The sequence below is a fragment of the Suricata suricatta genome, chromosome 11, assembly GCF_006229205.1.
Source record: "Suricata suricatta isolate VVHF042 chromosome 11, meerkat_22Aug2017_6uvM2_HiC, whole genome shotgun sequence".
NCBI classification, from domain to species: Eukaryota; Metazoa; Chordata; class Mammalia; order Carnivora; family Herpestidae; genus Suricata; species Suricata suricatta.
Window position 1 is genome coordinate 12274018 of NC_043710.1, and position 69344 is coordinate 12343361.

The 69344-nt window shown below is 52.0% G+C and overlaps 3 protein-coding genes across 3 annotated transcripts in view; 2 read left to right on the forward strand and 1 right to left on the reverse strand.

Annotated features, from left to right (window-relative positions):
• The first annotated feature begins 4688 nt into the window (after positions 1-4688).
• Positions 4689-26276, forward strand: SLC43A3 (solute carrier family 43 member 3). The gene is made up of 13 exons (XM_029956736.1): positions 4689-4757; positions 5375-5736; positions 5947-6076; positions 12975-13021; positions 14111-14187; positions 14423-14515; positions 16587-16726; positions 17920-18017; positions 19438-19611; positions 19823-19942; positions 23650-23836; positions 24480-24603; positions 25638-26276. Exons 2-13 carry the CDS (start codon positions 5559-5561, stop codon positions 25737-25739), a joined length of 1470 nt encoding a protein of 489 aa, XP_029812596.1. The 5' UTR covers positions 4689-4757; positions 5375-5558; the 3' UTR covers positions 25740-26276.
• Positions 26277-47016: 20740 nt separating this feature from the next.
• PRG3 (proteoglycan 3, pro eosinophil major basic protein 2) lies at positions 47017-50954 on the forward strand. Its single transcript, XM_029956924.1, has 6 exons — positions 47017-47055; positions 47366-47500; positions 47936-48249; positions 48950-49081; positions 49904-50015; positions 50774-50954. Exons 2-6 carry the CDS (start codon positions 47440-47442, stop codon positions 50830-50832), a joined length of 678 nt encoding a protein of 225 aa, XP_029812784.1. The 5' UTR covers positions 47017-47055; positions 47366-47439; the 3' UTR covers positions 50833-50954.
• Positions 50955-55960: 5006 nt separating this feature from the next.
• Positions 55961-69344, reverse strand: part of P2RX3 (purinergic receptor P2X 3) — a 26032-nt gene continuing 12648 nt past the window's right edge. Inside the window, exons 9-12 of the mRNA XM_029956923.1 lie at positions 57502-57595; positions 57178-57243; positions 56498-56575; positions 55961-56097 (exon numbers count right to left, since the gene is read on the reverse strand). Of these exons, the coding sequence (XP_029812783.1) occupies positions 55984-56097; positions 56498-56575; positions 57178-57243; positions 57502-57595 (352 nt within the window). The 3' untranslated portion in view covers positions 55961-55983. The remainder of the gene's footprint in view (positions 56098-56497; positions 56576-57177; positions 57244-57501; positions 57596-69344) is intronic.

Sequence of the window (69344 nt, forward strand, 5' to 3'; positions counted from 1 at the left end):
GCTTCCATCTCTATCCCAGCCCTGCCACTTACTACTGATGTGAAGTTGGGGGAATGGCTTTATCCTTCAGGGCCTCAGTTGGCCCAGATAATGAATGCTAATCACAACACCTGTTCCCATAGGGTTGTTAGGAGATTCAAGGAGAAAATAAGTACAAGGCACTTAGAATAGTGCCTCCTAGATGGTCAGTGCTCAGTGACCATTGGGTACTAGTGATGCTTACTCTGCTCAGGGGCGAGGCAGCCCTTGGTGTCCACAGCCTTTCCCAGCCCCTGACAGTCTGGGGCAGCCTGCTCTCCTGGGTGCCTCTTGGGCGGCCTTTAGGATTCACCTCTGGTTACAGAAAGGTCTTCCCAGAGCAAGGAGGACTCGCCTTCGTTCGGGGCTAGGTTGTGGCTCCCCACCATTGTCAGAGCTGTTTTGAAGGCTCCGGGAGATGAGATACCCTGAAGGGTCGTCAGTGAGACTCCTTCCCTTCCCTGTTTACCCTGGTTCACTGAATAGACTTCCTTCCTGCAGCTCAGATTATAATCAAGCGAGCTGATGCTCTGCACAAGCCTGGCCAAGTCGAGGAGGACACCCGGACCACACTGATGTGCATTTATCTGGATGCAATCTAGAGATCATTTCTCCTGGGTAGGGCTTCTGGAACAAAAGGCCAAGGTCACCCACGATACCGTGTTTTGGGTTTTTTATTTTTCTCCCCATTTTTTTCTCTTTTAGGCTAGAAGCACTTTGCAATCCTCCTCAATCATGATTTCCTCTTTGCTCTTCCGCAATTAAATCATTTTTGGTAACAACCATAGCTGCTATTCATCAAATTTTATTTATTTATTTTAAGTAATCTCTAGAGCCAATGTGGGGCTCAGACTCAGGACTCTGAGATCAAGAGTCAAAAGCTCTGCCCCCCGAGCCAGCCAGGCGCCCCTAGTTGCTATTTATTAGCTGGCATACGAATTGAGTGATTTCCTTACCTTATCTTTAATCCGTCCAAAAGCCCGATTCCAATTTCATACACGAGGAGACTGAACTCAGAGGAACCAGTAAGATCTATAAGTGGCCCAATATGGGTGTACAAATTTTGTTTTGTTTTGGTATTGCCTCAAGATGATTAGTATTTCCTCCTCAGTTGAAATGAAAGAGAAGATGTTGACTTATCTTTTGACTTCCAAAACAGGCTCTTCCATTCAAGACCCCAGCTGGGAAAACCAAACATTCTGATTTACAGGAGACTGGATCTCCAAAGGACAAAAAGGCTTGTGTTTTGTTTTGTTTGTTTGATCGTTTTCGCGTATCAGAAAGCAAAGCCCCGTATATGAATGGCTCACGGTGTATCCACATATTGAAACTTGGGAAGGGATGAGGGGCAGGAAAGAGCGTGTACACCCTGCCCAGAAAGTGATGACTGGGTGTGGAGGTTTGAGGAAAGAGCTCAGTGCCGCGGTGGGGGTAGGGTAAGCGCTGGGGGTTGAGGGTTTGGGGGCCCTGCACTGGAAGGTGGCTCTGCTGAAGACCAGCCGCTGCTTGTGCCCAAGGATGGCTTGGAACAGCTCATCCACCCTGCCTTGTTTGCCAAACTATTCTTCTCTGACCGACATCCATATACCCCCTTATGATAGAAACATTCATAGAGTGGACGCTGGATGCCCAGACACGATCACGGGAAGGAAAGGCCACCAGCACCAGGACTTGCGTGGGGGCCAGGAGGCCCAGTTCAGTGTATCCCTCTTCCCTCCAGTGCAGTAATCTCCCAGGGACTGGCCCTCACCAGCTGGCTGCATGGAACTCTAGCCTCTGAGGGGTTTTGGGCAATTAAGTGGTGTCACCAACTGGGAACCATGGAGGTCAACTGCTGAAGCGGAGCCGTGGGGTCTGGAAGGAGGCAATGTCCGGGTGAGAGATGATGAGTGTTGAGCAGGACAGCGGTCGAGGATGGACAGGAGGCGTATTAAGGGCTGGGATCAATAGAACATGACTGATATGGGCCCAAGTCCAAAGGCCTTCATGAGCTGGCCGCCCCAGCTTCCAGCACTGCCATTAGCATGGCCAGGCTCTGCTCTACTGGTTCCCGAATGTTCTCCCTCTCTCGAGGCTCCATGTCTCTGGATGTGCTGGGCTGGCTTCTGCCCAGGTTTCTTTGTCTGTCTCCCTAACTAAAGAATGAGTTCCTTGAGGGAAGGCGCAGAGTCTCTTACCTCTGAATCCCACCCCGGGCACAAAGCCTAAGGCACCGCTGTTTGTTGAGTGAATCAATCAATGAAAAAAGACGCAGGGTGAAGGAAGGAAGTGAAAAGCAAAGGAATGAAGACATCGGGCGCCCCGTCAGACTTTGTTATAATCAGTCCTCTCTCTGATGTTACACATTAATCCTTCTCTGAGCGAGGCAGCAAGTGATGGGAATAGCATCTGCCTCCGTGAGCTGCTGGAACTCGAACCAAATAAAATGGGAATGGTTCAGAGAACATTCTAATATTCCATCCTAACAATTTCAGTGAGTCTGTCACATGGCCAGAGGCAGTGTCTCCTGCAGACATTGAGCCGGGTGTAGGGTGGGGACACTGGGAGTCATGACAGAGGTAATAAGAGATAAGGCGCACGAAGCCCCGGCGACCTGTGCCAAGCAAGCCCCGAGCTCCAGTCCTGGATGCACGAACAGCCCTCGAGCTGGGCCTCTCAGACCTGCGCCTGCAGATTTACATTGTAAAATCTCTCTCTCTCTCTTCGCTTTGACTTTTTCTGTTCCTCCCTTGCTACTCCCACACTCACTGATCCCCCCAGGTCCTCCGGAGACCAAAATGTAAGCCAGAGCAGGAGAAAGGGCTTGAATTAATTTCTGTGTCTTTGTGTCTTGCAGTAAAGATAGAAAAATCTGACATCTTAAGGCCTGTTTGTCCTGGGCTGCTAGATTTTCTTAGGGTTGTTTCCATCAATGAATTTTTCTAAAAATTTTTTTTAATGTTCTTTATTTATTTTTGAGAGAAGAGAGAGGCAGCGTGAGCAGAGCAGGGGAGGGTCTGAGAGAGAGGGAGACACAGAATCTGAAGCAGGCTCCAGGCTCTGAGCTAGCTGTCAGCACAGAGCCCGATGTGGGGCTCGAACCCAAGAACCGTGGGATCACGACCTGAGCCGAAGCCTGACGCTTAACCGACTGAGCCACCCAGGCACCCCTGAATTTTTTAAGATAAGATTTGTTTTCGCTAATGTCCAAAATCCGAATGTTAGGACTTTGAGGGTTAAGAGTACAGGTTTGGGAGTAGGGCTGACTCCCAATGTCCTGTGACTTTGTAGGGTGACCCGACCTTGGTCAAATTTTTTCGAAGTCCCCACTCAAAGCTGCTTCTCTGGCTGTGCACGTACCTGAAAACTGGAGAACTGAGTGCCCTCCGCAGTCTGGCGATTGCCTACCATACCTGCAAGGACTTCATCAACTCATCTCATCTTTATTTTGTGACAAGTATTGTAATTAATGTACTGCGGTCCTCACCTTACAGATCAGGCAGCCAAAGAGGTTGCCTGGCACTGTGTAGGGGTGAGTACCTGGAGTTAGGACCTGGGTGAGTGTCCTAACCCACGCAGTCAGTCACTTTGATGGGCACACTTTATTTATCCTTTGTGCTTTGGTAAGAGATCTGGAAAACAGTCTCTGGTCCTGGCCGTCCCCTTTTCTAATCTCTTATTTCTTTCTCATCAAAAAGAAGTGTGGGCTTGGAATAGCTGGAGTCCCTGGCCTCAGGGGGGATCCAAAAGGCTGGGGGTGGGGGTCTGCAGGTTGCATGGAATACCCAAGAAGCTCTTGCCCAAATACAGCTTTTAATGGGGGAGGGGGGGAGGGAGAATGGCCACACAGGCCAAGGAAGCTGTCAGCTCACTTGCTCTGGGCTGGAATGATGGCCCCACGGCTGATTCAGCTGCCTTTCTCATGCTGATCACAAGCTCCAATGGGCAATTATATATGTCTTTGATTAATAAAAAATGGAGCAATGAATGAATACTTAATCAACACAGTCTGGCGAGTAAAATCTTTCAGAACCTGGGCTGGGGGTGAGGCAGGGAGTAATCAAAGGGGTCCTTGGGGGTGAAAAGGCAAGGACACCCCACGGGAGTGGGGGATAGGGGGGTCGAGGAGATGGGTTCCAGAAAACTGTTCAGTCCCGGTCCTTGGCTCTCTGATTCTGTGCTGGCGATTTGCTGGCAGCCCTGGGAGCCTGAGATCAGCACAGAGGTTCGAGCTGGTGGGCAAAAGGGCAAAAATGCGTTCTGTGCCCACCCAAGTGGTCAAGCTAAAGCACCTGGAATAGGGTGTACGTGCGTGACCGTGTGTCTGCAGGTGGCTGTCTGTCTCCTCCATGTGCGCGTGGCGTCTGTGCGCTTTTCCGAGGGTCTGTCTGCCGCAAGCGACAGTTTCGAAACAGATCTGGTTAGGGGAGGGCGGATCGGCAAAGGGGCCACAGGGCTGAACGAGGATCAGATGAAAACACACACCGCTAGGGCTAGAGGGAGATAACGGAGAGAAGACCCAAGGGCCAAAAAGCTCGCGCGCGTGCGCGCGCGCGCGAGATACTGTGAGCAAGAGAGAAAGGAAGTGATAGAGAGTGGGGTGGGGGGTGTGGGCCTCCCCAGACACCGCCCCCGCTTGTCGGGGACCTTCCGGACTGGAGGGGGTTGCTGAGGGCGGGGCTGGGGCGGCGAGAGGCGCGAATCCAAAAGCCGAAGAGCGCGCAGGGTGGCTGGGGAGTCCCAGCGAGGAGGCCTGCCGGGTAGGGCGCTGGGGCCCCCCGCGGTGGGGGGGGGAGGGGCGGGAGGCCGAGGACCCCTGCGGCGCCTTCGCGGGGAGTCTGCGGGGGAGGGGGGAGGTGCAGGTGCCCGGGGAGGGGGATGCGCGGTGGGGTGCGGGTGCGCTTGGGGCGCGGGTCCCGGGGGGCAGAGGGTGGCAAGAGGGTGACACACGGCAGAAGGTGACACGCGGAGAGGCGGAAGGAGTCCTAGGCCGGGCCAGGGACTGTCCGGCCTGTGTTGTGACTGACTAGCCCACGGGACCCTGGGCATGTTGACAACATCCCCTGGACGTGCTATTCCCTTGTCAGTAAACTGAAGAAAACAAAACGCTAACTTTGCCAGGTTGTTTTGAGAGTTTGTGAGGACATATATGAAATGTCACCCCCCATCCCCCAATTGCCACCATTACTATTTCTGTGGACGGTCTCCAGAACTGGGCTCGGTTCCTGCTTCCTGATCGCTGCCAAAGTAGGGTAGAGAGGCTTTTTGCAGCTGTTTCTAACAGCTGGTCTCTCTCCCCACCCCTCCCAGATCGCTTGGGCCACCTCTACTTTCCCTCCATCCCCCCAAGCCAAGCAGCCTCTGCCTTGTTTTACAGGATCTGGAGGATCACCCACTGCAGGGTATTTTGCCCGTGCCCCAAACAGCTAGCACCAGAGCCTCCTGCAACAGAAGGGTTTGCCAGAGGAATTTTCCGAGTGCTCGAAGGCCAGCCCTTGAGGCTTCAGTGGTCAGTGTGGGAGGCCCCTGGTGAAATTTGGGGATCGGCTTCACCTCAGGCCATGCCGGGCCAGGGTCTGTGTCTTCGGGCGACCACCCTGCTGACAGGGCTGCTGGAGTGCCTGGGCTTCGCAGGCGTCCTCTTCGGCTGGACGTCACTGGTGTATGTCTTCAAAGCAGAGCATTACTTTGACAAGCTATGTGAATCGGATGCCGGGCCAACGGGCAACTTCACAACTGGTAAGGGGCGTCTCCAGGGAGGTTGAGTCTGGTTCCCAGGTAGGAAGGGGTAGGAAGGACCCCGCCCTCTGCCCACATTGCCAGCCTTTCTGTGCTGAGCAGAAAGGAGTGTCAGCCTCCCCACTGACTCCCTGACCTTGGTCCCAGAGGGAAGCACCAGCCCCCAGGGGACGTTCCAGTTCCACGAGACCTCCCCTTTCTTTCCTCCAGGCTGCAAAGCCCAGGATGAGAGGTTTTCACTCATCTTCACCCTCGCGTCTTTCATGAACAACTTCATGACGTTCCCTGCTGGCTACGTCTTTGACAGGTTCAAGACCACTGTGGCTCGCCTCATAGCCATGTAAGTGCCGAAGGCCTGGCCTGGGCAGACGTAGGCAGGAGGAAGTCAGCCTTACTTGGAGGGAGACCCAGCCAGGCGCCTGGGCAGTCCTGCCTGGCCCTATCCTGGCAGCAGTCAGAAATAACCCAGCACGTGGACTCTGTGTGGATCTACCCTCTTCCCTGCACCCCTACTTCCCTTTCCCCTGCCCTGTTCTTCTGTTCCGTGTGAGTGTATTGAAATGGAGCAGGAGTCCAGGCTCACTTCCGGTGAGGGCTGGCCTGGTGCCTGGGTTAAAGTAACGGAACCTAAAACTGTCACTCTGCCTTCACCCCAGGGAGACTTGTCTATATGTCCTACAAGGCTTCACATCCAGGTGCCTCAGGCTATTCATCCTCCTTACCATCTGCCCTGTCCTTCCCCAGACACTTAGTAAGGTCTCCTGGGTATCCCCAGTGGTGGGATTCTCCAACCCCCTGATTGGAGGGGAGACAGTGGGGGTCTCACGGTGGGTAAGGGACCTCACCTCACACAGGGTGGCACTGCAGGTGGCCAGCTGCAGCGACAAGCAGCGACCTGCTGAGGCCTTGAGAGGACCCAGAGCAGGTGCCTCCTGGCATATGCTTGGGAAATGAGCCAACAGACAGAGGGCCTGGAGGGCTGCCCGATAAAGCCAGTTCCTGCCCTTTAAGCCTCTGGCTGTCTGATGCCTTTATCTCTGTCTCGGCCTTTGGCTCCCTGTCTCCTTCCCACCCTTTCCTTTGTGTCCTCTCTCCTCTCTGGCCTTCGGATGTTCAGAAAAACTCTGTCCTTCCTGTGTTTCTCTTTTACTTTCACATAGAAAACCTCACTTCTTCTTTTTAAAATTTTTTTTCTGTTTTTTATTTATTTTTGAGAGACAGAGAGAGACAGCACAAGCAGGAGAGGGTCAGAGAGAGAGGGAGACACAGAATCTGAAACAGTCTCCAGACTCTGAGCTAGCTGTCAGCACAGAGCCCGACACAGGGCTCGAACCCACAAACCGTGAGATCATGACCTAAGCTGAAGCCAGATGCTTAACTGACTGAGCTACCCAGGCGCCCCAGAACACCTCACTTCTGACATGTCCGGTTACCAAATATGTGGAGTGTTTCCGCACACCAAGCAATTTTGTGACGTCAGCAGGGTGTTCTACCATTTAAGTCAGCTCTGAGACTGTCTACCTGGAGAAGGCGTCAGAGCCTGCAGGGTCAGGGGTGGGTCCCCCAAGACTGCCCCCCACTTCACATGCCAATTGCAAGGAGTAGGTCCCTGAGGTTACCCCCAGCTTTTGTCCGCACATTGGAGATTCCAATGACTTTCTCCCTGTTGGACTGGATCATTTGCTAGAACAGCTCACAGAACTTGGGGAATCACTTACGTTTTACCAGTTTATTAAAGGATCGGATAAAGGATACAGATGAAAGGTACAGGTTCAGAAGCTCTCTGAGCTCCTTCCTATTGGGATTTTATGGAGGTTTCTTCATGTAGGCTTGATCAATTATTAACCATTTCCAGCCTCCCTCCCTTCTCTAGAGAAGAAGGGTTGGGGGAGGCTGAAAACTCCCAAACTTCTAGTCGTGGCTTTGCCTTTCTGGTAACCAGTGCCCAGTTGGGAGCTTTGCGGGAGCCTACTGGAGTCATCCCCTTGGAAGAAGAAATGTGCCAAGTGCTCTTAGCATGGGGTTTACAAGGATTTTAGGAGTCCTGTGTCAGGGATCCAGGACAGAGACCAAATATGGATTTCTTAAGATAAACCACAATATCACAGTGCACATCTGGTCTTTGAAAGTGGGTCCCTTGTGGCAGAAACAATCATAAAGTTCAAAATATACTGGCACATTATCAGAAACACATTCAGTCATGAATAACTATGCAGTTCCTCATCATAGCATCTGAAAATGTCTTCCAGGGCCACATATGTCTACAGGCTTCCATTTGATCTCGTCAGGTTCCAGAAGCACGGTCTAAGCATTATATACCTTTACCCTTCAGGCATCTGGTGTCATTGAGCTAAGGCAATATGCTCTCTTGCTCTGAGTGTCTTTCGAAGAGATCCTGTAATACTGAATTTCCCTTGTCACAGAGCTCCTCTTACCCTCTTTTCCTTTCTCCATCTGGACTGTCACACTTCCACCTTTGGAAGGGATCTTCGGGTTGGCCACTATACTGATCTGGATTACGGAAGAAACACCCGCCCAGCCAGCGCCTCCCCCTCAGCCCACCCCTCTTTCTGATAGGGCAAGGTCGCACAGGCACAGAGCTAGCGGGCTGTCTTTCCCACCAGGCAAGATGGCGGCATTCACCGTTAGTCCCAATACTGGCAGATGGAGGGACAGCATGTCTGCCCCACCAGGCCCTTAAGAATTCTAACATAGTGTCTTGCTTAGGAAGCATCGTCCCTGCTTCTAGCCCTTGTAATGTTGGCCCTGGTTCTGTGACCACTTCATGGGGGAGGGAAAATTCCCCCAGCCACAGTGCTAGCTGGGGAAAACATTCCCTGCTGAGAGACACAGCATCCACCTCTCACAAAACGGGTGGAAGAGAGACAAAGCCTTCACACGAAGCCTGTTCTCTTAGCGCACCCCTCAAATGTCATAGCGATTTCCATAGGGCTGGGCCCTGGATGGCCAGGTTTCCAGTGCCTTCCTACCTGACCACACAGCCAGGCCATTGGGTTAGTAAGAACCCCATCGTACATGCCTTTTCCCTTGTAGCTTTCTTTCCTCTCTGCTAGGACAGCAGCACACAGTGCAGTCAGCCCCCTGAGCTGATCTGTTTCTACCCTTTTGGACCAGAGTGGGGGCTTTCCAAATAGGATGTTGTCCATTCATCTTGGAACACAGCCAAGTCGCTCTTTGTTGGTTAATCAAGGGTTCTTTCGGGGCGCCTGGGTGGCTCAGTCGGTTAAGCGTCCGGCTTCGGCTCAGGTCAGATCTCACGGTTCGTGGGTTCGAGCCCCGCATCAGGCTCTGTGCTGACAGACTGCTCAGAGCCTGGAGCCTGCTTCCGGTTCTGTGTCTCCCTCTCTCTCTGACCCTCCCCTGCTTGCACTGTCTCTCTCTGACTCTCAAAAATAAATAAAAAGCATTAAAAAATTAAAAAAAAAAAAAGGGTTCTTTCTAGGGCACGGTCCAAGGGACGGTGGAATCCATCTGCCCCTCACATGGTTCCAGAGTGCCTTATGGGAAAAAAGGCTCTCTGTTCGCCATGTCTCCTTCTTGCTTCCCCAGGCAGCACAATCCTGTGTAACGGTTGCTATTTTTAGTATGGAATTCTTCTGGGCCCAGTAAAGCATTTCTCCAACATCGTGCAGGACTTTGTGGGCATTTCCTGTTTTAAGATCATTTGATGTACTTCAGTTTTCTGTGTGGATTCAGATAATGTCTGATAGCAGGATAATAGATGGCCCTCAAACGGAAATTCGCTCGTCCGAGATCCAAGTCATTGTTGCTGGGAGGTGACCACAGACCTTTGCCACAAGTCCCAGGTTAGGCTCCCCAGAGGGTCACGGACAGAGAGTTTGTCCTCTACCAACTCCACCTTCTTTTTTAAAAAATGTTTTAATGTCTTTTATTTATTTTTGAAAGACAGAGAGAGATAGCACGAGCAGGGGAGGGCCAGAGGGAGAGAGAGGGAGACGCAGAATCCGAAGCAGGCTCCAGGCTCTGAGCTAGCTGTCAGCACAGAGCTGGACACAGGGCTCAAACCCACGAATCGTGGGATCATGACCTGAGCCGAAGTCGGACGCTCAACCAACTGAGCCACCCAGGCACGCCCCCAGTACCCCACCTCCTATTCCACACCGTTGGGGTTCAGGAAGTCCCACTGGCTCCCACTTAACGTGCCCTGTTACCAGGAAGGGCGGATTCACATGCCTCCTGGTCTACAGTGCTCGATGGAGAGCCGCTGTCTGGGCACGCACAGAGGCCACCCCGATACTACCATTCAGGTAAAGCGGGGGCAAGCACTTCTCCCAAAGCCTGTTCAAATGTACTGGGTCTCCTGTAAATGTTTACCCTTCTTCCATCAACCCTTCTCTTCCTGGCCGGAGCCTCCTTACGACTTTGCCGGCAACTTCCTTCCCACGTCAGGGAGGGGAAGGGTTCCCTGCCAGGCCGCGGATCCACTCTCATAAAACATCAGGGGAGGGAGACACGACTTCTACAGACAGCTTGTGTAACTAGTCCAACTTGCATAACATTTTTATGCCCCTTAATATTTATTTTTGAAAGAGTGAGAGAGAGGGAGGAAGACACAGGATCCGAAGCAGGCAGGCTCCAGGCTCTGAGCAGTCAGCAGAGACCCTGACACGGGGCTGGAACCCATGAACCCTGAGATCATGACCTGAGCCAAAGTCAGCTGCTTAACCGACTGAGCCACCCAGGCCCCCCTGTCTTCTGGCTTTTAACATTTCTGTAAATGGGGGCTAATACAATGGACTTGTGTGCGGGGGGCCAGCAGGGGTCCCTTAGCCCCTCACGCCGCCCCAGCCTTAGGCAGCGTTGTATTAACCCCTTTTCTGTTAACCTTACCAAATGTCCATTTCCCTTACTGCACATCTCTATAACCCTCTGCAGATTTCCACCCACCAGGGATGAACTCCCGACTCTCCTCTGTTTCTGCTCTGTTCCACCCCCATCAGTATTTGCTTTCCTCCCGTTATTCTTTAATAACTGGTAAAAAACTTTCTGCTCTTCTAAGACCAATCTCTTGATCCTTTCCCCATTCTTCTGTTAATTGACCTAGTATATTTATTAGCCCAGGAGGGAGAGCTGAGCCAGCGGACTCACTAAGCCTTCCCAAACTGTTTTTTAGCCCTTTTGCAGCAATAGATTTTTATGGGGTGCCCATGTGAAAGGGTCCCCCTTCAACACAGCATTTGCCTCTGAGACCTGGGCACAGGTCACCATCAAGTCACTCCCATGCAGCTTGCACACAAAGGGTATCAGCTTCTCCATCTGGAATGTTCCATTTGTAGGGGGACACGACCTTACAGTGGCTCCTGTCCAGTCCATCAGGCTGGCTGTGCCCTCAGGTAAAACCTCTTTTGTGTGTGGACTGTTCCAGAGCAAGCTACTGGGTCCCACATCCACTTGGACCTGGCCCTCCACTCTGCAGCACTCAAAACCCGGGGACCCAGCCTGCAAGTTGGGCACTGACCCCTCCCATTTCAGTAAAGGGTCTCTGGGAAGCTGAGGATACCCACCCACAAAACGTGGCAACATCTTGGCACCATGCTGCCCCTCCCCGCACCGTCCAGGTTCCTGGCTTCACCCCCCTCCCACACGGACTACCTTCTTGGGGACCAGAGGTCTTAGATGAACTTTCTGTTGCTCCCGCATAATTTTTCCCTTGGGGGTACTGCGAGGTTAATGGCTGAGGCTCACACGGCCCGAATCTGACCTTGGTCTAGCATGAAGATCTGACCCGCACTCTCTTTTAATTTCATCTTTGCTGTTACGGATCACCGTAACCAAGAGCTTGTACCTTCCAGCTTTTGCTTATGACTTTGCACTTTGGTGAACCCGCACCCCAGAAGTTGGATCCATTTCTGAATTCGGTTGGTAACTTTTCCCTTCAGTGACTGATGACACTGCAGCCACTGCTCCTCACCATGGTCACCGCGCGTGCGCGCGCCCCCCCCCCCCCCCCAGGAGTCACCCAGGAGCAGGGGCTCTTCATTCTTTTCTCTTTCTGGAAGCACATGTTTCCTTGAGCCTGGGCCATTCTAGCAACTTCCACTTCACTGACACCAACTGTGTGGGAAGATCCTACACATCTCTTCCTGCATTTCTCCTTGACTTTCGACAGAACGCTGCCCTTCTGACACAGCCGGTTTCTGTAAACCACGCAATTCTGTGACACCAGCTCGGTGTCTTACAACGTAACTCAATTCTGACACCGTCGACCTGGCGCCTCAGGTCCTCCGGGTTGAGGGCTGGGTCTCACGAGACCGCCTTCAACTTCAGATGCCGATCACAGGTGGAAGGCCCCCAGGTCACCCACCACTTTGATCTGATTTGGCCACAGATCAGAGGTTCCCATGACTTCCTTTCCCTTGGACTGGATTAGTTTCTAGAATAGCTCACAGAACTCAATGAAACATTTACTTATGTTTACCAGTTTATTGAAGGACATGATAAAGGATACAGATAAACAGGCAGATGAACAGATATGTAGGGTGAGGTCTGGGACAGTCCTGAGCACGGGAACTTTTGTTCTGGTAGAGTCTGGGGTGCAGTATCCTCTCAGCATGTGGCTGTATGTAGCAGCCCAGAGGTTCTCCTCATGGAGGCTTGGCAATTATTAATCATTTCCAGCCCCTTTCCACGTTTTGCAGAAGTGGGGGGCAGGGCTAAAAATTCCAAGCTTCTAATGCTGGCATGGTCTTTCTGGGGACTAGTTCCCTACCAGGAGCCACCCAGTCACCTGATGCTCTTCACGCTCTTATCACCAAAGAACTTACAGGTGTTTTAGGAGCCCTCTGGGAGCACTGGGGGCAAGGACCAAATGTATATTAGGAAATGTGTATTTCCTATTGTAAGTCAGAACATCACACGGAGGCATGGCTTCTATTACCCCATGCCTTGCAAGACCCCCAAACTGCTAAGAGAGCCCCATAATCTTGGGATTACGCTCCTGAAATCACAGTGCCCTAGAACTTCTAGAATAGTCCTATCATTTCCTTATATAGAAAAGGCTCCAGAGGCCCAGAGAAGGGCAAGGCCTTACCCAAGATCACAGAGCAAGAGGAATTAGAACTCAAAGTTTTGCTCTGTAGACCAGGCACTAATCCCTTTCTCCGAGAGGTTGGTTGTGGGGACCCCAGGTGGGGGGACGTTGGCTCTATATCCTCTTTTTCTTGATGGCGGTTTCCACCTCCTGTTGTGTATTCCAGATTTCTCTATACCAGTGCCACCCTCACCATAGCCTTCATCTCCGCAGGTGAGTGCTGGCAGACGGGCGGGAGGGGCACAAGCTCAGGGGCACTGGGTAGATGGGAAGGTGATGGGCAGGAAACACTGATCCCCACAGTGCTTGAGATCCGCAGACTCTGAGCTTGAAAGAATCTTTGAAGGAGTGACTGCAGGTCACTGAAACCAGTTTGGTCTACTGAGAAATGCAAAAAATAAGGACAATGGAGGGATGGGTTCCAGAGAAGCATTTATTTGAAAGATTCCTTCCTTTGTCTCGTTTGTGTTAACATGTTCTCTTTTTAAAAACAAAACGATAGTTTGAAGGATGGTTCCTTTTGAAAATATCCTTACTTAGTAGGGCAAAAGTCAACCACCCTCTCGTAGTCAAAAAAGTTTTTGTTTCCAATTTTACTGGTTTATGAACATAGAAAATTCCCAAGGCCTGGGAATTTCCATTGGGTTTGTTCTCCTCTTCTCCCATTATGCAGAGGAGAAGACTGAGGCTGGAGAGAGATGCCTTGCAAAGACTTGTAGGGGGAAGTGCTCTTTCCTGGTCTCTCGGGTGTGCTGGCCAAGCATACAGGAAGTGCTCCAGGTTTAATCAACCAGGGAAACACAATCTGTGGCCTTTTCTTGCTCAGATTTTATAGCATCCCACGAGATAGGAAGAGTGAGGACAGTTCTTCCCATTTAACAGATATGGTAACCGAGTCACAGATTCGGAATCTGGCTCAAAGTCATGCAGTAAATTAGACGCTGGTCTTGGGGGGCCAAATCCAGCAGAGTATCAAACATAGATACAGGGGCTGCTGTGGCCTCAATGAGGGGACGGAACTGTGGCTTCGCTTTGAAGGCTTGCCTCTGCCCATGGACGTGCAGGCCTGCTGCAGATGGAAGACCACCTTCTGTGGGGAAGAAGGGGCTCAGGAGACCTCCACCAGGTCCCTCTGAGGGGACATTCGGGGGGAGCCCTGACTACCAGCTTAAGATTCTCCAAAGATGCTAGAAGGCTGGCTTGAATTGGGGCCCTGGCCCTAGGATGGTTGGGAATTTGGGGCAGATGGGAGCCAGGGTTGCAGTATGGGAGCACCCCCACCTCTGTCTTTGGTTGTTGCAGACACCGCCTTCCTGCTCTTCCTGGCCATGCCCATGCTCACGGTCGGAGGAATCCTGTTCCTGATCACTAACCTGCAGGTGTGAGCCCTAATCCCAGGCACCTGGTGAACAGGAGTGGAGGCTGGAGGGAGGGAGAGGAGGCTGGAGGGAGGGAGAAGCCCTTTTGTGCATCCGCTACCTCCAGTGGGGTTGGCTCAAGCCGGGGCAGTGGCTCCTGGGATGGAGGCAGGTCTGGGTATAGGAAGGGCCTGGTGCATGCTGGGTGCACAGGAAATGCATTCACGGATGCGTAAGTGATTCGCCTGTTCTCTAGGTGGGGAACCTATTTGGGAAACACCGCTCCACCATCATCACACTCTACAACGGAGCATTTGACTCTTCCTCTGCCGTCTTCCTTATCATTAAGGTAAAAAAACACCCAGTAGCAACATTTATTGAACACTGACATGCGCCTTGTCATGTGAGCTTTGCATGATTTCTTTCCTTCGACCCTCCTGAAGCAAGTAAACGTGACACTTGAACTTAAGCCCAGACCTGTCTGCTTCTAGAGCCTCATCTGGCACTGATTAAGCTCTTTATACCTACCTAGGAGGTTTGGGTAGAATCAGTGATGCTCCGGCCTAATGTTGGGCAGAGGCTGGGAGCCCTTAGAGTGGGTTGTTTGCACCTGTGAGCTTCTGGTTTGAACAAGAAGGTGAGAGCAGCAGGGACAGACACACAGGCCTCTGCAGCTCTCCTCCAGGCTGATTTTGGGGATCAGAGAATCAGGGGATGAGCTGTTCCCAGTGGTTCACCCAACAGCCATTCTACCTTCTTCGTTACTAACAATCCTGTCTGGGCAGTGATGTATCTGCCCAGAGTACGAATCCTTATTGTTCTAAGTCAATTGTGGCAATCCCTTCCCCCCTGCTGGTGATGGATAGAGGTGGTCATATTATCAAGCCCTTGTTAATGACATGAAGGGTGTATCTCCTGGAAGAGTTTAGGGGACATTTCCCCTCCTTGATGGAAGGTGAAGGCAGAGCAGACACAAAGCGTTTCTCCTTGGCTCCCCTTCCCACTTTTTCTCTTTGAATGTTGTGATGGCAGGATGTGATTGCTGGAGTGGTGGCAGCCATGCCATCAATATGAGGCAGCCAGCTGGGGGACACTAAGCATGACTGAGTGGAAGGAATGTAAGAGTGTGGGTCCTTGACACCTGAAGTTGCCTAAGCTGGGACTTCCCCCCAGGCTTTGTGTCAGGCCAGAGGCAGCTGGCACAGCCCGTGGGCCATGAGGGAGAGAAGAGGATCTCTGGGAGTCACTACCAGACATGAGACTAACTTAGTCCCATGAGCGCTGGGCTTGGAGGGTCACCCGGAGACTGAGCCCCAGGGACACTTACTCTACCCTCTCTACCGCTGGTACAAGAGTCACTTTCCTGGTTCTCCCTCCTTCTCCTGGGCATGCCTTCCTTTCTCTCTTGCCTCCTTAGAGTTGGAAGAAGAGAGAGTGACAGACCAGGGGCGGAGTTCTTCATTTAGTCTGACCTTGCTGCTGCTTACTCTGACTTAGAGCACCTCATCACACCTCTATGGACCCCACTTTCACCCCCTCTAAAGGGAGGACATTGGGCTACATCAGCGGTTTTCAAACTGGGTGTGGAGGAACACTGAGGGGTTCCTTTGATATTATGTCAGTTGCCAAGGAGAATGAGGGGGAGGATGATGATGTGTTTCATAAGTTGAATTTTTGGGTAAAGTTTTGTTTGGGAAAAAGGACTTGGCTGCTATTAAATAAAACAAAACAGCAGGAGGCTGGCAGATCTCTGAGAAGCCACCTTAGGAGACTCTACAAGGCGGTGGGGATGGGTGACAGGTGGGGTGAGGGTGAGCCTTTGCGTGGGTCAGGTGTCTTTGATCGGCGTCCAGGCTGGAAGGCAAGAGCCGGCTACAGGGTGGTGGTCCAGCCCATGCTTCTTACACTGACTTTTTGTTTGTTTGGTAAAATCCACCTAAAATTTACCACCTTTACCGTTTTGAAGTGTACAGTTTCATGGCACAAAGTTCGTTCACATTGTTGTGCAAGCATGACCACCATCCGTCTCCAGAACGCTTTCCAGCTTCGTAAAACAGAAACTCTGTGCCCGTTACACGGTGACTTCCTGTCCCCCCTCCGGCCCCAGCCTCAGGCCACCACCACTCTGTTTTCTGTTCCTAGGAATTCAGCTGTACTAGGTACCTCCTGCAGGCGATCACGCAGTATTCATCCCTTGTGCCTGGCTCATTTCCCCTAGCACAGTGGCCTCACGTTCATTCGTGTCGTCGCGAGTGTCCGAAGTTCCCTCCTTTTTCAGGGTGAATGATGTCCCGTTGTGTGACGTGCCACAGCTGGTTCACCCGCTTCTCTGCTAATGGTTTGCTTTGACCTTTTGGATATTGTGAATAATAGTCCACAGACATGGTGTTATGCTGACTTTCCCCCTCCTCCTTCGGCAGCTCCTTTATGAACATGGCATCAGCCTCAAGGTCTCCTTCATCTTCCTTTCCATCTTCAGTGCCTGGCATGTTGGGCGGACTTTCCTCCTGATGCCCCGAGGGCACATCCCCTACCCCCTGCCCTCGGACTACAGCTATGGGTAAGGACTGTGGTCTGGTGACTGTGGGCCAGAACCCTTCACCTGACCTGCTGTGGGAAGCCAGGGGTGGGACAGATGTGACAGGAGGACTACACTGGGGGTGTATCAGCTAGCTATTGCTGTGTAACAAACTACTGCAAAACTTAATACCATTAAGCATTTCTTATTTTTCATGAGTCTGTGGGTAGCTGGCTAGTTCTACTGATCAGAGACGGACCTGGATGGTGTTGACAGGCTCGCTTATGCCTCTGGTCATCTGGTGGGCTAGCTGGGGGCTGGCTAGGAAAGATGGCTTCCTCACATGGGGTTTGTCAGTCTTTTGGGGTGACAAAGATGTCTGGGCCCCATGGCTCTCATCCTCCATCGGGCTAGTTCCAGGGTTCCAAGAAACAGTGCAGATGTTCATAGGGTTCCTTGGAATTGCCCCAACATCCCTTCCTTTGCATTCCCTTGGCGGAAGCAATTCGCAAGGCCAGCCCCAATACAGGGGCTGCAGAAACAGAGTTGCAAAGTCCCATTGCCAAGGTTAGAGAACAGAGCAGGTGCAGAAGTGTGACCATTTTTGCACTCAGCACCACAGGTAGTACTGGTGCTCAGTTACTATTTGTCCCTTGCTGTCATTGTGCGATAATCCTCTCCGATACATATGCTTATCTCCGTTTCCAAATGAGAAAAATGAGGCTCAGAAGGGCTAAGTCTAAGCCATGTTTCCACAGCTGGGAGGAGACAGAACTGGGATTTGAACCTGGGCCCCCCCTCTTTGCCCGTGCTTCCAGTGGCTCCCAAATTCGCTGCATAATAGAATCACTGGAGAGCGTTAAAAAATATGGAAGCTTGGGGTGCCTGGGAGGCTCAGTCAGTTAAGTGTCTGACTTTTGATTTTAGCTCAGGTCATGATCTCACAGTTGGAGTGTTCAAGCCCCGTGTTGGGCTCTGCTGTCAGCTGGGAGCTGGCTTCAGATCCTTTGTCCCCCTCCGTCTCTACCCCTGCCCCCCTCATGCTCTCTCTCAAAAATAAATAAAAAATAAGCATGTAAAAAAAACAATACGGAAGCCTGGCTCCTGTGCCCAGACATCCTGAGGTGACTGGTTGGGGCTGTGGCTTGTGCAGTGAAGTTTGGGGGCCCCTGCAGCCTGACTCTCAGGCCCAGCTCTCAGTCTTCGGGTTGGGCTGGGGGCTTCTGTGTCCATAGCCTGTGCTCTGGGAACGACGCCAGAGAGGAAGAGAAGACAATGGCGGAGTCCGGAAAGCTGGAGCTGCAGTCCAAGGAGTTCCTTCCAGAGAAGGAAGGTGAGTCCTGCTGGTTTAGTCATTTCCCCTTCAGAACCCTGGGGCCGAAGTGGTGCTCTTCCTGCCCTCCCTCCACCTGGTGCTCCGTCTCCCCCCATCCCACCTGGTGCTCCGCCTCCCCCCAACCTGGTGCCTGGCCCGGGGACTCAGAATCACGAAAGGTCCATCCCGGGCACCTGGGTGGTGCAATTGGTTAAGGGTCCGATTTCGGCTCAGGTCATGATCTCACGGTTCATGAGTTCGAGCCCTGAGTCAGGCTCTGTGCTGACAGCTCAGAGCCTGGAGCCTGCTTCGGATTCTGTGTGTGTGTGTGTGTGTGTGTGTGTGTGTGTGTGTGTGTGTGTCTATTTCTGCCCCTCCCCCCAGCAGTTCACACTCTTTCTCTTTCTTTTTCTCTCTCAAAAATAAATAGATACTAAAAAAAGAAAAAATAAATAAAAGAAGGTCCATCCAGAAGAGTATGTGTGGGGTCTTCCCTACCCCACCTCCTTTTTACAGAGGGTCCCTGGAGGGGCGCAGACTTTCTGCCTCTCTTCTCTCTCTTAATCTCATTAGACATCCTCCCCAACCCCCAGGTCATTTGCCTTCCCCACCTCCCACCCCTCAGTCCCTGAGTCTGCCTTGTTTTTGCCCCATTGCATGTAGATGTCCCACCTGCCCCCCCTTGGTCACCCTCTCTCATCCCCTTGCCACCTCCCTTCCTTCTGCTGTTTTGGGGCATTGGTTACAAACATCCCAAACCATTGCTGGCAAGGTAGGAGCAGGAACAGGATTGTGGGAAAGCTCACAAAATTAAGGGGAACGCGAACTTGCCATGCTCTGGGAAGAGGAGAACACCTGGGTGCCTCTGGGGACCCCAGGCTAAAATCACAACCCATCAGCCTTGGCCTCACCAGGGAGAGTGATCCAATTGGTCAGCCTTGGGTGAGGAAGAGGACACCTCGTTCACAGCCCCGCCTGGAGCACGAGGACTCAGGCAAGGGAAGGTTTCCAGAATAGACTTGGGATCCTGGCATTGAAAGCAAGGGAAGGGACACGGGGAGGGGCTGAGACAGCAGCTGGGTGCCATTAACCCTCACCTCATCTCCAACGAGTGTGCTCTTCTCCTTGTCTTTCTCTTCCCTGTTCTGGCTGAGTGAGCGTTGGTACAAGAAGTGTCATTGGACCCAAGCAGCAAAAGACAGATGGAGTTTCAGACAGAGGGACACATGGGTGGGTCATTCACGGTGGTGGGGCCCGGTGACCAAGGTGCAGGGCTGGGGACGTGCTGCTTGCTGGCAGCTCAGAGAACATTCCAAATACAGCCTGGGAGGCAAGAGAAGGTGAGCTCACTCCTTGGGCCGCCCCATGAGGCCCCTGTACTCCTGCCCATCCCACTCCCCTACCTTCTAATTTATGCTAGATCCTTCCTCCCCATCAGAGGCGCTAGGACCGGGGAAGCAGCTGGAGCCCCGCTCTTTCTGGAGCTATGCTCTCTCTCAGCGCTTTGTCTGCCACCTGGTGTGGCTGTCTGTGATACAGCTGTGGCACTACCTCTTCATCGGTACCCTCAACTCTCTGCTCACCAGACTGGCCAATGGTGACGGGGAGCTAGGTAAGTGGCAGGGCTGGGGGTGGGGGCAGGGCAGCCCATCTGCGGGCCCAGCTGGGGACTTGGAGCCTTGAGGTGCGAGGTACTGAGCTCCATGGGCTCTGTGGTCCACAGGAAGATCTGACTGGGGGCATGGGGAGGAGGGACAGGCAGGGCAAAGGCAGGCTGGGCGAGTTCCTCTCCGGTAAGGCCACCCCCTGTCTGCCCTCTACAGTCAGCACCTACACAAACGCCTTCGCCATCACTCAGTTCTTCGGAGTGCTGTGTGCCCCCTGGAACGGGCTACTCATGGACCGGCTCAAGCAGAAGTACCAGAAGGAAGCGAAAAGCGCAGGTGAGGCCTGGAGAACCAGGAAGACGAATCTTCCTGCACGGCTGAGCCCCCCTCTCTTCTGTTTTTAATCCTTTTGTACTTGGCGCCCATCCGTCCGCTGGTCACGGAGTGTACGCTGTGTGCCAGCCACAGCCCCCGATTCCATGGTGGTAGTGGAGATAGGGATGCCCTTGTTCTCAAACCTGTTCTCCATCTAGAGAATGGAGAAGGGCAGGTGATCAGGCATTACCATCCATGAAGTCAGCTCCCGGGGACGGGAGGGCGATGGGGACGCAAGGGCACAAAGCCTGTGCTGGGTGAGGAGGCAGATGATGTCAGGGAAGGCTTCCTGGAGGAAATGGCTTCTAAGCTGAGGCTGGTAGGGTAAGCAAGAAGAGAGGGGATGAAGAGGAGGGCCCTGGGAGAGTCGCCCCAGAATACGCTGGGGTCAGGATGGTGGAGCAGCTAGCAAGGCAGTGCAGGATCTGAGGAATCCCAGCGAGATTTCAGGCTGCCCAGGGGCACAAGAAAGTGCTGAATGGGGAGCAGTAACGAGGGGCAGGCAGTGCTGTGTCAAGGAGCGTGGGTGCGACCCTCGGATGAGACCGGAGGAGCAGCAGGCCACTGAAGTACCCCCTCCCCTGGCCCTGTGCCTCCACCCCTGCGGGAGTATTTTAGACCGATCTCCGGCATCGGATCATCTCATCCGTAAATACTTCAGTTTGGGTCTCTAACAAATAACGCCCTTTTTATTTAAACATCACCGTAACATCACTGTTACCTAAAAACCCCCAAATAATTTAATACCATCTAACATGCAATCCTGTTCAAATTTCCCATATTATCCCAAATATGCCCCCCCCATTTTTTTTACAGTTGATTTGTTCAAATTAGGATGCGCACGGGGTCTGCCCTGTGTATTTGGTGGATGCGCCTTAGGTATCTTTTTACATGATGTCCTCCTGCCCTCCCCACAAGCTTTTGTTTCTTCTTGTTGTTTATTTGTTGAAGAAACTGGGTCATTTGCTCTGTCAGATGTCCCCCACATTGGATTTGGCATCTTTTGGTATCATTTAATGATGTTTCTTTGATTGGGTATTTCTTGTAAACAGGCAGATTGGAGGCTTGAAGAAATGCAGCTTAGTAATTTTTTTGGCGAGCGTGCTTTGGAGGTGGAGCTTTTGGAGACTTTCTCTGGTTCTTCTCTGCCCCTGGTACTGACTGTCCCTGTTCTTACGATATTAGGATTGATCAGCGGGTCTAGACCTCGCCAGTCTGATGCACCCATTACCGAGTTTCCCATTAGCCGCCCGGCTAATGATTTTAGTAGCTACTGGCCATCACTGCCAGGCTGCATTATTTTAATAGGATTGCAAAATGGAGATTTCTCTATTTCTGTCTTTCCTTCTGTGTTTACTTGCTAGAGTTCCTCCAGGAAGAAAAGCTTTCCCTCCCTGGTGGCTGTGCACCCTGAAAAAAGGGCTTGGCTTTTCCTCTGTTCACCAGTTTCAGAATAATGACTTGGTACCCTAGCAACCTCCCGAGGTGAAGACCTATTGCTTCTCCTTTATTTCATTCATTACTTTATTTCTCAAAGTCATTTCTCTTTTAAAGTCTCATTTCAAATATATTTAACAGGGGTGCCTGAGGGGCTCAGTCGGTTAAGCGGCTGACTTTGACTCATGTCATAATCTCACAGTTCGTGAGTTCGAGCCCTGTGTCGGGCTCTGTGCTGACAGTGTGGAGCCTGCTTGGGTTTCTCTGCCTCTCTCTCTCCCTGCCCCTCCCCTGCTTACAGTCTCTCTCCCTCTCTCAAAAACAAATAAACAATAAAAAAAACAACTTAAATATACTTGACATGTGTCCATCCATGTCAATCACAATTCTTGATGCTCAAATCAGTCCTTCTTTGGTCGTTGGGAACTTTACCAGTTCAGAGTCTGTGCCCTTTCACAGAGCGCCATTAGGTTTGGCGGGGGGGGTGGTCTTATTTCCTAACACAGTGAGATGTTCAGATCTGTGTCACGGGGTATGCTTCCTGCCCTCGACCTGAAACAGCCCTTTACCCAAGTAGTTCTGGGTCCCTTGAAGTGGGAAATGGTAGTTAAAGACTGCAGTCTGGACACTGAGACTTCCGATTCTCCTGGTTGTCTATGTTTTTAAACCCTGGAGAGAGGTAACATAGTTTAATCCCAAGTTTTCTTTCTTGGGGCACCTGGGTGGCTCAGTTGGTTAAGAGTCTGACTCTTGATTTTGGTTCAGGTCATGATCTCACGTTAAATTGAGCCCTGCATCTGGCTCTGTGCTGACAGCACAGAGCCTGCTTGGGTTTCTCCTCTGCTTACACATTAGCATGTTCTCTCTCTGTCTCTCTCCCTCAAAATAAATAAACCTTAAAAAACAAAAACCAAGACAAAGTTTACTTTCTTGATTTTATATCTGTGTCTCTTTTCTCTTATTCTGAAAAATTATAGTTCCTCACACATACACTATATGCTATGCACTGTATACATATACACATGTATAGGATTTTAAGAATATATTTTATACATAATACCTGGCTTCGCAATATCAATACTATTAATAACAATGATTGTTGAGTGCCCTTCCTCTCTTCCTCCCTTTCTTATCCTTAAGATATATCCCAATGAGATGCACAGTCAAATTACTGTGTTTTAAGAGTCCCCATCTTCACATATATATGTTCATTGGTTTCTGAGTTTTTGGGATGCTTTGTTTTCTTCCTATTCTTTTAATTTAATTTAATATTAATTTTATTTTTTTTTAGTTGATTTATTTTGAGAGAGAGAAAGAGAGTGCAAGCAGGGGAAGGGCAGAGAGAGAGAGAGAGAGAGAGGGAGAGAGAATCCCAAGCAAGCTCCACACTGTCAAAGCAGAGCCTGACACAGACCTTGAACTCGCGAACTGTGAGATCATGACCTGGGCTGAAATCAAGAGCTGTATGCTTAATCGACGGAGCCCTCCAGTCACACCTGACTTTTATCTTTAGTCATTTAATAGTAAGCAGTTATATTTTTCCAAACTGTGAAACAGTATATTTGAAGACATTTCATTTCCCCTTCCGTTCCCTGTGCCCCCATTCCTTCCCTCTTTTCTTTAGGTACTTGTTTTTATGGCTTTTTAAAGAAACTGCAGAAGATAATACACAGTCCACATTCTCCGAATTATTATTGTGTAGTTGCAATTGATTACAGAATACTACAGCGCACACACACATGTGTATTTTGCCCCACCCTCTCTCGGATGAAGGCGCGCTGCATGCCGTGGCCCATGGCTCTGCCCCTTCGGACAGTGCTCTGGAGCGCGGCCTCCCCCGGCCCCTTCAGCGGCTGCCCGTCCGTCCCGTGGCTGTGGCATCGATGTTGCCATCCCCCGAGAACTACGTGGAATATCTGGCTGTGGCTTGGAGGGGCCAGAGCACCTCCTTGGTAGGAGGCCACTGTCACAATCCAGGCATGCGTTGGTGGTGACCCACGGACCAGTCGGAGTCAGTGCCGGTGGAGAGCAGTGGATGCATATGAATGGCATCTGGGGGTGAAGAGTCACACATCTTGATGGATTAGAGAGGAGCATGTGGGAGGAAGAGGTTTCTGCCTGGAAGGTTGGGAGGTGGGGGATGGTGGTTCCTCTTCTTCTAGCATCTTTGTGTCCCTTCCCTGTCCTCCGCTGTGCGCGCCTCCATGCAGCCTCTTTTTCCTTTGGACCAGGGTCCTCGGCCATGACGGCAGCCCTCCGCTCGGCGGTGCCTTCTCTGGCTCTAACGTCCCTACTGTGCCTGGGCTTCGCCCTCTGTGCCTCGGTGCCCATCCTGCCCCTCCAGTATGTCACCTTCATCCTGCAAGTGATCAGCCGCTCCTTCCTCTATGGGGGCAATGCTGCCTTCCTCACCCTCGCGTAAGTGGGCTCGGGTGTGTGACACCACGGGGGACACATGGGCGCAAAGGGAAGTGTGCTGGAGGTAAAGAAGTCAGGAGGTGAGGATGGATCTGGGGGTGCTGGGGGTGGTCCAGTGAGGGAGGCAGAGACTGGGAGCAGGTGTAGAGGGTGGGTTAGAGGTAGCAGCTGGTGGGAGGGATAGAACATTCATGAACTTGAGCCTTCATATCAGCTCTCCTCTCTGCCTCTCTTATCTACCTGGTGAACTCCTGTTCACCCTCCAAGGCCCACTTCTGGTTCAACTGTCCCAGAATTAGAAAGAGAGGGTCTTCCTTCTTTGTGGCCTTGGCACTCTATTCCTGCCTCCTTTGATTGTGCATGCATCGTCCGGCGAATACTGATCTGTTCATGTGTCTGTCTTTTCCTTGAGACCCTGCAGGCACAGCCTGTGCCTGGTCCCTGCTGTTTCCCCAGGGCCCTGCGCGATACCCTCTCTGTGTTCTGTGTTTGAGCAAAGGTTGGGGGAGGAGGTCTGTGTGGGTGTGGGTGACTGAAGCCAGGCCTAGGACCAGGGGGACTTGAGAGAAGGGGCCGACACAGGCCCACCACAGCCAGGCCCCTCCTTGGAGTTCACCCAAACCCTGTTTGTCTCTCTCCCCAGTTTCCCTGCCGAGCACTTTGGGAAACTCTTTGGGCTGGTGATGGCCTTGTCAGCCATTGTGTCTCTGCTCCAGTTCCCCATCTTCACCTTCATCAAAGGTCCCCTCCAGGATGACCCGTTCTATGTGAGTACTGTGGGTAGGGGGATGGCCCGGGCTTAGAGCAGCAAGGACATCCAGACGGGGGTGCCTCCGCGGGGTGCCTGCAGGGGGCGCCCCGAATCTGGCTGAGCGGGTTCCTGTAGGACTATTTCTGCACATGGCTGCATCCTTGGTCTTATTTCTCAAACTGGGGTACCCATGAGGCAGGGGTTCCTGAAACCACAAGACTAACATGTTGGGGCTTCCAAAAGAGTCCGGATTATAGGAGATTTGGGGCAAAAATAGTCTTTCTGTGTGTGGAAACAAGTAGACATGTTCTAGAAGAGAGTGTAAAATGCTCACACCATTTCAAATGAAAACCTAGGACTTTAAAGACACTTGCTGCTTGCGGTGAGTGCAGGCTGACCCTGGCCTTGGTCCTGGGACTACAGCACACATTGGTCTCCATAGTCATTCTCTGTACCCTCACCCCTATGTCCCCACCCTGAGGGGGCGGTGCTCGTAGGCCTAGCCCTTCGAGCTGGTATGGGACTCCACCTCTCTGCAGACTGAAGACAAAGGTTCTGGAATTTGGGTTATGCGACTTATATATTCAGAAGCACATAGCTAAGAAGCAGAAGTCTTTTGACTTGGAATTTCGTATTCTGACCACCGCACAGCTCTGTTAGCCTCATTTAAAAAAGATTAGCAAAGTGTAGAGCAGAAGCTTAAGTCAGTCATTGGGAGAAAATAAAAAAAGGGACTGAACTTCAAAACTGAGGAGAATTTCTTGATTGTGATACAGGCGAGTCTGACTGTATTCAGAAGACATGTGTTCGAGCCCCTGTCCCCAACTTCCCCTGTGACCTTGAGCAGGTCACTGAGGGCTCTCAAGACCTCTATTTCTTCACCTGTGAAATGGGCACAATATTCCTCCCCGACTCTACCTCACCAGGCAGAGTGAAAAAGGTTTTCCCCTGGGCACCGTAGTGTCTCAGGAGAAAGTCAAGGCTGCCCCTTTGCTGGTGGCGGCTGCTGCTCAGAGTTCTGGACCTCACCTCCCTCCCTCTCCCCACCAGGTGAACGTGATGCTGGTGTTGGCCACTGTCTTGACGTTTGTCCACCCCTTTTTGGTGTACTGGGAGTGCCGGCGGGAACGGAAGTCCCCTGCAGCTGCCTAGCTCTGGAGCGCTTGCTTTTCAGCCCTGAGGACGCTTTGCTAATAATCGTTCCCCACCTTGGAGGACCCCGTGTCCAGAAATGCTCTGCCTGCCCAGCCTGCTAGTATTAATTAGCCACTACTTTTTCTTTAAAAAAGAAAAGACATTTCACGGCCAGCCAACACCTGGATTAGCAAGAGAAAGGTCTCAGTTGCCATGCTGGTTGTTGTCACCCGGACCCAGAGCAAAAGCCCAGTGAAGTTCTTCATTTCGGAGCGGGAAACACATGACCTTGGTAGACACCTCGGTCTAAGGGAAGTGATGTGATGGGGGTGGAGGTGTGTCACCTACTTGTTTGGACCTCTTTGGCTGTGAACCTGTGTGTGCCAAGCCCTTTGTGCCAGTTAAACTTCCAAGTGAAGAGTGAGGTAGTCATGACCTTGGCTACAGGGCCCGGCATTGGGCAGGAGCTCCTTCTGTTATTTATGTTGGGCATAATAGGAAACATTTCTCTGGGGAGTAATCTTATAGGAAAATAAAGTCTTTCTGCCTAAGGCAGCTACTGGTGTGGCTCTCTAGACTTTGGGCTACTGTGTATGTGTGTGTGTGTGCACGCATGTGTGTGTGTGTGTGTTGCAATGTGTGTGCATGCTCATGCATGCATGTGTATGAGTGTGTGGATATGCACATGATGCATGTGCATGCATATGTGTACATCCTCGTGCGTGCATGCATTTGCCTGCTCATGTGTGTTTGTGCGTGCGCACTTGTTCATGTGTCTGCATGCATGTTTTCATGCATGCATGCACACGTGTGTACATGTGTGTGCATGTGCAGGCATGCCTTGCGTGGACATGCATGTATATGTGTGTGCTTGCATTAGCACACATGCACGTGTGTGTGTGTATGCTTGCTTGTGCTTCCCCAGGGGGTGCTCCAGCCTGGGGGAGTGGAGCAGAGGAACCCGGATGCAGCACTCCTGTGTAGCAGCGGGACTCAGAAGAGGAACCTCACACCGGGATCCACTCACTGGGTCTGGGACATGATCCCAATGCTTCCTTCCTTTGCCTTGTCTTCCTCCCCACCCTCCCCCAACACTCCACACCCCCAGTTGAGAGCCCTAGATGGAATCGGAAGGTCCCTGTGAGTCTCAGGCCTGACACTCAGCCACCGGGCAGGTCCCGTAACCACTGTGAATCACAATTTCCTCACCTGCAAAGTGCAGTTAATCATTTCTATCCCTGAGAGCTGTTGTGAGAATTTAAAGTAATTGCTGCTAAAAAGAAATAAAAATAAAAAGTAAAGTAGTTGCTGCTGCTTAGCACATGGCAGGCATACAAGAGCATTCTGTTCCTTTATTTACTCATGAGCAGAAAGGAGAGGGGTAGCCAGGAAGGAGAAGGTGAGGGGCTAGGAGGGAGAGAGGGGAGGGGAGGTGGGCGAGATGGAGAATTTGGGACACACCAGCTGTTTCGTTCCACCTAGCCAGCAGAGCCAGCAGGAGGGGATGGTGAGGGGGAGAAGCCCTAGGCAGACTGGTTGATTGGTTCATTTATTCATTCATTCATTCAGCTACTGTTTATTGAGCTGCTACAGTGCATCAGGCACTGTCTTAGGTTCTGGGGACACAAAGATGCACGAGTCTGAAGCCAGCTCTTCTGTGAACTATAGGAGGCTAATTTCCAGGGTTCTCGGAACCTGGGTCTGAAAACAGATACCAGCGTGCTAATGGAAGGCTGTTACCTTGTTATCTTGCTCAAAACTGTCAATGGCTTCCTGCTGCCCACAGGACACAGCTCAGACTGCAGCCTGGCAGGCACACTCTCCTGGTGTGATTCCCACTTCTCCCCGTCCGCTTCACCTCCCACCTTTAGGAAGACAGAGCTCATCTCTGTGGACCAAGCTTCCTGGTCTGAGTCTGTGAGCACATGAGCCCCTCAGCACAGGCTTGCCTTGTCTCTGCCAGGACAGTCTGCCCGGCCCCCTGGGGTTCTGCTCAAAATACCATCTCCTCTGGGGGCGCCTGGGGGGCTCCGTTGGTTGGGGGTCCGACTTTGGCTCAAGTTATGATCTCACAGCTCATGAGTTCTAGCCCTTGCTTTGGGCTCTGTGCTGACAGCTCAGAGCCTGGAGCCTGCTGTGGATTCTGTGTCTCCCTCTCTCTTTCTCTGCCCCTGCCCTGCACGCTTTCTCTCTCTCTCAAAAATAAATCAACATTGGGACGCCTGGGTGGCTCAGTGGGTTGAGCATATGACTTGGGCTCAGGTCATGATCTCACAGTTTGTGAGTTCGAGCCTTGCATCAAACTCAGTGCTGACAGCTAGCTCAGAGTCTGGAGCTCACTTCAGATTCTGTGTCTCCCTCTCTCTCTGACCCTCCCCTGCTTGTGCTGTCTCTGTCTCTTAAAAATAATAAAAAATTTAAAAATCAACATTAAAAATTTTTTTAAAATGTGGTATATGCATATGATGGAATATTTCTTGTCAGTATAAAAGAATGAAGCCAATAGATGCTGCCGTGTTAAAAATGTGCTAAATGAAAAAGCCAGTCGCAGGAGAGTGAATAGAGCATGTCTCCATTCGTATGTGAAATGTCCAAGAATAGGCAAATTTATAGAGGCAGAAAGTAGATTGGTGATTGCCTAGGGCTGGGGCGAGGTAGTGACTGCTAATGGCTAAGGGGTCTCTTTCTAGGGAAATGACGGCTTTCTAAAATTGATAGTGGTGATGGCTGTACAGGTCTGAATATACTAAAAGCCATTGAATCCTACACTTTAAATGGGCAAATTACATGGTATGTGCATTATATCTCAAGAGAGCTGTTATTTAAAAAAAAAGAAAAAAGGTATCTGGATTTCCAGGAAGTGCAGAGAACACTTCTTTCCAGAGAGAGTAGAGATGATTTCTGGGGATGACGGGTAAGCTCAGAGAAGCAGCCCATGCGTGCAGACTCATATTTCTGTCATGAAAGCCCCCTTCCTGCAACTTCTTCCTCTCATGGGACCGACCACTCTTCCTTCCTTTTTTTAAAATTTTTTTTTTTTTTTTGAGAGAGAGACACAGAGAGCATGAGCAGGGGAGGGTCAGGAGGAGGGAGACCCAGAATCCGAAGCAGGCTCCAGACTCTGAGCTGTCAGCACAGAGCCAGACGTGGGCTTGAACCCACGAACCATGAGATCATGACCTGAGCTGAAGTAGGTCGCTCAACTGACTGAGCCACCTGGGCGCCCCCCAACCGCTTTTTCAAACAAAGTGAGCAACTCAGGGGTTTCACAAGTTTTGATTTTGCTCAGCAACAGGCTCCCAGTGCAACCTCTCTCTCTGGCCCCCAGCCTGCGGGGAGAGGAGCTGAGGCACATCTGTCCTCACCAAGGCCGTGGGCAGAGCCTGGGGCAGAGGCACGGATTAGGAAGAGTGTGACCCTCTCGTCTCCTTTCATCAGCCCCATCTAACAAATGAGGAACTGGGAATGTCAGGTGCTGGGTGGTGAGTCATGTCCAAGGTCATTCAGAGGAGCACGTTGTAGAGTGGGTATTTAAATCCAGATCTGACTCCTAGAGTCATGTTCATTTTGGACGTTGCCTTTTCTTTGGATTCGTTCTTAATGTAAGAAACGTGTGGTGGTTGTAGAACAGATCGGAGTACAAAGTGCCAAGAAAGAGGTCTCCTTGTTAATTGCACCACTCAGAAATGGCCACGTGAACGTGTCGGCATGTTTTCTCCCCGGCACGTGACCGTGTATGTGCAGTCATTGAAACAGGCTCTTTTTTGTCATCCAATAGTTGTCAAAAATGTTAGCCCCACCTTATGGCTGTGTCACTTCTTAGTTACCACCCACCCACCCTGTCCTGGGGTGTCCCCCTGAGTGCATCTTGGAATGTTGTACCCCACTCTCTTTCTGTCCCCCTCTGTGGCCTGAGCAGGGAGTCCCAGATGACAGTGAGCCGTGACAGCAGCCCAGGTCAGCAGATGGAGAGTGTAAGTAATAATAGAACCAAAAGAGCCACCTTGGGAGTTTCTAAGGAGTGAGATCGCATCCATTAATCACTGTCTCTTAACCTGCTGCCAACTGTTCCCTAGCTAAAGGCGTTGGCTGCCGGCAGACCCTCTTCTCTGAATTCAAAGCTTGGAGCAGTGACCCTAGTGGTTATTCTCAGAGCCCCTTTTCCTGCTCGCCCCCCGGGGAAAGATGATTCCCAACCGCGTTGGGCATGACACGGGGAGACAGAGTCCCTCCTCTAACATTTGAGGGAGGACACTTGAATCTGGGTTTCCAGGCACAAGCTTCAATCCTTGTTTGGCCATGAGGCGTTCCGAGGGGGGACACATCTGGTTGCTCCTGGAGACACTGCTGTCCGAGCCCCACTGGCCACCAGGAGTCACTGCAGGGCTGGCAGTGCAGTGTGATTAAACCCAGGATGAAGCTTTTAGTACCATCCACCCGTCTCCCTGGTTTAGTTTTTTTTCCTACCCCCAAACACATGCTCCTGGGCCCCTCAGCGTTCTGTTTCCTGGGCCCAGGGTCCCTCCCAGGTCCCAGGTGGGCTTGTGTAGGAGGCGAATAGGAAAGGCACTGGCCTCCCAGGCACCCAAGCCTCATGACCTTGAAGAGGCCCTGACTCACACAGACCCTCAGTTCCTCACCTGTAGGGGAGACGATAAGTACTGGGGGCTTGTGGGAGGGACTGGGGGGGGGCGGATACGAGAAATAAGTGGTAAAGGCAGCTTGGGCTCTGCTGTTTGGACCGTCCAAGACCAGCTTCCAGCTTTCCCCACACCAGCTCTGGGACTTAGATTCATGAAGCCTTGGTTTCTTCATCTGTAAAATGGGATAATAGTAAGAATACATCCTGGGGTTGTAAGGATTATGTGAGTTCATGAGTGCAAACCCCCTGGCATGCGACAGACTGCCATGTAGGCTGCAGGGGTGCTGGCTGTTGTGCTGGCTGCAGGGGTGTAGGCTGCAGGGGTGCTGGCTGTAAGGATGCTGGCTGCAGGGTGCTGGTTGCAGGGTGCTGGCTGCAGGGGTGTAGGCTGCAAGGGTGCTGGCTGTAAGGATGCTGGTTGCAGGGTGCTGGCTACAGGGGTGCTGGCTGCATGGTGCCAGCTGCAGGGGTGCTGGCTACACAGTGCTGACTGCAGGGGTGCTGGCTGCAGGGTGCTGGCTATAAGGATGCTGCTGCAGGGCACTGGCTGCAGGGGTCGTCAGTAACACCTGTGGTTGCCGGTGGGGGTAGACACTGTGGAGCGCAGAATGACCAGTGTCCACAATTCATTCCCGGTGGGGGCTGCATGTCGGTGCCTCAGTTCAGGACGGAAAACACACCGCAGGCATCTGCCCAGGCTTGCTTCTGCCCAACAAGCAACACAGATTCCCTTGTCGTGTTCAGAATGAAAAACTTCAAAGACAAAACAATGACATGCTAATAAGTCAAAGTGAATGAAAGACATCAGTCATGATGTTCAACTTTTGTGCTACTCTTTGTTTCTCCAGCAGTCCATGCAGAGGACCTGGGAGCACAGAAATGTCAACCACCAGGGTCGGGGCTTGGGGCCAGGGGAGAGCCCGGACAGACAGCCCCTTCCCACCTGCTCTCCGGCTGGGTGCCCCTGAACCAGGTGCAGCCACACTGTGCCCGTGTCCTCACCAGAAAAGAGAGTCCACTGCCCACCCCAGAGAGCGGTGAGGACCAATGAGGCTCCCCAGGAAAAGTCCTTGGCCTTGGCACACAGTAGGTCTTCCTCAACAGCAGCTATTAATTTTTTTAAATGTTTATTTATTTATTTTTGGGAGAGCACAAGCAGGGCAGAGTCAGAGAGACGGGGACAGAGGATCCAAAACAGGTTCTGCGCTGACAGCAGAGAGCCTGATGTGGAGGCTCCAATGCACGAACCGTGAGACCATGACCTGAGCCAAAGTTGGATGCGTAACCAACCGAGCCCTCAGGCAACAGCTATGACTTGTTATTATACATGCAAAGTCATGTTAAGAGCCAAGCACACTATTTAAAAGTGAAATGGTTTAATTTTCTGTGTCTGGAACAAGTCCCACACAACCATGGTTATCTCCATAGTTAACTATAGCTCCGTCAGCTCTCAACCCAGCTCTGCCTTCCTTCCTCTCCCACCTGTGACCTAGGACCAGGCGCCTGGCCCGCACAGAGCTGGTCACAGCCGCAGCGTAACATATGGATTAAAAAAAAAAACTAATGTGTATCTTCCATTGGCTGTGAACTCCATGTGGGCGGTGACTGTATCTTGTATGATTCACTTTATCTCCAGGGCTTTGCATCCTACCTGGCATAGGCTGGAGGCTCAAGAAATACTGGATATGTATGAGAGCGAGCGAGACAGGCAAATAGGGAGAGAGAGACAAAGAGAGACAGATACGGAGAGACTGAGAGACAGACAGGTAGAGTCAGACAGATAGAGACATACACACAGAGAGACAGAGACAGAGAAAGACACATACACACACGGAAAGAAAGAATAAAGGAAGGAGGGAAGGGAGGAAGGATGGACAGAGCAGCTTCAATCTTCCACCTCCCTGAGATTCTATCCCCACTCACAGGGACTTGCTTGCAGAAGCTGCAGGGTAACCTGAGACCAGAGCCCTTGGAAAGGCTGGGGGCATTTCTGGAGCTGTCACATTGAGGGAGGGGAGGAGAGCTGGCTGCTGGGATGGTTCGTGTGGCCAGCAAACCTGAAAGCCCACAGCACACACCAGAGACCACAGCAGCCTGCCTTTCCCATTCAATGTCCACCTGTGTCTGCCGGGTGGGCGCTCCGGACAGAAGCCTCCCTCCCTTGCTGTGTCTGGTAAGGCACCCGCCTCCCACCCCCAGCATTTCCCACCCACTGCACTTCCCATCGTGATCTCTATCTTGGTTCTGAGCTCCCGGGTGGGGACAATGAAGCAATTGCTCAGGGCTCCAGGTGCTTCTGACCTGGCCCCTCTTGGTGGGCTGTGACTCGTCTGTCCCACACAGCAATGAGTACATGAAAAAAATCTCTCCTCGTGGAGGGTGAAGACTTAGTTCTTCTTCAAGTGCCATCATTAGCTGCCACGTGAAACTTGGACCACCACTTCACTTTTCTGAGCCTGGTTGTCTCTATTCCTAAGATGCGAATACTATTCAGGATTGTGTTTGTTGGGGACCTAGGAGGTGCCAAACACTTCCTGGATTCTTCCATAGCCACCTTCTGAGTTAGGCGTCCCCAAGCCCCGTGAGGGTGGCATCTCTATCTTAACTCACAGATGAGCAAACAGATTCGGAGAGGAGGAACTTCCTGAGGCGGGCCAGGGTCTTTTCAGTTCCAGGGAGCACATTTCCTGCCTCTCATTTCACCACCTGCCTCACGCGCAAATTTATAGGGTTGCTGTGTGTGCTGTGCATATTGGGGAACAAGTGGGGAGCCCTTTGTGCTGGCTGTTAACTGCTATGGGGGACCAATGTATGGAGGGTAAGGGTTCACATCCTTGTTTTGATGCTTACCTGACAAGTACCCACTCTGAGCCTCAGTCTTTTTGTCTGTAATTTGTGGATGACAGTGGGACCTGCCTCACGGGGTCGTTTAGAAGGTGAGGTGACAGGGAGCATGTAGCACACGTGCGTAGCCCATGGGAAGTGCTTCCTGACGTAGCTGGTGTTGTTGCTGTTATTAGAATTTCCACCTACCATCTCAGTTCAGGGAGTGTGTGCCCAGCTCAGTCTGTGGATGGGGATCCCAAGCAAGAATTGCTTTCCATCATGTGTTCCCTTCACCAGGAATTGAATTGAGCCCTCAGCGTGTGTCCAGGACTACAGGGGAGCGTGCCTTGGTCTCTGCTGGGGAAATAAAACAAGATGAGAGTTGCAATGAGATGGGATGGGGCTGGAATAGAGAGAGATGAGTCCTGATTAGGCTCCTTTCTACTTCTCCCTTGGAGAACCAGGGAAGGCAATCCTTGGTTGAAAGGTAGACAGAGGAGGGGTAGCACAGTGGTTAGGGAGGAAAAGGCATTCTTGGATGCCAAAGCATGAGGCCAGAGAGATCATGTGTGACAGGGAAATAGAAATTTGGGTGCCCCTGAGATGATCCAAGTGGCCAGCAGTTGATTGGGAGAGCAGCAGAGGAGTGACTCTGGAGGTTGATGAGATTCTCAAGAAAGAGATGGCCCCAGGGTCCTGGCTTGGGGGGTCTGGGTGCTAGGGGATGGCTCCTCCTGAGGAAGTGACCACCAGGAGAGGAGCAGGTGTGTGTGTGTGTGTGTGTGTGTGTGTGTGTGTGTGTGTGTGTGTGTAGGGGAGAATTTAGCCTGGGATGTGTTGAATTCACGATGCTTGTGGGACATTCAAGATGAGAACTTATTATGTGGCTGTATATGTGAGTCTGCAATGGTGGCCAGACGTGGGGAGGAGCAGGGCTGGGGCTGGAGCGATCAGTACATATTTGGTAGCCAGAGACAGGGATGTAAATGAGATAATCCATGGTAAGTGTGCAGTTAGGAAAAGAAGGCGCTCCAGGAAGCCAGGGATTGCCAATATTTAACTTTCTGGAAGAGGAAGAGGAGTCTGCCAGCAAGGATGATTACAAATGTTGCTTAGATAGTTTTGAAGAAGGAGGAAGTGAAGGGGTGTCATGTACTGCAGAGGTCAAGTTGGCTAAGAACTGAAGAAGGTCTGCAAGGTTGGCAGTTGGGTGGGGAGTTTGGCAAGAGTAGTTTCTGTGGAGCAATGGGCAGGTAGAAGCCAGATTACTGTGGTGTGAGGAGTGAAAGGGGGTTGAGGAACCAGCCACCCCATCTACACTGCTGGTTGGAGGAGCAGAGAAGCCCATCACGATTTGACTTGAGCTCTAGGAAACATGGAATCATTCATGTTCTGGCTCAAATTCCAGCAGGACCATGCCATGGTTTGGACTCTAGATGTGCCTCCCACTTCTCTTCCCCTCCATGTCCGCTGTCACCTCTCCAGCCCAGGCCCCCATGTTTGATGATATACGTCAGAGCCTGTCCTCCCCAGGCCTCTCCTGTCTGCCAGTCCTTTGAAGCACCACCCCCTCCAGGAAACCCTCTCTGCTGGCCCTCCAGCAGCACTGGAAATTTGTATCTTCCAGTTTATGTAAGTTCTTCCTTCCAAGTATCCACTCAAGGCAGTGCCTTGTTTTGCTGACTTATAAGTTCATTCTTTTTGTCTTGCTCTCTTAGCTATATCAAGCCAGAGACTATCTCTGAATGTTTTAGATGAATGAATGAATGAATGAGTGAATGAGTGAATGAATGAATGTTGCAGAACACAGAACCTGGCTCAGGATTGTGTCCATGGCAGGTAGAGCTCAGACCATTAATGGATTTATACCTTGACCTAAACTCAGCTGGACTTTCTCCAGGTGCAGACTTCAAGTTGATGAATTAGCTCAACATATAACTGAAAAACTCCTTCTATGATTTGGATAGGGTTCTAGGCAATAAATGAGAAAGACAAAGTCCCTTTTCTCATGGAATGTACTTCCTACTGGGGTAGACAGACCATAAACAGGAAACCAATAAAAAAGGAAGATGTATGATTTTGGTAAATGCTCAGATGAAAATAAATGGAACGTGAAACAAAGTAACTTGATATCAGAGTGGGAAGGGAGATTTCTTTATTTTTAATATTTTAAATGTTTATTTATTTTGAGAGAGAGTGCAAGTCGGGGGCGGGATGGCGCAGAGAGAGAGAGAGAGAGGGAGACACAGAATCCAAAGCAGGCTTTGAGCTGCCAGCCCAGAGCCTGATGCAGGGCTTGAACCCACAAACAGTAAGATCATGACCTGAGCTGAAGTCAGATGCTTAACTGACTCAGCCACCCAAGCACCCAGGGAGATTTCTTTAGAAAGAGCTCTTGAGAAGGCTTCTCTGATGCAGTGACCTTTGAGTCAAGCCCTGATAGAAGGAGGCAGTATAAAGGCTTCAGCTTGGCCATTGGAGCTAAACCCAGTGTGACAAGGGTCTCTCATACCCGTGAAGTTGGACAGGTATAAAAGAGCCAGACTATCACATGCAGGCAGTGGGGATGAGTGTGGATTAGTTGTAAGTGCAGAAGGAAGACACTGAACGAGGAGCATGGGGATGATGGGCTCTGATGTACATCACCAAACATGGCGGCCTGGCCTGGAGAGGTGGCAGCAGACACGGAGAGAAGTAGATGGACTGGGGAGATGGTTGAAGGTGGCATGTGGGGTGGGGGAGGCACAGACTGCGGAGGCTGAAGGTTGCTAACTCTGCTGTGAGCACACAGCGTCCGGGAGGGGAGGTGCCTGGAGGGGACCAAGGGTAATCTCACAGTGGAAGCATCAAGGACGATGGGTCTGGGAATGAGGACGTCCAAGTCCAGTCTAGGGCGCTTTCCATGGCGGAGACATGGAGACTGGACTGGGTCCTCTCCAAGGGCAATTTCAGCTCTAGCATCTTAGTCAATGTCAGTTACTGGGGCATCCAAACAGGGAAGTGTCAGCGCTACTGCTGTTGAGGCCAATTTCACAGAGCAACAGCCCAGGCCACTATCTTCTGGTTGCTCAGCCCTGGGATGATGTTAACCCTTTTATCTGCCCCGAAGGGATGTTGGCCAAGCCCACTTATCAGGCAGTTGGTCAGCCCTGGAGGTCTAGTTCCTGGGGGACACCACTCCTGTGAGGGCAGAGCTTGAGACTAGAAGGGACTAGAAGAGTCACACAGCCTGTTATGCTCTGAAGGGTCGGGTGGGGGTACCTCTGGCCTCTCTCTTTTTCTGTCCATATTTCCTGATCTGCTGACCCAGGATTCTTTTCCAGGAGGTCCTCAAGACCAATCCTTTGGGACACTCCCCTGTGCCAATCCCCTACGGCTCACTGCACCAACGATAAATGTCATCCTGGGAAGCACTGGGTCTTGATGCTCCACAACATCTTATTAGCCTTCTGTGCTGTGTGACAAATTGCCGCAAATTTAGCAACATTTGTAGCTTGTGAAGCAGGGAGGGAATGTGCTGCTCTGAAGGCCCTAAGCGGGCCCTGTGTGGGTCCAGGTCAACCTAAATTATGTCGTTGGCACCAGATGTAGACATCAGTCTCTTGAGAGTTTGATTAATGTGGGTCAGTCCCTAAGACCTTGATCACTTCTAGGCCTATTAACATGAGAAGCTGTCATTTGTTGTGCAGTAACTAAATGCCAGTTCCTATGCTAAATGCTGCATTAGTTGGGTTCTTAGTGGCAGGCAGATGAGCCTCTCCCTGGCTGATCTGAGTAGAAAATGAATTTATTAAAAGGAAATGAGGTAGCTCATAAAATTGCAGGAAGGGCTAGAGAACTGGGGAGCCAAAGCCAGGCCACAGAATGGGTGTGGGGAGGCCCCAGCTGCTGCTGCTGTGGTTCAGACCCTGTGGCCAGCAGTGTGGGGCCTGGACCCTGGATCCCTCCTCTAGCACCGTGGGTGCTGCCACCCCAGGAACTGGATCTTGCCATTCCCTGCCAGGCAGAGGTCTTCTTGGCCCCCACTTCTTGGTCTTTATCTCCAGGTTCAAACCCTTGGCTGGATGCTCACATTTGAGAGAGCCTCATCATATGCCTTAGCTGCAAGAGAGGCTGGGAACCTATCTGGCACTTTCTTTCCAGGAAGGAGAGACCGCAATCTGGAAGGCAGTGAGGAGGCTGGGCAGCTCACACATGTCCGCCACACACACATTATCTCATTTTTTCCTTTTGACTACCCGGTGAGGTGTGTGTAACCATCCCCTCTTTATGAACAATGATAATGAAGTACAGAGAGGTTAGGGAATGTGGTACAGGGTCACATCACTATGAAGTGGTAGCCTTAGATTCAAACTTGTATGGTGTGACTCTCGATCCCCCATTCTCAATCCCCGCTCAAACTCCCCCCCACTGGATAGTGACAAAATGGAATTTCTAGCATCTTTAAGCTGTGGATTTCAGGCCCTGGATTGTGTGGCTTAAAGGAGAGACTTCCTTCAGGGTTGGGGTCCCTGAGCAGCAATAGGCCTCCAAGAAATGGCTCTATCCTGCCATTGTCTGACTGTGATAGTTTTGTTGGACATGCAAAGTGGCCCTGCAGAGGGGCCTGGGGGTTGAGGTGAGCTTTTCTGCTCCTTGTCCAGGCTAGTCTGGAGTCATTGCTTTGATTCCTGCATTTGATTCCTGTCTCCTTAAGTCAGTGGATGCTGGGGAAGACTATCTCCATTCCTTGATTCAAGATGGGATATACTTGTCCCTGGTTTCTCCACACGTTTTCAATGTACATGTCATTTTATTTTAAAGTTTATTTATTTATTTTGAGGCGGTGGAGTGAGAGAGGGAGACAGGGGGAGAGAGAGGGAGACAGAGAATCCCAAGCAGTCTCGATGCTGCCAGTGGAGAGTGCGATGCAGGACGAGAACTCACGAACCGTGAGATCATGACCTGAGCCAAAATCAAACGTCACATGCTCAGCCAACTAGGACCCCAGGTGCCCCTCCAATGCGTATACTGTTAACTTTGGTTATGCAAGAAAGGACACTGTCTGTCCTGTGCTTATGCCAAGGTCACCCCACTGCCACACATTTGCTCGTGCCTGGAACACCCCGTTCCCTTTCCTTCTGTTCACCACCTGCCCCTCCAGAGGACAGTCAGCTCCTTGTTTTCATGGCAACTTTCATTTTTACACGTGGCAAAGCAATACACAACGTTGTAAAAGTGGTCTTGCTTATGGGTGCTTTTATTTCCAAAGGATCGTTTCCAAAGAGTGACACTGATCAAGTGATCTGTGCACCTTTAATCTTAACAGATATTGACAGATTTATTTCCAAAATGTCTGTGGCAGTTCACATTCCCACTCGGGAAGCAGAGAGCTGTGTATTTTGGAAAAACTCCCTGGGAGAGTCTGAGTTCCGCCGAGGGGAGGAACTGTTGGTGCAGAGCAGTCTGAGGACAGCCCTGAATGGGGTGTCAGGAGAGGATCTGGGAGCAATGACTGGGCTCCCCAGGGAAGTGAGGAAAATTTTTTTCATGTTTATTTTTGAGAGAGAGACAGAGAGAGAGAGAAGGAGAGAGAAGCAGGGGAGGGACACAGAGAGAGGGGACAGTGGACCCAAAGCAGGCTCTATGTTGACAGCAGAGACCCCAATGTGGGCTCAAACTCACCACACTGTGACATCATGACCTGAGCTGGAGTCAGATGCTCCACCCACTGAGTCCCCCAGGAGCCCTGAGAAAATGTTTTTTTTTTAAATCAACCTTCCTATTTTCCCCAGATTGGGGCAAATCCTCCTTTCTCTGGGGAACTTCCTCCATTACCCCACTATAAAGCATTGTTGTGGGATGGCACGGAGGAGAATCTGAGCCTTGTGAATTTTTCAGGTCCCAGGAAGACTTCGGGGCAGGTAAGTGCTTTCCCAGTCGTGGGAAATCCCAGGAGCAGATTTCAGGTTAATGTTTATCTCTGGGGAAGGCTGGCTGGGACATGAGCGGCTTTCAGGGTCAGCACGGGCAAGACTTCTCATCCCTGCCTTTCACACTCTTGAGGCATGTGAAGGCTGTCCTTGGCCAGGGGAGGCAGAGCCCCAAGGACATGGCATGTGTGTGGTTTTTCAGAGCTTTGAGGAGAGGCCCCACTATCTAAATGCTGTGCGTTCCTGGGAAGGTCAAGATTCATTGATTCTCGGTTCTCTCTTGTTTCACAGACTCTGAGGGGCCCATTAAGTATAAGCCAATACTGGTAATATTCCCTTCTTCACATGCAGCCCTGCAGGAAAGCCAGCCTCGGCTGCCTGTCATGGCCCTCACTTTCATTCAGAAAGGGCCCCAGCTTCCTGGAGACTCAGGGACTGATTGTCAAACCTTCTCTTTCTCCATCACTCCCCACTCCCAAGGTGTGTGTCTGTGTGTGTGTGTGTGTGTGTGTGTGTGTGTGTGAGAGAGAGAGAGAGAGAGAGAGAGAGAGAGAGAAACTGTTCTTCACTGCCAACAAAGCCAAGAGGCAACTCCTCTACTTCTGGCTCTTATATTTGGGACAGTTTCAACTCTCCATCTGAGTAAGTCTCCTTGGCCTTCAGTCTTTTCTTTCTCTACTTCGCTCCTTTCTATAGTCGAGGACATCAGAGTCACATAGCCACCCCCTTCCCCAGCCCTCCCCTACGTCAGGATCTTTGCACACACAGAGGAGCAGAGGCTCTAAGCCAGGAGTTGAAGAGACTCCTCAGGGCATCTGCGTCTGCATTCTTGGTTTCACTGTGACCTTCTCAACTTTGTTCTTCCTACATAATACCAGTGACGAATATAGTAATAGCTTCCTTCTACTCTGAGCTCACTGAGTGTGTCATGCTAGGCATTTTGGATGCGTTATTTCCTTTACTTTTAAAAAGTTTATTTATTTTGAGAGAGAGAGAACAAGCAGGGGAGGGGCAGAAAGAAAAAGAGAGAGAAGATTGCAAGCAGGCTCCACGCTGTCGGCACAGAGCCCAACATGGGGCTCAAACTCATCAACTTTGAGATCATGACCTGCGCTGAAAGCAAGAGTCAGATGCTTAACTGACAGAGCCACCCAGGTGTCCCTGCATTATCTCCTTTAAACATCAGAGCATCCCCGTGAGGTACATAGGATTGCGTGCCCATATTACACACCAGAAAATAAAGCTAGTAGGTGATGGGACCAGTACCCAAACCCACTGCTTGAATCTAAATCCTCACTCTCAACACTATGGCCTCTTATGGGAGGTTGGGTTCTCCTTGTGTTGATTTGATTCCAGGTACCTCTTTCCAGGACTGAACCCTCTGGTGCCTGGGGCGAGGTGGACGCTGTCCATGGTGCTGGCAAGGAGCAAGGGTAGATGTGAAGAAAGGGCACTTGGGCTTTCTCCCGGCCAGGGACTGTAACGTCTAACTCTGAGAGCTTCTTGGAGGTGAGACTGTGCCTAGGTTTGGGGAGATACCAGGAAATGAGGCAAAGGAGGCCCCTACGGGGGAGCTGACACTGCTGGAGGAAGAGGAGTGTGCTCTGGAGGTGAAGATGCCCCTGAGGAGCAGGCAGCTGTCCAGTTGGCCTCTGCCCTTGATGAGGTGGACAAAGACTTCAGTGCCCTAAAGAAGAGGACACAGGGAAACTGGAGGGCATTCCTGGATGCAAGACCTGCCCCTGCTACTGGCTGGTAAGGAAGGCCAGGAGTGGGGGTGGGGATGGATGTCTCCAGCTTCTGCATCATTAGTTATTTTCCTCATTGAAGACCCTGGGGATGTCAGCAGGGGCTGGGACCTGCAGAGGTGTCGGGGTGAGAGGTGAGGGTCATGTGAAAATAGAAACTGCATTTTCATCTCCAACTTTCAGATGGTTGTGGAGGTGAACATGGAGATGAGGAAGGTGAATTTTGGAAATTTAGTGACCCAAGACTAAGGTGACATGAATTCCTTTGAGGGGGCCACTCCATTCTTCCTCTTTTATCCTGCCCTTCAGTCAATTGGCTTGAGGTGCTACCAGGGCAACCTTGCCTCCATCCACAGCTTCAGCTTCAATGACCAGATCCAGTGCTCAGTCACCAGGCTCAACCAGCACTGAGTCTGGATTGGAGGCAAGGTCATAGGCAGGGTAAGCGGGGTCCCAGCTCTCAGTGGGGTGTGCTCCTGACCCAGCTCATAATGCTACTGATCTGTCTGTGCTTCCCCTCTGATCCTCTAAAGGACTGGGAACAGATAGATGACTTCAGTGGGACACCAAGGAGGCTGCCTAAGTACCGAGAGGAGCCAAGAATTCAGAGCAAGGAGGTTTGGGGCCACGGTCTGCTCAGCTTCTGTCTGCATGTAGGACTTGGGTAAGACTGTGAGCCTGGTTCCTCATCTCTGGATAGGCTTGGAACTCCTGTTTCCCTCTTGTTAGGGCCAGAAGGATGAGCTTGTCACTGCTATGCATAGAATGTGATGATGATGATCACTGTGAATCAGCATCTCAGTTGACCACGACAGTGTCCATGATGGCCCAGCAATCAAGGGCAAATGCTGGTGGGACAGTTCAAGCTCTGCCTGTCTGCTTTCTCTTTGCCCCCCGCCCACTTCCTCTCCTCTTGCCTCCTCTAGGGTTGCTACAAAAGCTTTCACTGGGTCGACGGGAAGTTGCTGGAACTTTACATACTGGGCTGTGGGCCTGTGGTGGCAGATGCGTGTTCACGTGTACCTGAGGTGCCCAGGGAGTGGGGATGAGAGTTGGGAGGGCCTGGGGGAATAGGAGGGGCTCCCGGAAGAGGTGTTGGGAGGGCCCTGCTGGGTCTTGATACTCCACGTCCATGAAGGCCTGGAGTGGAGGGGAGGAAAGACCTGTCTGGGGGCTGAGTCAGAGGGCATTAGAGGCTGAAGACCTCTTTCTGTACTGCCTTCACAGGAGGCCACTGGTGTCGATTTCATTGCTGCAGGTGCCTACCCTTCATCTGTTCCTACTGAGCTGGATCCAGCCAGAAGTCCAGAGCACCACCCCCATAGCTGCCTCCCCTCCCAGCCTGCTGCCCCTGCTTCCAGATCCCAGCAATAAAATTGCTTTCCTGAAACTGACTCTTTTCCTCTGATCATTGATCCTCTCTGCTTAGCCCCACCTAGGAACTTTCTGCCCTACAATGACTACCCCTCCCCACTCCACTGTTCTCCCCACTCCACTGTCTCTCATAAAAGAAGCCAGAAGTGATCACTTTCAGGGAGGCTGAAGTATGGGCTGTGGGGTCTGTGGAGTGTCCCTGGAGACAGAAGAGTGGGCTTCAGTAGCTCTTTTCACACAACACCCAGTTACTGGCCCCGGGAGAACAGGTGCCCTCAGGACCCCCATCTCTTCAACCATTCCAGGTAGACTTTCCATGTCCTGTGCCTGCATCTCCATCATGCCCAGGAGTGTGGTTGCCTTAATATGCCAGGAAATTAACATGTCCCTGGGAACAGTCTGTAACTCATAGGAGCGGGAGTATGAATGTCCTTGTCCCTTGCCCTTCAAGTGGACTAATTCTAAGGCATATACTGGACACTGTTTCCCGGGTTTTCCAATGGGATTAACTTCCAGTTATCCACTGAGGCAGCTGGCTTTGTAGCACACATGTTATTGACTGCTTTCTCTTGTCCCATCTGAATTCTCTCTTCCCTACAACTGTCCTTGCACCTCCTAAATAAGCGATGTGCACTCAAATTCTGTCTCAGGGCCTGTTTCTGGGGAAACCCAATATAAGACAACATGCTATACGTCCAACTGTATATAAGGCCTGGGAATACAAGACACAGCCCCCTCCCATTCTGGAACACACAGTTGTTTATAATAGAAGCACGACAAGATCTACTAATTGTTGCACACCCACAAAGTACCCCTTTCTATGGCAAGCACCTTACAAAGTTGACCTTATGTGAACAGTAATTATCACCCCATTTTACAAAACCAGGCTCAGAGAAGTTATGGCCCTATTCCAAAACTTGCCCAAGGCACACCATCTAAATGCGACCAATGTTGTGACTCAGCTGTCTGCTCTGCAGCATGTCCATTCAACACTCAGGATCCCTTGGCTGATTCCAGGTCATGGTCATATAGGGATGGAGCACTGTGGAGAGGCCGGACACACTCCCTTACCCTTGGGCTCATCTTGAGGCCATAGAACTCCAGCCCAGATGGACAGGAGGGAATCTCAATCAGAGGTGGGGAAGAAAGGCATTCCAAATCTTCACTCCACCAACGAGGTGAAGGGAAAGGAAGGAGTCAATGCCCTGAAGCCCTTTTATTTCTAGGCTCCTCAAATACACAGAATTACAGATGGCTCCAGAGTTTTAGAGGTGAATCAAGAGCTTTAATTTTTTGAGTGTGGCCCAGCTTGGGGGAGCCACTTGCTCAAGGTCGCACAGTTAATTGAGAAAGATAGAAATCAAACTGAGGTCCATTGTAGCTTCCATTCTGGGATAGTCTGCTGAATTCAAAGGTGGTGGAATTCTGGGATGCTATTGCGGGTTCAGACTTGGGCTGGGTGCTAGGGAAGGTGTCACTGAAGAAGGACTTTCACTTTTTGCCCTCAGACTATATTCTGTTGTCGGAAGTCATGGCTTCCTTTTATCCCAATATGAATAATAAAGAGTAACAAGATTTCCCATTTATTAAGCATTTACTAGGTACCAGGCTCAATGCTAAGTAGTAAGTGGACTTCATCTTGTTCTAATAACTCTGTGGGAACTGTGTGTCGTGGCAGAAGTGGGCCTTCCAGCCCATGGAGATCCTCTGTGGGGGATTCAATGTCAAGAGGGAGCCACGAAGGAGGCATTTGGGTACCTGGCAACATCCTGTGTCTTGATCTGGGTATGGTTCTGAGGGTGCATTCACTGTAAAAGTCCCCTGAGCTGTCCACCCTGCAATATACTTTATGGGGTACATGCTATGTGTCCACGAGAAACATTTTTTAAAAAGCAAAATTAATGAAATAAGAGGCCTTACCTCATCAAATATGGGTTTGTGTGTCATTTTTCATCTCCTACAGGATGTTAACTAAGTTCTGTGAAGCTAACTTGCATCTTTACAACAGAATTCCTGGAGTTCCTTACACTGTGCAAAGCACAGAGCAGGGGCTCAATCAACACTTAGTGCTTATTTATTGATTAGGGTCACATTTCTAGTCCTGGTTTCCTGACAAGGGCCACCTCCCAACCCCATGTGCCAGGCAGTATTCTGGAAGCCACAGAGGGGCTGATGTTAACTCATGATTCCGTGACACATCACGCTGCACTGCTCCTCAAGATAAAGAGACCCACCCTCTGTGCAGTGAGTGGGGCTGGGCTGAATCTTGAGACAAGAGGCAGAGTTTGAAACCCCTATGAATGTAAATGCAAACAGCAAGCCAGAGGATGCAGTCTCATGGATGCTGAACACATTGGCCAGACTACCTGGGGCTAACACAGTTGGGCATATCAAAGAAAGCAAGGATGTGGGAGTAGAGAGATGAAGGTCACACTTACTACTTCTTAACGGTTGTGTGAACTTGGGCAAGTCACTTAACTTCCCTGAGCTCGTGTAGCAGATATGTAGACTAGGGAGGCAATACCTAATTTGCAGGATAATGGTAAAAATTAATTAACTTGTACCATAGATATAAAAGTCTTAAGGAAACATAGCCCCTTTGGTCCATGGTGGACCTTCAAAAATGTTATTTCCAGTTTTAAATCAGACAAGCTTCACTGTGGTCAGTGAAGAGGTTGTTAAAGTCAATGGAATGTCTTTGCCCAGGGTTTGTGTACAAACAAAACAGGGTCAACAAGGAGAGGGTTAAGTTGTGGAGAAGGAAGGTCAGTGAGAGGAGACAGAAGGAAGGCAGCTTGGGCGTGGCTAAGAGGCTGGAAGGCCTGGGTTTAGGCTTGTCTCTGACTTGCTATGTCTTAAGCTCTCTCAGATGCCATTTCCTCATCTATGAAATGGATGTTCAAATGAAATGACACATATAAAGCTTATCATGGTGCTGGCTCATGGGACTAGCCAACTTTATTTGTCATCCCAAACACAAATGAAATTATATCCCTTCGCCTGGTCCCTAGGAGAAGCAAGAAAAACAGAGAGGGGCTCTAGCCCTCCCACTAGGGAGGCCTCTCAAGCTCAAAATCTGGAGACCACGTTTTGGAGGACCTGGAATTGATCTATCTCCCAGCCTCCAAGTCAGGAAGAGAAGCTGAGAGCCAAGCCCGTTGGGTCAGGGAGATACTAGTCAAGACCGTTGCTCTGCAATTGGGTGAAGAAATGAGTTTTCAGATACTTCTCCATTTATAGGTGCCTTGAGAGAGTGGAGGAGGAGAAGGACCCAGGTCTCTTCACCTTTTGGGCTATCTGTTCCTAGTGCTTTGAGTACTTGAAGGCTAGGATGGAATCCAAGAAACAGATATACACTGCCCAGCTAGGATGTCACAGAGTTGAGACACCCACCCTGACAAGACTTCTAGCCCTTGGCAGTGATATCCAGCTGTCAGTTCTCAGTGCTAGTTGGCCTTCGCCTGTGTTGCACTGGGTTTGGCTGGAGTTTGATTAAAATTTTGATATTTTGTTCATCATGAATCTTTTTGCATTTGTTTTGATATTTAAGAAAAATTATATTAAAATATTGTTTCTCTTGGCTATTGAATTCTTTAGTGCCCTCTTAAATTCCACATCTGAGGCAAATGCCTTGTTCACTTCCCCTAGTCCAGACCCTAGTGGTGATAGAGAGCTGGTGGGAGATGGGGAGGAGGGGTGGGGAGAAGGGTGGCCCAGAGTGTCTGAATGACTCTGTGTGAAGCTTTCCATTCCAACTGCTGCCTCCTTGCTGGAAGATGAGACTTGAGATTGGACAACATGGCATGTTCTAGATCAATGAACCTCAAGTGGGGCAGGTTAGCTCCCCAGAGAACATCTGGGAATGTGGGGAGACCTTTTTCATCATCATGACTGGGGAAGGTGCTACTGACATCTAGTAGGTAGAAGCCAGGGATGCTGTTATACTTACTACAATGCATGAGACAGCTCCCCCCCCCCACCCCCCTGCACCAAAGATTTGGCTCCATATAGTAAAAGCGCAAAGGTTGAGAACCTTGATCTGGATCCAGAGCATAAAAGAATGAGCATAAATTTTTCACACATTAAAGATAGAAAGAGAGAAAGAGCAGGAGAGAAAGGAAGAAATGAAGGAGAGAGACAGAGACAGAAAGAGACAAAGATAGAGACAGAGAGACAGAGATGGAGAGAAAGAGACAGAGAAGGATTTTGAGCCAAAAAGACTTATAAATCCCAGTCCTCCTGTTACCTGTGCAAACTTGACAAGTTACTCTCTCTCTCTCTGAATCTCATTATTCACATCTGTGAAGTAAGGATAACCATACAGAAGGTGAAGATGAGGATTCACGGAGGTGATGCATTTAAAGTACCTGGTCTACATAAGTGCTCAGGAGGGCAGAGGCTCCCTTGGCCAACTACCTCCTCCCTATGAGCTCTCAGCTTCCTGGGATTCCCTACAGCATTAGCTGGGATATTCACCCATGGAAGGCTGCTCCTGGGGTTAAGGGGATATTGTTCAGCCTGGGGCATGTTAGGGGCAGTAATAATGCCCGGACAGTAGTCAGCTGGGGTCTTTTGGAACACACCGGGCTGTCTGGGTGCCCATATATGGAGCAGGCCCCAGGAGGTAGGTTTCTGGAGTCCCAGCAGACAGCAGGGCTCAAGGGCGAGAGGACTAAGCAAGACTTAACAGTCTTATCAGCTCCACTGCTCCCCACCCCAGCCTGAAGCAATCATCCTGGCCTCTTCCCACTTCCCCAGATGCGCAGTATAAGAGCTGCCTCTGGGACCCAGCATCTGGGGGCACTGAGAGTGGAGGCCTCAGACTCCTGGAGGTGAGCACTTGACCCACTATGGCATGTACCTTGGAAGCCTGTCCTCAGGCCTATAATGGTCACCGTCCTCTCCCCTCTGAGCAGGCCTGTTCTTGCAGGGACAAGGGTCTGAGCTAAGGGCTGTTTTAGGGAAGTGGTTATGATGCTTTCAGAAAAATGGAATTTTTGCACTTGAACTGACACCCCATGTCCGTTTCTGAATTCTCCAGCTCAGGGTCTGTTCCCCAGGGGCTGGAGGGAGGGAAGGAGTGCTCTAGTTTGTCCCTTAATCAGCCAGTTAAACAGGCATTTTATCTCTGCTACATGCCAGGAGCTGTGAAGATACGCAGAACACCCACAAGGAAAGAAGTTGGAGTTGTGTTCCTGTCCCAAGCTTGAGTGGATATGAAAGGCCCGCTAATCCTGCCCCTTCTCCTGTTGGGGACAGTTGCTGCTTTCCATCTGGGTAAGCCTCTCCTTCTTGTCTCACCAACCTTTCTCTTTTCTACTCTTTCCTGGACTCTCTCTCTCTCTCTCTCTCTCTCTCTCTCTCTCTCTCTCTCTTTCTTTGCCTTATGGGGCCAGGGCCACAGCCACCCTTCTCCAGTTGACCCAGCCCATCTGTAAATGTCTCCTCGACTTAAAACCTACCCACCTGTGAAGATGAAGGGCTTCTCAATTGGTGCCTCTAGCGACCCCCACAATACACACCTGGGTGCAAGCCAGAAGTTAGGGTCTCATCTATTTGTGCCTATGACCCAAAAGTTCTCTCCTCACCCAACACCAAGGAGAGATTGGCTGCAGAGGGCTCTAGGAAGGCTCAAGAGGGGCTTTAGGAGTTGTCCATGGTCCTGGAAGAAGGGAGACCCAGAGCTGATCGCAGGTTACTTCTCCTTCTCAGAGAATTATGCCCGCAGTCTCGACAGCCGTGAGACACAAGTTGAACTGAATCAGAGTCTGGAAGGTTCAGGGGAGCAAGGAGGAGACCCGGCTCTGATTGATGAGGTGATTCAGTCAGAGGAAGAAAAGGCCAAGCCTTCCGGCTCTCAGGTCACATCTGAGCATGAGGAGGCCGTGGATTCGAACCTACCTGCCCCAGACAAAGACTTTGAGTGCCCAAAGGAAGAGGACATAATTCAAATTCCAAGCAGTCCTGGGTGCAAGACCTGCAACTTCCTGATGGTGCGACAGCCCAAGCCATTTCAATGTGCTCAGGTAAGTGCTCAGGTAATGTGCTCAGGTACATGGCAGGGAGACTACTGTGGGGGACTGGGGGGGGGGTGGGGGGAGAAGAGACTCGATTCAACCTTCTGTTCCCTTTTAGATCAGTGGTTCTCAAAGCCTAGTGTGCATCAGAATATCCTAGGGATCTTGTTATAACACATTTCTGGGTTAGCAAGTCTGGGGTGGGGCTTCGGAGTCTGCATTTATAACAAATTCCCAGGTAATAATGGTATTGTTGGTCTGGGGACTTTGAGAACCACTGATCTGGATGGAAGACTTTGGTATTAGATACACCTGTGTTCAAGCCTGGCTCTGACTCTCATTGGCTGAGTTACTGGGTAAGTCACTCCACCTTTTGGAGTTTCAGAACCTTCATTTTGTAAAATGCAGGGGAACAGTACTAACCCATTGGAGTTGTGGTGGAGAATTAAATGAGATAATATATGGGAAGTATTTGGAATAGTTCCAGGGTCACTAAAGCTCTCTACAAATGGTAGCTATGGTCATTCTGAACATTATTAGTTGTTGCAAAACGTTTCTGGCAACACAGAAAGGAGCAAAAGATGGGAACGAGAGAGGCAGATAGGTCTCCGATTTCTGCCCTGAAAAACAAGGCCAGGCTCTCTCCTGGAGATCAAAGACTTAAGAAAAACCAGCGAATTAACTAACCTACGTCTTTTTCTTTCTGCAGAGTATCTGCAGTAGGTGCTACCGGGGCAACCTCGTCTCCATACACAACTACAACTTAGATTTTCGCATCCTGTCCTCAGCCAGAGGGGTCTGCATAGACGAGGTCTGGATTGGAGGCATCAGCAATGGCTGGGTAAGTGGGGCACCAACTCCTGGGGACAGGGACTTTTTTCTGATCACCTCCAGGGAGCCCATGCTGGCATCCAGCCTCACCTCAGCAGCTGAGATGACCTTTAAGCAGCAGGCGGTGATGTGAGAACCGATGATGGTGGGCATCTGGTCTCCACTCCATGCTCAGGGACTGCATGCTTATAGCTAGGAATCTGCCCCAGTGGACATTTATACACCAAGGAACTTGGCTGTGGTTGTAAAGCAGGGTTCCTCCCTCCCTCTGTGTTCTCACCTTCCTCCAGAGCTGGCTGTTGAACATTTACGAGCACATCACGGGAGTCAGGAGACACTCCACTCTCGGCTTCGTCACTTACTAGCCGAAGGACTTCCTCGGCGCCTCAGTTTCCTTATCTCTAGAATGGGGTCCTTCTTCTCTCAACGTGGGTCTGGGGATTGTGGATAAATAAGTGCCATTATGTTTGCTGCTCAAGTGTGACCCATGGACCAGCAGTGTCAGCAAACCAAGTAGCTTGTTAGAAATGCCCAATCTTGGCCCCCACTCCCAGCCCAGACCTCCTGAATCAGAATTTGCATTTTAACAAGATTCCCAGGAGATTTGTATGCACAGTAAAGTTTGACAAGCCTGCTCCGCCTGATGGCTGGAGGTCCTGGTAGCTCTTGCATGGTCATTGGCTGCAAACCCTCAAGGATGGGTCTCTAGGGTATCCAGCTGCTAGCTGGGTGCGCAGTAAGAGGAGAAAGGAATACTCGGTGTGCATTTTCTGGAGCCCTGGATCTGTCTCCTTGGACCTCTGTACTCTGACCCAGCCTATCACTTCTTTAGTTATTGCATGAGAGCTTTCGTTGGATCGATGGGAGCTGCTGGAATTTTGTATACTGGGCCGTAGGGCAGCCTGCACGAGGGCAGGGCAACTGTGTGTCCCTGCGCACCACAGGTGAGGAGGGCTGGGACCACGGCAAGGGGAAGGGGTGGAGAGGTAGGCTCTTACATACTGTCCCTCTGAGTTACCTCAGCCTACCTCCCCAAACTCACAGCTTCCCCCAGAACATGTCCTCTGTGAGGAGGGCTGAAACGTGGGGATTCCTCAGAGCAAAACCAGGTGATGGGGAGCTAGAGAAAGGCTTCCCGTCCTCCCTGACAGGGCTAGGCTCAGGGCCTGGGGACTGCTTTCCCTACTCTGATAGGAGGTGTGACTGATGGGACAGATGAGCGTAGCAGATGTGAAGGTAAGGTAGGGGTGAGGGGCCAAGGAACGACGTGGGAATTAGGGCTGGCTGACAGATACTTCACCAGCTCTGAGCAGCACGGATGCCAGATGTGAGGGAGCTAGCACCGTGGCTGAGACCATATGTGCTGGGGTAAGACGGTAGCCATTCGCATCCAGCTCTGCCGCTTGCAGGCTGAGACCCAGGCAAGGCCTTACCCCCACTAAGCCTCAGTTTCCCCATCTGTGAAACGGGGATGGTGGTAACACCTACCTGCTGGAGTCGCTGTGAAGAAGTCACTCCCTGCCCCCACCCCCGGGAAGAGGATACACGTTAGCTGGTGGGGACTCTTGGGGGAAACAGAGTGGACAGATCATAACCACAGCGGGAACCTGGATCCGGACCCCTGTGAGGTGTCAGAGGAGGGGAAGAGGGCCACCCGCCCCACAGCGGCTGCAGCTGACATCACTGTGCTCTCCATTGCTAGGTGGACGATGGCAGGTGACTTGCTGCCAAAGGAGATTGCCCTTCATCTGCTCCTTCTAAGCCCGTGGTGCCATGGAGCCCCTGCTGGGAGCCCCCAGCTTTCACAAACCCCCTGACCTGCCTCTGCGCCCGGCCTCTGTCCCCCGGCCTCTTCTGGCCATAAACCCAGACTTCCCACAGCATTTCCCGACTCTGTCTCTTTATTGCCCACTATGGAGGGCTGCGGGTGGGCGCGGGGTGGCAGGAGGGAGGGAGCGCAGCCAGTGCAGCTGGGCACGGGTGGGGATGGTGGGAGGGCTGAGGGGCGATGCCACGACTGGCCGGCTCCCCACCACCCTTCTCTGCCGGGCTCTCGGATTCCAGCGCACTCCCAGGCACTGGGGGTTGGTCTCTTTGGTGCAGCGGGAGATTGGCCCTCCTGCTTTGTTTGGATCCAATATGGGGTGCAGTGTGGGGTGGGAATTGGGCGGCTTTCCAGCACGGAGGGGATGCCGCCCAGTGACGGATTGAGGTGTATCTGGGGTGTGGTGAGGGTCCACCTGGGGTAACCACGGGAGATGGAGGAAGTTTCCCCGAGGCACCTTGCTCCTCCAGACCTGGGTCTTCCTGGCCTCCGATACTGGCCCCTATTTTCTATTCTCCCAGCCACCTGCGTGTGAGTTCAAAGTCCCCAACTTCTGAGGTGTGTCCCCTCCCCCCATTCCTTCTCCGTCTCCCCCATTCCCAGCTTACTTCCGCAGAGGGAACGCATTCTCAGGAGGGAGCTGCCTCCCACCAGAAGGCAGGAGGGCCTTGGGGCAAAAGTTACAGCATCTGGTGGCAGGGGGCTCCCATCCTGATGGCACCGCCCAGGCCCAGCTGCCTTCCATCACCTCACTTTCTCAGCCCCGGCTGACACCTAGAGGGAAGGTATTACCTCTCCAGGCACGATTCTGGGCTCCAGGAAGGATCTGGGGTTGATAAGTAGGAAGCTCAACCTGGGACTAGGTATTAAGAGGGCTTGTTGGGGGGGGGAGGTGGAGAGAGAGAGAAACGCAGAGAGGGAAAGAGAGAGAGAAGGAGAGAAAGGAGAGGGAGAGAGATTGAGGCAGAGAGATAGATAGAGGATGCACTTATATGCTTCTTGGGGTTGAGCTCTATACGGGGTGTGAGGAGAACGTACACTTATTTTCATAAGTGCACAGGTACATGTGTGTATGTGTATCTTGGTATGTACATGATTCCGTCTTTGCATTTCTGCATTGATCTGTGTATACGTAAATCTGTCTTTGTAAATATGCATACATCTGTAGGAGTCGGTGTACATTTGTGTGTGCAGTGTGTGTGTATTTTAAATGTCTCTGTATATTTATGGCTATGCCTGGATGTCTGTGTGGATTTGTAGAGCTCTGCACCCTTCCATGCCTGAAACTGTGTGTGCCTGTGTATGTGTGCCCCTATGCATCCTCGACTCATATGTTTGTGAGTGTGAATATATGTGCACGTCCGCCACACCCGTGTACAAGTCTACGTTTGTGTGCATGCACGTGTGTACCTGTTTAGGCACGGGATGGGATGCGGGGCTTCGGGAACAAGAAGCACAGTACTCTCAGATGTGCTTTGGTTCTGAAGGTGCTGGAGTTAATGGAACAAGACAGGAATGGAGAACCATAGGAGAAGTGAAAAAGCAGGAGGCGGGTCCCCTGAATACCAGCAGGTCCCTGGCAACAGGACAGTGAGCCTGGGCATTGCGATGACTGTCACCAATGTGGGGCCCAGGGGCTACCCGTGGGCGCAGACCCCTCTCCTCAGGAGAGGGGTCCACATATCTGCCTTGGATGGACATCAGGTCAGGATGCTCTTCATCACAGCAGGTCAGTCTTCCCAAGAGCAGAGAAAGGGGGCTGCCTGAGGGCCACCCCTCCACCCAAATCCCTTCCTTTCATACTTCAACAAGCTAATTCTTGATGCTTTGCTTCTCAAAGAACAGTGGAATCTGGCTGTTGGTGGGAAGGATGATCAGCAAGGGAAGCTTGGCATAGGGAGCTCTGGGTCTGCTATTTTGGCTAAATGGCAACCTCCCTTTTAACAGCCTTCACTTCTCTCCTTTTTGAGGAATGAGCTGTAGCCAATGCCAATTGCCCAACATCTTGTCAGGCAATACAAGAGATAGAGGGAGGGAGGGAGGGGAATGGAGCGGTGCTCAGATCCTTCCAGAGTGAAGTTTGCTTGAGGCAGGATAGGGGAGGTGAGATATCCCTCAAATGTCCAACACTGTCAGTTATTGGGCCTTAACTTCAACCATTATATATTGATACCTTTGGATGTTTAAGGCTTTCAGTCTTGAATAGCCCTTGATTGAAAAGCAAATAGCCGTGGGAGAAGAAATTACAGAGAGTGTTGTCTATTAATACATCTGGGAAGTTGATGGGTAGCTTGTGGAAAACAAGGTTTTGCGAGAAGGAACTCAGAAGGGAAGGAGGTATGTAACTGTCAGTGGCCATGGGCTCGGGTGGGGGTTGGGGTTGTGGAGAAGAGAGGCCATTAAAGGTGGGATAATGAGGCAGCGAGTGTTGTGTTCACTGTTTCCTCTTCCTGAGGACCCACAAAGTCTGTTTCCCAGAATTCCTTGTGGTGAAGTTGGGGTCTTTGGCATGCTACTGAGTCTGGCCAGGGCAGTGTGGTAGGAAGGGCCTGGCCTTTCGATGGTCCATGAGCCTCCCGTTCCCCCTTCCCTGGCCCCCCTTCACCTGGGTGTCCATGTATCTGGGCGCACTTACCAGGTGGAGGGAGGGGGCTGTATGACCTACTCTGTTCTATTAAATCAGGAGGTTGTGAGGTTTTCCTGTTCCCTCAGTGTAGACACCTAGCATAGCCAAACACATAACAGAGAAGAAGGCGCCAGCAGATTTCCTGGGTTTTCTGAGCTGTGGTACGGAAGTCAAGCTTGCAGACCCTGGGGTCCTGAAGCTGGGGGTTTGAGGCCTGGCCCTGCCAGTCCAGTCCCTTCGCCTTCCTAAGCCTCAGCCCCCCTTCTGCACAACAAGGGCTGCGGTAGAGGACCTGTGTGGTGCACCCGGCCCGTTGCTCAGCTTGAGTCTAGGCTGAGTCATTAAAGACAGAAGGGACCTGCTAGGAGTGAGCATGGGCTCCAGGTCAGGCTTTCATGGATCCCAGAGTTCTTTCCCCAGCAGACAGGACCCGTGACAAGTCTCGGCGAGCCCTGCAGGGTTGGCGTGTGGTTGTGCCCAGCTGCACATGGTGCAGCTGATGCAGTAGAGCCCGGCTGGTGGCCGTTATCACTACAGACAGCAGCCGCCCATCTGGCGCAGGGACGCGGTGACTTAGCCGTGACTTTGCACCGTGTGCCGGGCAGGCTCTCCTTCCTTCTTGAGTTTATGTACCTGCCGGCAGGCCCAGGACAAGGTTGCTTCAGGCTCCTCTGCAGGGAGCCCCCCGTGGCTCCTGCTGGGGAGGCTTGTGGGTCTCCGAGCTCGGAACTGTCTCTGCTGGTCAAATCTCCCGGACACTGCCTGATGCCTTGAGGGCACCCTGGCAGAGATGTTACCTCACCAGCTTGAGGACCAGGTTGGAAGGCAGGCATGATGGGCTTTGAGTGATGGAGGGAATCTGACCCTTTCTCCCCTGGTGGCCAGTGGAGGGTCGGGTAGACGGAGTCACTGGAGTCAGTCAGGCCTTTGCAAGTGCCCACAGCTCCCACACTGGTCCCTCCCTGGTGACTCCTAAAGCCACCCCTCCCCGTCTCCCTGCGCCTTCTGTCCAGTGGGGAGCCTTCCATCCCCACCCAGGCCAGCACGCTGCAGCTGAGACCACACAGTCATGCTTGCTCTCCAGCTTTTCCAGAGGCGGTTTTACTGGGAGCTAATGAAACAGATACTTCAGGGCCTCTCCTTCTATGACCTAATTTGGTATTACTTTAAAAAGATACCCCACACTGTATATCTTTCAGCCTCCTTAAGACCTAAATCTGCTCTGGAACCCTGCTGTGGGGAGATTCCCCAGCCCAGAGTGGGGAGGGGGTGTCAGGCGGATGGAGGGGTGGGGGGACCAGATGCGCCCCCAGCAGCTCCTCTGGCTCCTTGCTCTTGCTTCCCTCCCTCAGCGCCAGGACAGCCGGGTTCTCTGACTGTGGGACACAAGTCACTTCCCCTCTCTGGCCTCAGTTTGTTTATCCATAACCAGGAGAGCAGGATGAGAGGGTTTCTAGCACTGATGAGGGCTGGGCAGGGGGGTGGGGGGGGCTGGCCCGCAGCTCACAGGGCACGGAGCCTCACTGCAGCCTGTTCGCTGGTGTTATAAAGGAACACTGCCCAGCTAGGAAAGGGCCCCGGGGTCTGGGAATCACGCCAGTCTGGGGAGGTGGGGGTGCTATTTCCACTCCTGGAATGAGGGGGCCGATGTATGTGGGTATGTGGAGGTTCCAGAGACAGAACAGAATGGCCCTCTCCTGGTTGGGGACAGAGCAGAGGAAAACCTCACTGATAGTCATGCTTCCTGTTTCCCTCTGAATTGGGGATCGACTCAAGTCAGAGAAAGAGACCCCTGCATCACTGTCTAATTGATTTCCCCCAAGATGGGTGCTGAGTTCCTGTTGTCAGCGTGGGGCTTACTCTTTATGAAGCTGAACCTGACCCTGGTCACTGTGGGAAGGGCTGGATCAGCAGGGGTTAGATGTGCTGGGGAAGTTTACATTTCTCTTGTGGGGTGTGAGTGATGGGGGTAGAGCTGGGTTCAAATCCCAGTTCTCATGCTTCCTGGTGTGTGGCCAGGAATGGGCAAATGACTCTGCCTTTCTGAGCCTCAGTTTATCTTCAAACCAGGGAAACTAACATCTACATCATAGGATTACTCTACAGGTTAAATGAGATAATGTGTGTGACCCTGGCTGGCACTTAGTAGTGCTTTGTGGTCACTCGTTATTACTATTATTCTCTCTACTCTTGGGAAGGGGGACAGTTAGGGTGCTACTGCCCTGGGGGTCCAGAAAAGCAGACAGGAGTGAGGCACGGGGTGAAGGGGAGAGTGCGGTCCTAGCAGGGAATACTTTCTGTCTGCTCGAGCAGGGGGAGGCCCAGACCCCTGGGTCCAGGGTGTCTTCATGGGGTGAGTCCCTCCCCTCGTCCCTCCCTCCCCCACTGCCCTTGCCCAGGTGGGTGCCCTACTGGGAGGCCTGGAGCCCAAGGGTGAACAATGGGGCCCTGGGAAGAGGCCCTAGTGGCCGATGGAGTAGGCCCCCGAATCTGTGGACTGCTTCTCCTCAGTGGTCTGGTCGCTGGGGTACACTGTGTTGGCCGAGGCGGTGACCTTCAGCATCGTCTCGTCCACCTGCAGGGTGGCATTGTCGTGCTCTGACTACGTGGAAGGTCCTCCTATGGGGACCCCGCGTGGCAGACACAGCAGGTGGGGTGCATGGCCTCCTTATCAGGGAGCTCGAGCAAGTCTGTGTGATCCCAGGTCTTTCCATGCACCCCAAGGGCAGATGGAAACCTGAGCTAACCAGAAATGGAGTCAACAGTGATGACCCACGGAGCCCCCAAGGATCTTCACAGAGCCCATTCTTGGCCAAATCCTCTTCGGAATCCCCAATTTGCATTGAGGCACAATGAGCTCTGCTTAAGAAGACCCCAAAAGGGGGAGTGACTGAGAGTCCCCGGGGTCTAGTGCGGCTCCCTGCCCTGTCCCTCCACCTCTCATGCACCTGGCCCCCCCAGCTCCCCCAACTCACCTCCTCAAACTTCTTGGCTTTGTAGTGGTCGGCCCCCTTGAGGAAGTTCAGCAGGATGATGTCACAGAGGACTGTCCCCTGGAGGAAGAGGCAGGGAGGACTCAGTGCCCTGGGAGGGGATAGGAAGAGTGGGGTGGCAGGAAGTAGCAGTGGGCAGGACTGCCCTCTGGCAGACAGCAGGCCAGGGCCTGGGGGGAGGCCTCCAAAGACACCTGACTGATGTTCCCCCTTGGGAAAATGTTCAGGGGCTTGGTGGAATGTCTTCATCACCCGTGTCTCTGGCTCCTGGCAGGGACCCCAGAGCAAAATGCAGGGAGAGGACTTGATGGGAGAAGCAAAGGGGGAGGGGGCGGGTGTCCCTGGGAGCAGGGCTCTGTTCCCTAGGTCTGTGGACCCCTGGAGCCTCCTCCCTCACCTTCATGGTGGGAAGCAGGAACCCCGTACCCCAGTTTGTACCTCCTGTAAAAGGGGAGGTAGTGAGCTCTCCATAACTGGAGGTGTTCACTCAGGACTGATCCAGCCGGGCAGGGGTGGGGGAGACTCAAGCATCTGGGAAGAGGTCAGGCTTTACATTCTAGGCAGAAGCAGGGTTTACCTGGGCCACCCCCGCCCCCAGTCACCTCCAGCTGGAGCCCCGCCTTGGCTGGCCTCCTGTCTGAGCCTGGAGGGGCTAAACTCACCACTCCCACAGAGGTGAAGGCTGCCACGGAACTGATGATGGTGGGGATGATGTTGAACTTGCCAGCCTGCAGGCACAAATACCAAGGCGCGTGGGCAGAGAGGGTCCAGTACGGGGTCCTGAGGCCCGAGACACGGAACCGGGACTCCCAGCCAGAGAGAGCCCATGGGGTGCTGGGTTCTTGGTGGACTCGGACCACGGCACAGGTGAAGAGACTAGACAGGTGACTAGCTGAGCTGGTCAGTGGCAGGACCTTGCCCCCCCACCCCCACCTCGTCTGGTGTCCTCCCCTGTGCCCCACCACCCGCCCAGCCCGAGGACTCACATTCCCATACACCAGCACGTCGAAGCGGATGCCGAAAGCCTTTAGGAGTGTGCGGTACTCACTGCCGTTCTCCAACTTGTAGTACTTGGCGAATCTACAGGCCAGAGGCAGAAGGTGGATCGCACTGTGGGCTCCCACCTGAACCCTCAGGGTCCCCCGAGAGCCTACAATCCGCACTTACTGAGTGACTCTAATCGATGGTTGGCTGGACACCTGCCACCATCCTTCCTGTGAGGTTTGCTGGCCCTCTGCACAAACATCACCTGGGAGGCTTGTTACCAAGGCAGATTGCCAGCCCTCCCCTGAACCTGTGGAATCGGCCTCTCAGTGGGTGGGACCCTGGACTCTGCCTTTTTAAATAATATCTCCAGACACTTCTGATGTGTACGAAAGTCTGAGCCGCGCTGGACTGGACGTCTTCACTTTTATTTGTTTGGGTATCCCAGGGCCCAGCTCCCTGCTGATGCTCCCCTCCCCATAGGTTTCTCAGCCTCCTTGGGTTCAAAGCCTGGTTCTGCCACTTACTGTGCAACCTGAGGCCAGTTACTTAACCTCTCTGAGACTCATGTTTCTCATTTATTATTGGGAATAATACAGAAGTCCCGCTTCACAGGGGTGTTGTGAGAACTGAATGGAACCACACACATCAGGGGTCTAGAACAGTGCCTGGAACCCAGTAAGCACACAGGAGATGTTTGCTATGTTGGTTGTCATTATTGCTGAAGAAATACATTCACGTTTTTAGAGCGGTTTTAAGAAGCTCTTTTCAGACGCCTTGTTTCCTACTCTGGGCACAGACCTGCTGGGTAGAGGTGTGACCGCTCTGTTTTTCAAGTGAGGCTCTGAAGTGGGGTGAAGTGACTTGTCCAGGGTAACCTCCTTGGCTGAAACTCAATGTTAGATTTGCCCAAGTTCAAGACTATATCCTCTACACCTTCTCTGCCCAGGACTGCTGGGTGCCAGGAGCCTTGCTGGGGACAGATGAGAGTGATCACCTTAAAAATGGGGGCTCTTGAGCACCTCACTGTGAAGATGCCCAGGGAGGTGAAGGGACTGCCTTTGGCTTCACAGTCAGTAAGCATGTGAACTGCATTTGTTTAAAGCCAGTAGATCCCCACCCCCGCATGGCTCTGCCCATTGTAGGCAAAACCCTAGTGTCAGCAAAGTGTAACTCTTAACTCCCAGCAGTAAATGGGCTCCTGATGCCTGTATCCCAGGAACATAGTGAGGGTTAAGTGAGATGATGGAGTGAAGGGGTGCAGAAAACCCCATAAGTGTGTGGGCTTGACATGAGTGTTATTTGGTGCCTGCTGGGTCCCCTTCAGTGTTTTCTTTCTCTCTTTCTTTCTTCCTTTCTTTCTAATTTTTTAATATTTTTGAGAGAGAGAAAGACTAAGCATGAGCAAGGAAAGGGGCAGAGAGGAAGGGAGACACAGAATCCGAAGCAGGTTCCAGGCACTGAGCTGTCAGCACAGAGCCCCACGCGGGGCTCAAACCCACCAACCATGAGATCATGACCTGAGCTGAAGTCGCTCAGCTGACTGAGCCACCAGGCGCCCCTCCCCTTCAGTATTTCTGATCCCCACAGATTCCCAGGCCTTTCCCAGCAGAGCAAGGAGTCTGAGAAACTCCTTCCTCAAAGGGGTTCCCATTGGATGTGCCGCCCCTCCCACGGCTATTTGCATTTGAATCTGCGGCCTGGAGAGTAAAATGCTCAGCCGAGTGCCAAGAGGGATCACAGCCTAGGGAACAAGATCGATTGGGGAAGAGTCATCTAAACTTGTAAAATGTCAGCCACTGTCTGCTCCGTCTGTGGGGGGTTTTGGAAGTAGGCAGAGACGGGTCCACACCCTGGCTCCACCCCATGCTGGCAGTGTGACCTTTTATGGGACCCAGCCCCCAGAGTTTCATGTTCCATGTCTATGAGAAGCAGGTGCTCATGTCCCCCTTGCAGATCTGTTAGTGAGGGGGGGAAACGTGGAGAGCCGGGCTTCGCGACAGGCACTGTTGTGACACTTGTCACGATCTCTGGGTTGGACACTGCTGTTGTTCTCGGCCCTTCTCTGCAGGGCCTGGGAGCCTGATCTGCCTCGGCCAAGCTCCCTACCCTCAGGTTCAGCTGTGGGAGGTGTCCACAGGCCATCAGAGGAAGAAGAGGTGAACTGGGACAGGAAGGAGTCTGGGTCCTTTTCCCGTGTCTACCTGTATCTGGGCACAGCCAGTGTTCTTGCGCTTGTGTGTGTGTGTGTGTGTGTGTGTGTGTGTGTGTGTGTGTATGCCCACATGGTGCATCTGTTGCCCCAGGCTGAAAAGCAAGGCTGGAAGCTAGTCAGGGAGGGGAAGTTTCCCCGCAGAACCTGACCTGGGAAGGTGTGTCCGGTGGACTTTGCAGCCAAATGTGGGGGCATTGGAGGCAAGATGATCTTCTGGAGACTGAGACCCAGAGGAGAGATGGGAATGGCCCCAAGAAGGAGGTTGAAAGGAGCCCAAAGACCTGACCCTAAGAAGCAATGTCTTGAACGATATGGAGAGAAGCAAGGTCTTGGAGGCCCTGGACCCACTTTAAAGATATGGTAAGATACGGTCTGGGTGGCGGCAGAGGGCATCACAGACCAGGCAGAATGGAGCGGTCCAGGCCACACCAGCCGGGGGGATGCAAGAATAGACCCCAGAAAGGAAGTTACTCTCTCAGTGATGAGGAGGTCCAAGAAGAGAGTCTCCCAAGGAGGCCTCTCAGGAGATTTTAAAGAAGTTCAGAAAAGAAGCATCTGGAATGGACAGAAGGCTCCAGGAAGTCTTTACCACGGCTTTCAGGTTGGCCTGAGAAAAAGCATAGACCATCCCCCTATCCACACCAGAAAATATGCAGACCTCTTAGTCCCAGTACCTCATGCAGTTAATCTCATGAAGAAGGTGTGCGAACCCATTTGATAGATGGGGAGACTGAGGAGAAGGTGGCCTGCCTGAGCCGGGATTCCCGTCTCTGCCTTGAATCCTGAATGTGCTGCCTCTGAGCTCTAGGTGGCCAGTAAGGATGGATCTCAGAGCCCATCTGTATTCCGTGTTCTACTCACATCCCTGGAGAACTCAGGCCCTTGATGTCTGTCCATGGGGATGGGGGGGTCACCGGTGTTTGGGGCTGGGTAGAGGCAGGCGGTGCTCCTGAAGTCTGCATTCCCGGCCTGAGGCTACAGCCATGAAAAAAAATTGCTCTCACACACATCGACTAGGAGAACAAAAAGTCAGCATCCCGGGCACTGCGTTCAAAGCGAGGGCTGGCTAAATTTATCTTGGGAAGGAATGTGAAGGAACAGGGAGAAAAACCAAAGCGGACTTGGTTTTTCTCCAGCACCTGCCTTCCAAGAGGCAATAAGTATGATAAGATCATTATCTCACCAAACACCCACCCTCGGAGGCGGGTTGGCAGGGCCTGGTTCTCTTCCTGGGTGGGAGGGAGGAAGCACAGTGCTCAGGGAGGGAGGCCCAGGCTACAAGCAGGGAAGGGCCCAGGAGTCCTGACTTCTGCTCCCGAGTGTGGCTGGTGAGGGTCACGGAATCCGGCCCACCCCTGTGGCATCTGGAGCATCTTCTCTCTTGGCACGTGGCTGGACTGCACTGCTCATCCTCCTGCACCCATCGAAGGTGGGGCCCTTGACTACTTCTTGCCGATGGAATGTGAATGGAAGTGAGGTGTGCCAAATGTGGGTGGAGGTGTGTTGGAACAGTGTACTTTGTTTATCCTTCCTTTCCCCATGGCCAGCCACTGGGGAGCTAGGGGTGCACCCAGGCCCTAGAGGAGGCTGATTCGAGAGGTGACAGGAGCCCAGCTCCCTGAATGACTGCGCCGACCCAGCGTGAACTGTGCCAAGAGCAGTAAACAAACATTCGTGTGAAGCCTCCGAGCTGAGGGGGTGTTTGTTACAGCAGTTAGCGATCTTTACACTGACTCTTACAAACACCGTAATTTTCCAGCTGAAACAGCTGGGGTTCAGGGAGGAGAATTTACCTACTAAAGAATAAAGAGTGAGTTAAAATTGGGGGAGTTTGGGGGCACCTGGGTGGCTCAGATGGTTAAGCATCTGACTGGCTTGCGTCATGGTCTCATGGTTGGTGAGTTCAAGCCCCTCATGGGGCTCTCTGCTCTCAGTGCAGAGCCTGCTCTGGATCCTGTCTCCCTCTTCCTGCCTCTCTCTCTCAAAATAAATAAACATCAAAAAAATTGGGGCGTTTTGCAAGATTAGCCAGGAAGAGAGGGCAAATTTCAACGATGCCACATGGCTAGGATTATTCCCTCTAAGAGTCTTGGAGGTCTGGGTGTGTTTCTGTTGTCTTTGACTAATTTTTCCACCATGGACAAGTGGAAACTTCTCTGAGCTTCCATCCTCAGTGGAGTGGTGAGAATAGAAAGACCCATTGGGAGGATGGAAGAGAAGCGCCTAAAGCATGTCCCTTTCCTTTCTTATCCCAGGATCATGATAAATGGAATAATATCCACATTTTACCACTTTAACCACTACACTTTCCGGCCTCTTGGAGAGAGTCCTATCAGCGGTGAGAACAGCCAGCACACACTGAGTGCTTACTTACGTGCCCAGCACTGCGCCAAGTGAATGACACATATTAGCTCATTTAATACTTGACCCCCTAGGATTGTGCCCCAATGCTCTTCCCATTTTACAGAAGAGGAACCGGGATCACACAGGTTAAGTGAGCAATTTATGCAAGGGCACCAAACCAACAGTCAGTGAGCGAACCTGGGATTCAAACTCAGGCAGCCCAATGCCCAGTGCACACTCCTAGCCAGAATTCTAGACTGTTCTCGTTGCCTGGCTTCTGTTAGATCCTGACCAATTTCTTTCAGTTCTCCAGCTGGGGGGCTTTTTGCGTTGGGAAGGTAGTCTTCACCCAGATGCAATGACCCAGATGCAATGACCCAGAGCTATTGGTTGGGGGTAGGACAGGAAGCATGTACCGGCCATGCAGTGTTGGGAGAGGGACCCCCAGCTCCCCTGTCGGTAAAGGGGATGGGCTCGGCTACACCACACCCGGCCCTGATTCCTCCCAAATCCTCAAATTCCTACCTCTCCAGCCTCAGTGTTCTGGGCTAGGAAATGCAGTTGGCGAGAACACCACCACCAACACCCAGCCCGGCCCAGTCTGCCTTCCTCGCCTACTGGCAGGACCCCCCTCAGTGCCATGTACGCCAAGTGTCAGCCACACCACACTGCCTGCCTTCCGCACTTCCTGAACACACCTCCTAGACACAGACTTCCTGCCTCTGCCCATGCTGCTCCCAGGCCGCCCCTTCCCACCTTGCAGACACCTATTCACCCACTAGGGCCCAGCAAATATTTAGAGCGCACCTCCCCTACGCCAGGCGCCGTGCTAGGCCAGCTCTGCTCTCATCAGAGGGAGATGAATACTAACAGCCACACACTTCCGTAAGTAGCTAAAGTCTGACATCAGGGCTGAAAAGGAGAGAGCGCCCTTCGAAGAGCTCATTGAGTGCAGACAGGAACTGAGCGAGGCCGGAGGGTCAAGGAAGGCTTTGTGCGAAGTGACACCACAGCTGAGGCCTGGAAGGAGAGGCGAGCGGTGAGCAGGCCAGAGGTGGGGGCGGCTGTCCTGGCTGAGGGAACCACAAGCCCTCAAGCCCTCTCACGGGAAAGGACACGGCGTCTCTGAAGCCACAGGAGCCCGGAAACTGGAGGGCAGGGACAGGTGGGAGTGGCTGGGCCCTCTCTTGCCTCTCTTCCCAACTCCATACCCGTCCACCTCACGCTCATAGCTTCAAGTTGACGAGGGGGATGTATTTACACTGCAAAGGAATCAGATCTTTCCTTGTTTCCTTCTTCTCCAGAGCTGGCTTGTCAGTGTTGGGCAGAGGCGTGGCGTCCTATGAGCTACCTGTCTCGCCTCTGCCCGGCCCAGGCCTCTGCCGAGGCACCTGCTGCCCCAGACTGCAATTGAGTGCTTGGACTCAGAGCCAGACCCCACTCTCTGCCGTTGCCTGAGGGCCTACCGAGTGCAGGACGGAGCTGGGAAACCTCTGGTTTCCTCCTCCCGACTCGGCCTCTCTGAAGCTGGAGCTGCTAGAAGGTGGGAGCACCAGGCTGCTTCTCTCCCAAAGAGAAAACACACACACGTGGCAGGTGGCCGAGTGGGAGAGTAGGCACTGCCCATGGGAACCAGCCCCTGGGAAGGAGAAGCAGGGAGGAGAGTAGAGACGTCACACGTGCTGAGTACTGGACCCGGAGCTTAGGCATTTGCCGCATCCCTAACATCTCGTGGCCACTCGCTGCCCTCGCTGTTGGCAGAGGGGCTTTGAAATGACACCCCCGGGCTTGCTCCGAGGGCTCCCAATTAGCCCCCATCAGCTGGGGTGGAGGCCTCCACCTCTGCACACAGGTCTCTCTCTCCCCAGATGTGAAGCCGAGGTGCCAGCTGCAGGCGTGTTGCAGTGGATTCTGTGAGCTGCAGGGTGTGAGGCACCAAGCTTTCAGCCAACGCCATCCCGTGATCATCATCGGGCTGGAGACAAGTAGAGCGGCTCTGTTCCCGGCCCTGGGCCTGCTGGGGGCACAGCTGGGATCTGAGCTCCAATGGCCCCTCTCCTCCCCCACTCTGGGACAGGGGCCAGAAAGGAGACTTCATGGTGGCCTCGGGGAGGGGCAAGGACTCCTTAAGCTGGTGCCCTGAGACCACAAGGCTGGGGCAGCAATGACGCCAGCACCTGGGGGAGAGAATGGAGCTGGACGCCTGAGGCCACTGAGCCCAGAAGTGGCAGGGAGCCTGGGGGGGGATGGGGGGGGCATGGCCAGAACTGTCAGGGTGTGCTTGCACGTGTGTGCGTGCACATGATCCCTCACGTCACGAGCAGCAATAGATAAAGAATGAGTAAGTACAAACATCAATTACCGTAATAAATCATTTGTCAGATGTGCTTCTGCTGGGCAGGGTTGAAACTATGCCCAATGTGACAGGTCTATAAATAATAATGCATGCTTCAGCAGACCGACTTTCCAAAGCCTCTCTCCAGACACCCACATCCCGATTCAGCCTTCTAGAGCCTGAAGGGGCCTTAGCCCCCTTTAAACAGCCCATTTCACAGAAGAAGAAACTGAGGCCCGTGGAGGGGCTGAGACTTGCTGATGATCACACTGAGCATCTGCAGGCGCCCCCCCCCCCCCGCCACCGCCGCCCCGCAGGCCTCCTGTGCCCACCACCTGGGCTCTCTCTGTTTCACCTCTGCTTCATCTTAATTATTCTTGGCTTGCTCCAACACAAAAGCTTTTCCATATAAGCATTTTTGTTATTTGGGCTTGGTTTATAACATTTTCACTTGACCGTAGAAACTGGTCTTGTTCCTGTTTGTATCAGCCACAAATCCTGATATAATCTGGAATTGGAAGAGATCTTCAGAGCCTTCCCCTCATGAACGGGCTGCTGTCTCCCACTGCCCGGGTCCCCTCGGACAGGGCAACCTCGCTGACTCCGGAAGCACCTGGGTTCCAGCCTCGGGAGGCTCCGGCTCTCAGAAACGCTTCTGCATGCTGGGCTGACATTTGCACTCGTCCACAGTCCATCAACGACTGCTGAATGGAGACGGGTTTTTATCACAATGTACAAATCCCTGGGAAGCTCTCAGACATCTGTTTAGAAACGATCCCATAGAGCGATGGAGATTCCTTCCTAAAGCTGGGACACGTAACTGTTACTGCCGCAAGAAAAATAGCAACAAACTTGCGGGATCCGGGTTGGACTTGTAAGGGAAAACTCGGCCCGGAATGTGAGTTTCCAAGTGAAGGAAGTGGTGTTCCCAGCAAAGCTTTTGCCTGGTGAGAAGCAGTTTTGCCAGCTGAAATATACTTTTACAGTTGATTTTATACTGATAGGAAAATATCTCCTGGCAGACACACTGCATGGGGGTGAGCACACCCTCCAAACAGCCTGGGACTCTTTCCCTTAGTGAAGACCCCAAGCTGTATTTACTTACTCATATTCTCAGAGCCTAATCAGCTTCAGGGGGGGACAGTTAAACAATGGTTTGCCGTTGATCTTTTTACGTATTACTAGTGATTCATCTTTGACGAGGCAGGGAAAGCTTAATGGACATACTGCTGGAAGATGTACCTGAGAGCCAGGTCGCTAGCTGTCTGTTCCTGGGAGTAATCTTTGGGGCCTCGGTTTCCTCATCTGTAAAATGGGGGTAACCATACGGTTCTATCAGGATGCTTATGGTTACCAGCACAGGCTCTGGAGGCTGTCAGAATTTGAAATCCGGTCCAGCACTATTTGCTGTGTGGCCTTGGCAGATAATGAAACCCCTGAGCATTGGGTTTCCAGCTGTAGGATACTTCAGAGTTGATGAGATAATCCACAAAGAGCGCTTGCTAAGTCCCTGACTCACCGGGTAAGCGCTCAGGGAGGCTTAGCCATTATATTCTACAATAGAGTTGGTTGTTGTGAGGATAGGCTAGACATGAAAATTATAAGAGGCTGTAAAAATCCAGGATCGCTCTAATGGCCTTTCTCCTACTTCAGCCTAAACAAAGAGGAAAATGGATCCTGGAGAATTCAAGCAAAATACGCCCCCATCCAAGGGGCCTTCCAGTGTCTCTGTGGAGATGAGGGAAATGGCTGCTTTTTAACACATGGCTTTGGAAGGAGAAAAACCCAGATTGCAGAGGGAATGATCAAAGCCAAGGGCGCACTTTCGATTCCATCTCTGTCAATTGGCCTAAGATCTTGCTGATCTGCACGTTTCGGCGTGGAAACGGAGCAGGCGCCAGGCTCCGGAGCTTCGTGAAAGCTGCCTTGGGTACATTTCCAACACGAAGCAATCACTAGAAACACCTACCGCGTGAGGAACATCTCGCAGCTGAACAAGTGTTTTTTTGTCCTAGACACCAAGAGAGGAAATCCAAAACTGCCTTGCCTTTTAGTAGCAAAGCTGTCTCAGCCCGGCTCAGAGGAGAGATGCGAATCAGACGCTGCCGAACGCACCGTTTGCTTCCTTCCCATCATCCTGGCCATCGCTGCTGGGTGTCTCTCTTCCGGCTGCTTCTTCTCTTGCAAACGGTTTGAAGGTGGAAGGGGTGCTAGGAGCAGCCGCTATAGATCAGGCTCCAGGGTCTGGGCCCCGATGCACCTCTTAATTAAGCTGTGCGATGTGGGGCAAGTGTCTACTGTGGGGGTGTGGGTGTGAGCTGCGAATCCTGGCAAAACAGGTGTGAAAAGGCTTTGCAAACTCAAGTCTAGGGCTCTTCTTCTGAGGTCTGGGGATGGGCTTTTAAAGACCTCCCAAGTCCTGGAATTTCCGCACCCAGAAATGCAGAGAGAAAGCACTGGAGGGAGCTCAGCAAACTGTCCCAGACGTTAGCTTCCTGTAAGGGGAGCAAAACTGGAGGATGCAAGGGGAGTGTCCACGTATCGCTGGGATGTATTACACTGAGGATGTATTTGTATCTTATTTGTGGACATAAGGTGTTTTTTTTTTCCTAAAAAAGAAAATGCCTGTCTATGAACACATGCACCTTACGGGGCACTTGGTCCATGGGTTCATCAGGGAGCATATGAGGGTTAGAGACCTGCCTGTGTTAATGAAGGACACCCCGACCCACGCTCCTGCCTTCCCCCACCCTGCCCTGGGCCTCCTCAGCCCGTGGCTTGGCTTCTGGCTTTGGGTGGAACCTGGCCGGGTCCCAGCTCCTCTCCTGACGGCGGTGGCCCCAGATACCAGTCACTGCTCCCTGTCCTCTCCCCTTCAGACCTGGGCAGTCGCCAACATCCTGTTACTGGTCCCAGGCTCTGCGCTGTCCTCTGTGGTTTTCCTACACCCTGCCCACACCTTTGAAACAGTCCCTTTATTAAACTCTCCTCAAATTACCCAGTTTGCATGTGCCATCTGTTTCCTGCTGGGACCCTGACTGCTACAGTATTTTTAATCCGTCTTTGTACCAGCTCTGCCCATGTACTCATGCGCACATTCACTGATGGCGGCACACACATACACTCATGGGCACACGCATGCTCAGACAGGCAGCGCACTTACACACTCACCAGAACACTCACACTCATCCCCTAACAGACACACCCATTCACTCAGAACCTTACACAAAACTCACTTTCTCACGTGACACGGCCTGCCTGCTCCCAGCACTTTGTGGGGGTAGGGGATACAGCACTCGGGTTAAAAGCCTGCTCTGGTGCACCGAGGGTCCACCCGGGGTGCAGGAACCTGGCCCTGGTCTATACTGCCTGCCGCTGGGGTGCCGGTCACCTCACACCACTGCACTGGTGACTCTCGCCAGTTCTTATTTTTGGAAACCCTGTACCTCGTCCACTACGAATCCATGGACCCACCCACGGCATGCTCTCAACGTACTGGAAAGACGCTTCATAAAACGCCACATTAAAGAGGCTCCTGGAATGTTCCGCCATGCGGCATAGATAGAGGAGTAAGAATAAAATCGTTCCACCAAGTTTCAGGTGGGGACAGATGGCAACCTCAGGAGATCACACAAACGAAGATTAATTTAGATGGACGGCACCACGTACTTTGGGTGAAAGTCGAAGGGAGACGCATTCTGGCTCCATACAAGGTCACTTTCTGTAACTGGAGCTGTCAGTGAGGGACAGGCCATCATGGGAGGTGGGCACTGGGTTACGCAGAGACTGATTGTGGTGTGGGGACAAATGACCTCGGGGGCTCCTTCGGAGGCTCCTGGAACCTTGGGCAAGCCACTTCCCCTCTGAAATTTCCACTTCGTCATCTGCAAAAAGGCCACCTCAGTCTAGGGGTCTCCCAGGGGGTCCTCACTGGCTATAAATTCTCTGAATCTCGGATCCTACAGGCGAAGAGTTGCAAGAAGGAGGGGGAGGGCGTTTGGAAAGGAGCTGCAGAAGTAATTAGTGATGGAAATGCGAATCTCTAGCTGCCTCTCATCTGAGTTTGCAGATTAAAACAAGGCTGACTCTTGGCTGAATGATTCCATTCCCTCCAGAGAGAATGGCAACAGTAGGAAGCTGGTGGGAAAATTCGGGCCTCTGTTAGGGAGGGAGCAGCAGACACATTTGTTTGGGGAACAAAAGGCCAGACCCTGCATTGTGTGTCCAGCAGCCCCTAGTCCTTTCACTCTGCAAGACTTTGTCTTCTCATCTGTGAAGTGGGGATGCTGTGGCCCCTACTTCACAGGGAGGGTAAGGAACAGCATGCCAAACAACGTGTCGTGCTGACGAAGGAGGAATGGGGTTCTTAGTTTTATCGTATTAGAAACCAAAGTGTGGCCTGCGCCAAACTGGGCTGGGACCCTTACTCTCCTATCAGAAGGGTGGTCTGTGGCCTCCCCCAACGTGGGTGCTTGCTTAGCTTAGCCTTGGGGGTCCACGTAGTGCCAGGAGCTTGAAGGGAACATGAGGACAGGGGGTGGGGTTTGGGGGATCTGAAGCAGAGCCCTCCGTCTCTCACAGCCCACAGAAATCCCCCAATGCCAGAACTAGTCTTGGGGCTCCTGAAACTCTTCTAAACTACAGGGGTTGAACTGAGCAGCTTTGCTCCTTCATACTCTGGCCCAGGGGCCTTCGGTGAGGGGGTAGTTATCTGGGGTCAACACCTCTCACACAGCTCCCCATGGGGTTCCCAGAGATCCTTGGATCTGTCTGCCCAAATACAAGGTAAGCTGGTTCAGGACCAGGTCCCGCGGTGCTGGGTGGGAAGGGGTGCGGCTGGAGGGGCAGCCATAGCACAAGAAACTGGAGATCCAGAACTTCACACCATTTAAATGAAACAACTTGTTCTAAGACTGGGGGTGGGGGTCTACATGATCCACATATTCTTCATC

Bases quoted from the DNA above. Each gene is read 5' to 3' on its own strand.
- SLC43A3 (XM_029956736.1), top strand. From the start codon at position 5,559: ATGCCGGGCCAGGGTCTGTGTCTTCGGGCGACCACCCTGCTGACAGGG. The intron at 6,077-12,974 runs GTAAGTGCCGAA...TGTGTATTCCAG, and splicing joins GTGGCTCGCCTCATAGCCAT to ATTTCTCTATACCAGTGCCA. The intron at 18,018-19,437 runs GTGAGTCCTGCT...CCTCCCCATCAG, and splicing joins GTTCCTTCCAGAGAAGGAAG to AGGCGCTAGGACCGGGGAAG.
- PRG3 (XM_029956924.1), top strand. From the start codon at position 47,440: ATGAAAGGCCCGCTAATCCTGCCCCTTCTCCTGTTGGGGACAGTTGCT. The intron at 49,082-49,903 runs GTAAGTGGGGCA...TCACTTCTTTAG, and splicing joins GAGGCATCAGCAATGGCTGG to TTATTGCATGAGAGCTTTCG. The intron at 50,016-50,773 runs GTGAGGAGGGCT...CTCCATTGCTAG, and splicing joins TGTGTCCCTGCGCACCACAG to GTGGACGATGGCAGGTGACT.